Genomic DNA, 72,089 nt, shown 5'->3' on the forward strand with positions numbered 1-72,089 from the left:
GTATTTTTATAGATTGAAGAAATTTATCAATATGGTCCTGCCTGTGGTGTGGCGCACTTCCAGGGGCATCCTCTAGGTTGTACAGCGAGGTATAGAATTTGCAGAATTCCTCTGCAATGGCAGGGGTTTCAGTCATTCTATTACCCGTTTTAGTTTTTACCGCATTAATAAATGTCTTATTTCTCTGGGCCTTCAAAAGAGCCGACACTAGTTTCGAACCCTTGTCTCTATGAGAATAATATTTAAACCTTAACTTTTGTAAAGCTCTAGCAGATTTTACATTGAGTACATCTTTTAACTGAGAACGTAATAGATTCAACTTATTTTGGGCTTCTTCTGACATATTGGACTTATGTTTCCTTTCCAGGTCAGAAATTTGTAGTAAAAGTGCTTCTACCTTTTTTGCTCTTAGTTTTTTTACCCTAGTTCCTATACTAATCAATTCCCCTCTCACCACAGTTTTATGGGCCTCCCACAGTATAGTTTTGGATGTTTCAGGAGTATCATTAATTTTGAAATAATCTAATATTTTATCTTTAATGCGGTCCCTATTAACCACATCTTCTATAAGCGTAGTGTTGAGCCTCCAAGACCAAGCTTTAGGTGGGATGTCCTGAAGCCTAAAACAAAAACTGACAGGTGCATGATCCGAAACAGTAATATTCCCAATCAGAGCACTAGTTACTGATAATAAAGCCGAATTAGATATAAACATATAATCCAATCGTTGATAGGATCTGTGAACTTAGGAAAAATACGTATAATCTTTCTCACTCGGGTGGAGTATCCTCCAAATGTCAGAGATACCCAAATTCGCAAGACTAATTTGAATCCTTCGGATCTGTTTCTTGGGGATAGAAGCCTGTCTGGAAGTGGAATCTTTTGAAAAGTCTAAAGCTAGATTGAGATCCCCCCCCTACAATGAGAGTCCCTTCGGTAAATGTCTTAAGATCTTCAAATGTCTGGACCACCCATGATACCTGTTTAACATTAGGGGCATACAAAGTAGCTAGCGTAACCATGGAATTCAAAATTCTCCCTTTTATGAACAAAAATCTGCCTTCAGGGTCTATTCTTTTATCTAGCACTACCAAGGGTATACCACTGTTGATCCCTATAGAAACTCCTCTGGCTGCTGATGTATAGGTAGCATGATACCAATTGTTAAAGTGCTTGTTCACCATATTGGGTACATGTAAATGCCTGAAGTGTGTTTCTTGTAGAAACGTGATGTCAGCTTTTTCTTTTCTGAGCATGTGATATATCTTAAAGTGCTCAGATATATCTTAAAGTGCCCCAGCAACATGGCAAAAACACTGCGAACTGTTTCCGTCAGGTCTTCAGAAGAGACCGTCTCCGGGATCCCTCTCAGCCGCACATTCTTCCGACGACCTCTATTTTCTTGGTCCTCAAGATACAGGTATGCATTATTTACTTGTGTGCGTAGCGCTTGCATTTGAGATTGCATACCTTTACTGTGCTGGATGACCACAGCTTGCACTTCCTCTAAGGCCTCAACTCTTTGCCCCACATGGGTCACTTCAGATTTTATATCGGCCAATTCCTTCATAACTGGAGAGAGGGCTTGCGCCAGAGTGTGCTTCAAAAAAGACCTGGTTATAGGCATCGGGTTCTCCCGGTCTTGAGTTTCGGAATGTGCATATGAACTTGCGCCGTCCGAATCTTCCTCTTCATGTGCCGCGTCACTGTAATCAGCCGGCGCCATTTTGCCGCGCTCGGCCGTGAGGGACAGCTTCTTCTGAAAGAATTTGTTCATGTCGCCATGCGACTTCTTGACCCTTGGGGTAGCCTCCGCTTCCTTCCCTCTCTCCTTGCTGGGTTTGCCCATGGTTTGGCAGTGATAAATGCTGTTGTAGCTAATAAGCCAGGTATTGTGGCGAGGAGCTCAAGGTTCAAGCGTCCTCCACCATGCTCCGTTGGCTCCGCCCCCGCAAATGCATCTTTCAATCCCTCTGAAAGACCATGGCAAAATTGACTTCGGAGTGCAGCATCATTCCAACCAGTATCAGCTGCCCATCTCCGAAATTCTGAGCAGTATATCTCTGCGGATTGTTTACCCTGGCATAACAGACGTAGTCTAGACTCAGCCAAAGCAACACGATCCGGATCATCATATATCTGACCCAGGGCTAAAAAGAATTCATCCACTGAACGGAGGGGCCGTGCCCCCACCGGCAGCGAAAAAGCCCACGACTGAGCGTTACCCCTGAGCAGCGATATAATGATCCCCACCCTCCGTTCCTCATCACCAGAGGAATGGGGAAGAAGGCGAAAATGGAGTTTGCAAGCCTCTCTGAAACGCACAAAATTCTCACTACCCCCGGAGAACGTATCCGGGAGCGAGATCTTAGGCTCAGAACAAACTCCATGAACGCAAGCTGAACCGGTCACTAGAAACTGAGAAAGAGTCTTACGGAGATCAGCTACCTCCAATGAAAGACCCTGGAAGTGTTCAGTCAAAAGTGAAACCGGATCCATGCTTGAGACGGTTTTGACGGTTTATAATGTCACGGAAGGTGTACAGGAAACAAGACAATGCAAAATGAATATATGACTCACTGGATCCAAAACTAAGGAACAAAAAGGGAGACCCCTGCATCAGACCTGGCTCTCTCCCTTACTGCTCAGCCTATGCAATAATCCCAATGGTGGATGATCGCATATCCTCGTACCTCGACTATATAACACCTGAACACCCTACAATAGTGAAGGGACACGACCACCGGCTCCCTACACTAGACACGGAGGGAGTCAGGGTCACCTGGGATCCAGCAAACAGAAAATTACAAATGAATGTAAAACACTTAACTTGTAGAAGACTGATAGGATCAGCATGCACACACACTCCAGGAAGCTGTATAAACCGCACACTAATGCATTATAGGGAGGAATTTAAAGGGATGCAATCAGTCCAACTACATGACAGCTGAGAGAGGCTAACGAGATGAGGAACTGAAAACCAAAAACAAAGAAAAATCAAGGAGGAGGTTCTGAAAGGCTTCTGTCAGAGCCTCTCAGCTGCCTGGTTGTGACAAGTACATGCTATTCTATACGTTATACTTATACATGCTATTTGTTTTCTTATAGTTTTACCAATCAAATACTACTGTTTTACCAATAAACAATTTAAACTACAAAGAACAGTCCTCTTAGTTGGAAGACAGGAATGGTTTATACTGAATGTCAGACTGCACACTGTGTGAACTTGTATGAAGACAGAACACCCACGTTACGTAACAAATGCCTATTATTGTCCACAAAACAGACAAGAATAAGACATGTTCTATTTTTTAGGCGGGACTGCGGAATGGACATATGGATGCAGAGAGCACGCAAACCCCTCCCATAAGTGGGTGTTCCTTATTGCCTTTGGGGGTGTCCCTTGGTTGAGGCTTACATGCCCCGAATTTACCAAATACAATGTTGATAAGTATGCCTTTAATACTAACGCTGATCTCCAGACTGCCCCCAGCTGAGGCCTGTTTAGACAGTATATCAATCCAATCAAACATCTGTGGGATGAGCTGGAATGTCCAATCCTTGAAGACCCCAATTTGCACCTTACAGGACACAAATAATCTGTTTCTAAAGAGTTACGGTGGATTTAGATGCACCAATATTTGTCCAGATTATTGGGAACTTTCCTGATCATCTGGACATCTAAATGTGCCGTTGATCACGCAATGAATGAGTAAAATGCACGTTCATCGGGTGATCCTGTTGTTCATGCAGGCACCACCGATCATGGCTTTTGAGTAGCAGATCGTGTGGTCTAAACAGTGATCTGCTGCTCAGAAGCCATGATTCTGTATAAAGACGAGGGATTACTATAGCGATCCCTCATCCTCATACTGTGAAGTAGATCGCTGCATGTAAATACAGTGGTCTCTTTCACTGAACGCTTCGTTCCTGACAATTTGCTGCTCAGTTGGCCCATCTAAATCCACCTTACGTATCAGATACCACAAGACACCTTCATTGGTCTTATGCAGCACAATACTTTACAGTTTAAAGGGGTTTTCCCATGTCCACATTTATGGCATATCGCTATGATATGTAAGATAGGTGCATTTATAGCATATCCTAGTAATATTAAAAACAATATATGAGCAGTCTATAAGCATAATGTATAAGATCTATATATAAACTAATACCACATTTACTATGCATATAAACATGAGGCACTTATATATTGATCAAAAATATCTGTGCCCATCTCCCAGGGCAAATTGACATCCGTCTGAATGGAAAACTAGTTTATTTAATACCTATCGCTATGCCGCATGGGCATCTATATTCACTTTGGATGTCCTTACGGCATAGAGATAGGTATTAAATACAGTAGGGGATGGACACAAATATTTTCAAAATATATTTGTTAAGAACCTCATTTTTATACTCATAGTAATTGTGGTATTAGTTTTTATATAGACTATATAATGTATGTTTATAGAGTGCCTAAATATTCAATTTTGCTTTTTAATTATTGCCACGTGGACCTGCACGATGTGCTGGTTCATTTTGTTTTTGTTCTTTGTTTGAGAGGGGAAAACTCACCTAAAGCTCTTTTGGTGGCACAAAGGTGATATAGACAATATTAGGCAGGTAGTTATAATGCTATGGCCGATCAGCATAAATATAAAGTATATCTAATTATCTATCTATTATCTATCTATCTATCATTGAGGAAATCCCAATATACAATAGAAATCTGCAGCACTACAAAACAAGGTGCAAAAAAAGTGGCATTTATTCACCCATGTACAGCAATGTTCCTGTCCTATCACCTTTTTTCAAGTTAGATATAAGCAGCTGGTCAACCAAAGATTCATGTATTCATGTGATAATACAAAGTGCTAACAGAGAAAACCTATTGGACTAATAACTTCTTTTAATAAATGTGCACAATTCTGCTCTCCCAGCAAATAGAAAAAATTACACTAGGAGACTTTCCATATTCCTGGATGAGACAATACATCTTTGTAGAGCTGCTGTGTTCAGACAATAAGAAGAAAAGGACAATTCATGTGTCTCCATTAGTGTGACAGATGTCTTCTGGGAAACCCCTCAATGCAATGCAGCTGTGATTTTTCTAGGACAAATAGCCATACGCGGTGTGCTCTTGCAAGCTGAGTTGTCACACTCTGTACAGTGCTGTTAAAAACTATTGCCCCTTCCCAATTTATTTTTGCATATTGTCACACTTGAATGTTCCAGATCAGACAATCAGTGCTGGAACTACACAGCACTAACATTGCAGTGGACAGTGCTGCCCCTATTCACTTCAATGTCCACTACAATGTTGACAGTGCTGCATAGTTCCGGCACTGACCTTTGGCAATGAAGCTACTTAGAACAGTTGATTGGCAGAGGTGCTTGTTGTCGGACCCTTGCTGTTCAGCTAGTGATTGCCTATCCTCAGTATAGAGCCATGACTTGGCCAACTTGTCCAACTTCAGGTCATCATGATTAAGTATTTTTAATCTAAAACGCATTGACATGCATGCGGTACCTGCTCACACAAGCTGTATAATGGATATTCAATAAATCTACCTAATCTACTCCTGCTTCCGAGCATGGATGTTCCCCATTGTGAGAGGTTGGAACTGACTGTTGTTCTACATACCAATTTCTCTCCCACATCTCCAACATATGTCAGAAATAGCTGGGCTGAGGTGATGAAGTAAGTGAGGAGTGTGGTACCAAAACATCAGCAACTTATATTAGTTCTTTATGAGTGACACATACTGATGTCCTGGCAGCCCGCTTCCAAATCAATTGCCAAACATCTGAAGATACAGTGTCCTGTAATCTACTATATCATATCAGCCAATAGAAATAATCAGCTGTCAAACCACAGTTTAGAGACATCTGAGTTTAGACTATCAGGGAACAAAGGGTTAAATAAGAAAGAAACAATGGGGAGCAATGAGGAGAGTAGCCCTTTTGGAACATGCATACCAGATATCACAAGTGAAAGACATGGGGTGATTATAAGGGAATTAGGGTGGGCTGAGGAAATCCATAGCTTCTCTATCTCCATCCACCTGGAGTAAACAAAAAGAGTTAAGCATACTGGGGTCCACCAGAGGAGGGATGCCCAGTAGTACTTAACAATATCAGGGAATGACAATCCACAATTGGTCTTTAAGTCTATAAGCACATGATCTACTATTCTGTGTCATTCCAAATAAATAAATAAAAAGATAAGAGCCTAAAGGAATCGGGACAGGTAATGTCATAAAGTGAGCCATATCAGGAAGAACTCCTAGGTACTGAATAGTGGAAAAACACCATTTGAAGTGATAATTAGCTGGAAGAATGGGACATTTGCAGTTTTGGATATATGTATTTATTCTATAACCAGAAAAATGTGGAAATTGTCTCAAAAAGGGCAAATAAGTTAGGGAGAGAGATACAGTCATGGGCGTAAATGTTGGCACCCCTGAAATTTTTGTATTTCTCACAGAAAAGTAATGCAGTAACACATGTTTTGCTATACACATGTTTATTTCCTTTGTGTGTATTGGAACAAAACAAAAAAAAAAGCAAATTGGACATAATGTCACACCAAACTCCAAAAATGGGCTGGACAAAATTATTGGCACCTTTTAACTTAATATTTGGTTGCACACCCTTTGGAAAAATTTGGGTTCCGCCGGTTAACCGAACTTTCCGAAAAAATTTGGTTTGATCCGAATTTATTAACCTGCTCACGACCGCCGTACGCAGGATTGCGTCTTCTCGGCGGTCGTGCTCTTCTGGGTGGACGCGCCGGTGCGTCCTCTCGCGAGACGCGAGATTTCCTGGGAAGCCGGCCCGCGCATGCGCATCGCGGGCCGGCAAAATTCAAAGAACAAGTTTGTCATCAACCTGCCAGCCACGATCATTGGCTGGCAGGTTGATGATTTTCAAAAAAACGAATCAGCAGCCAGATAACCCATCATATTAGTAAATATGATGGGGTTATATGGCTGCTGTGCTCCTCTGCTCCTTCTTTTGGTCGGTTGGTTCCAGCAGAGGAGCACACATCACTGTGAGTACCCACCAACACCACACTTAGCCCCCAGATCACCTCCCAGCACCCAATTAACCCTTTGATCACCCCTTCTTGCCCCTGTCAATCACTAGTGAAAAGGAAAAAAGTGATCAGTGCAAACTGTCACTTTTTTTTTTTCACTGGTATTGACCGTTAGGTTTTAGGTATAGTTTAGGCCCCTTGGTTAGGTAGTTTAGGGATCGGCTAGCGCCCAGCCCACCGCACCGCAGTCCGTTATTCGCTGATTAGCGTATCGCTAATCAGCATTTGTACTTTTATAGTATCTGAAAGTGATCAAAACTGATCACGGTCAGATCTATAATTGTATTAGTGTCACTTTAGCTCGCCCTCCACCCAAAACGCAGTGTTTGCCCGATCAGGCCTGATCGGTCGCCCACACGTGCGTTCGCCCACGCCCGCCCCACCGCAGTGACAAAAAAATTATTTTTTTTTGATCACTGCACATTCACTTTACACGCACTGCGGCGATAAAAAAATCAGTTTTGATATTTTTTATCAACCGCAGCGGCCTCCGGTACTTCGCTAGCCTCCCCTTTGTAAGACAGGCTTGCTTTTTTTTTCTTGGGTAGTCTCAGGGAATACCCCTAAATTTAGTTGCCCAAATGTCTAACAGGGGGTATTCTTCTGAAGAGGCCTACAGGCTTCTGACCCAGTCGGATGAGGAATGGGAACCCTCATCTGATGAATCCAGCGGGTCAGAATACGAACCTGTAGAAAGCAGTGGCTCTCTGACCCAAAGTTCGGACGAGGAGGCTGAGGTCCCTGATAGCACCAGGCGTACCCGGCCCCGTGTCGCTAGACCGCAGGTTGCGCAGGATCCGCTTCAAGAGCAGCAGAGTGGGGCTGGTGCTGTCGGATTACGTGGTGAGGCATACAACAGCAGCCCAGCCCTTCCTGGACCTAGTACCAGCACTGCCGTACAACCTGGTGAAGTAGCGAGCACCAGAAGGGCAGTTGAAGCTGGTACGGTGGCACGTGCAGTAGTGACCCCGTCGCAGCCACCGCAAAGACGTGCCCGTAGAGCCCCCAGAGTCCCTGAGGTGCTGGCAAACCCTGATTGGCAGTCCCCAACTTCAGCCGCACCTGTAGTTTTCCCTTTCACCGCCCAGTCTGGAGTTCGGGTTGAGACAGCTCAGATCGGTTCGGCCCTGGGATTTTTTGAGCTGTTCTTGACTGCGGAGCTCTTGGACTTAGTCGTGGCCGAAACAAATCGGTATGCCACACAATTTATATCCGCCAACCCGGGAACCTCTTATGCCCAGTCTTTCCGGTGGAAACCAGTCCAAGTTTCCGAAATTAAAACTTTTCTGGGCCTCCTCCTCAACATGGGTCTAACTAAAAAGCATGAATTGCGGTCATATTGGTCCACGAACCCAATTCATCACATGCCCATGTTCTCTGCTGCTATGTCCAGGACACGATTTGAGACCATCCTGCGTTTCCTGCACTTTAGTGATAACAGCACCTCCCGTCCCAGAGGCCACCCAGCTTTTGACCGGCTCCACAAAATTCGGCCCCTCATAGACCATTTCAACCTGAAATTTGCAGATTTGTATACCCCTGAGCAAAACATCTGCGTAGACGAGTCCCTTATACATTTTACCGGGCGCCTTGGCTTCAAACAATACATCCCAAGCAAGCGCGCCCGGTATGGGGTCAAATTGTATAAGCTCTGTGAAAGGGCCACAGGCTATACCGACAAATTTCGGATCTATGAGGGAAAAGATCAGACCCTGGAGCCGGTCGGTTGCCCTGACTACCTGGGGTGCAGTGGGAAGACAGTTTGGGACTTGGTGTCACCCTTATTCGGCAAGGGGTACCATCTTTATGTGGACAATTTTTACACAAGTGTGGCCCTCTTTAGGCATTTGTTTCTAGAACGGATTGGCGCCTGTGGTACCGCGCGAACTAGTCGCGCGGGCTTCCCCCAACGGCTCGTTACCACCCGTCTTGCAAGGGGGCAGAGGGCCGCACTGTGTAACGAAGAACTGCTCGCGGTGAAATGGAGAGACAAGAGTGACGTTTACATGCTCTCCTCCATTCACGCAGACACGACAATCCAAATTGAGCGAGCAACCCGTGTCATTGAAAAGCCCCTCTCAGTCCACCACTATAATTTGCTCATGGGAGGGGTGGACTTCAATGACCAGATGTTGGCTCCGTATTTAGTGTCCCGCAGAACCAGACGCTGGTATAAGAAGGTGTCTGTATATTTAATTCAATTTGCTCTGTACAATAGTTTTGTTCTCTACAGTAAGGCTGGGAGAACTGGATCCTTCCTCAAATTTCAGGAAGAGATCATCGCGAACCTCCTGTACCCAGGAGGTTCCGTGGCCCCATCCACCAGTGTAGTTAGCCGTCTACACGAGCGACATTTCCCCAGTGTCGTTCATGGTACCTCAAACCGACCGCCACCCCGAAAAAAATGTGTCTGTAGCAGGAGTGGAATAAGGCGTGACACCCGCTATTTCTGTCCTGACTGTCCGGACCACCCTGCCCTATGCTTTGGAGAGTGTTTCCGGAAGTACCACTCACAGGTACACTATTAGCATAGGGATCATCTCACCAGGACAGACACACAGGGCTATTAGGGCCCATTCACTCACAGCTGCTGCAAACGTCTCCTTTCACATGGGACAAAGTACATAACGCACTTCGCCACATCTTTGGGCGATTTGCGCTTTGCACATTGACCCATGGGGAAGGAGAGGTTTGTTCTATAAAGGTAAAAAAAAACAAAAAAAAAAACACACCAGTAAGCAAACAGGTTAATGTTTAGTTCAAAAAGTTAAAGTTTATGTATTCTGTTCCAAAGTTAATAAAATTATTGCGTTGCGGCCTGGTTTTTTCTTTCTTTTTTTTTTTTTTTACCTTCCAGGTGGACCAACCGATCTACTAGCTGCAGCACTGATGTGCATTCTGACAGAAGCATTGCGCTGCTGTCAGATTACACGCAAGTCGGTGTATGCGGCGCTGCAAGACGGGATTTTCTCCTCTGCAGTAACAGATACGTTTGCCGATGCATACGAGCTGAGGAGGAGGCGGCGTTCCTATGCTTTGGCAAACACTTTGTATATAAAAAAAATAAAAATAAATCCCGGCAATGATTTATTCATCCACATCGATTGATGTGAATGGAGAAATCTGGTTTGCCAGGGCATACGAGCTAAGTGGGTATGGATGTAGGGCGGAGCTCCTATGTCCTGGCAGACGCCTTTCCCCTCCTTTTTTTTTTTTTGGCAGAGATTTTTTCATCCACATTGATCGATGCGAATGAAGAAATCTGTGCCGTTCATTTTTTTCTTTTAGCCCAGAGGCTGAACGGAAAAAAAAAATCTCATTACCTGTATGCTCAATATAAGGAGAATAGCAGAAACTCCTAATGCTGGCCATACATGTAATGATTGCGGAGACCCTCAAATGCCAGGGCAGTACAAACACCCCACAACTGACCCCATTTTGGAAAGAAGACACCCCAAGGTATTCGCTGAGGGGCATATTGAGTCCATGAAAGATTTAAATTTGTCCTAAGTTAGCGGAAAGTGAGACTTTGTGAGAAAAAATAAATAAATCAATTTCCGCTAACTTATGCCAAAAAAATACATTTCTATGAACTCGCCATGCCCCTCATTGAATACCTTGGGGTGTCTTCTTTCCAAAGTGGGGTCACATGTGGGGTATTTATACTGCCCTGGCTTTTTAGGGGCCCTAAAGCGTGAGAAGAAGTCTGGGATCCAAATGTCTAAAAATGCCCTCCTAAAAGGAATTTGGGCACTTTTGCAGCCTAGATGCGCAAAAGTGTCACACATCTGGTATCGCCGTACTCAGGAGAAGCTGGGGAATGTGTTTTGGGGTGTCATTTTACATATACCCATGCTGGGTGAGAAAAATATCTTGGTCAAATGCCAACTTTGTATAAAAAAAATGGAAAAGTTGTCTTTTGCCAAGATATTTCTCTCACCCAGCATGGTTATATGTGAAATGACACCCCAAAACACATTCCCCAACTTCTCCTGAGTACGGCGATACCAGATGTGTGACACTTTTTTGCAGCCTAGGTGGGCAAAGGGGCACATATTCCAAAGAGCACCTTTCGGATTTTGCAGGCCATTTTTTACACATTTTGATTGCAAAGTACTTCTCACACATTTGGGCCCCTAAATTGCCAGTGACCCCATTTTGGAAAGAAGACACCCCAAGGTATTCCGTGAGGGGCATGGCGAGTTCCTAGAATTTTTTATTTTTTGTCACAAGTTAGCAGAAAATGATGATTTTTTTTTCTTTATTTTTTTTTCCTTACAATGTCTCATATTCCACTAACTTGCGACAAAAAATAAAAAATTCTAGGAACTCGGCATGCCCCTCACGGAATACCTTGGGGTGTCTTCTTTCCAAAATGGGGTCACTTGTGGCGTAGTTATACTGCCCTGGCAATTTAGGGGCCCAAATTTGTGAGAAGAACTTTGCAATCAAAATGTGTAAAAAATGGCCTGCAAAATCCGAAAGGTGCTCTTTGGAATATGTGCCCCTTTGCCCACCTTGGCTGCAAAAAAGTGTCACACATCTGGTATCGCCGTTCTCAGGAGAAGTTGGGGAATGTGTTTTGGGGTGTCATTTTACATATACCCATGCTGGGTGAGAAAAATATCTTGGTCAAATGCCAACTTTGTATAAAAAAATGGGAAAAGTTGTCTTTTGCCAAGATATTACTCTCACCCAGCATGGGTATATGTAAAATGACACCCCAAAACACATTCCCCAACTTCTCCTGAGTACGGCGATACCAGATATGTGACACTTTTTTGCAGCCTAGGTGGGCAAAGGGACCCACATTCCAAAGTGCACCTTTCGGATTTCACCGGTCATTTTTTACAGATTTTGATTGCAAAGTACTTCTCACACATATGGGCCCCTAAATTGCCAGGGCAGTATAACTACGCCACAAGTGACCCCATTTTGGAAAGAAGACACCCCAAGGTATTCTGTGAGGGGCATGGTGAGTTCCTAGAATTTGTTATTTTTTGTCGCAAGTTAGTGGAATATGAGACTTTGTAAGAAAAATAAATAAATAAAAAATAATCATCATTTTCCGCTAACTTGTGACAAAAAATAAAAAGTTCTATGAACTCACTATGCCCATCAGCGAATACCTTAGGGTGTCTACTTTCCGAAATGGGGTCATTTGTGGGGTTTTTCTACTGTTTGGGCATTGTAGAACCTCAGGAATCATGACAGGTGCTCAGAAAGTCAGAGCTGTTTCAAAAAGCGGAAATTCACATTTTTGTACCATAGTGTGTAAACGCTATAACTTTTACCCAAACCATTTTTTTTTTTGCCCAAACATTTTTTTTTATCAAAGACATGTAGAACAATAAATTTGGCGAAAAATTTATATATGGATGTCGTTTTTTTTGCAAAATTTTACAGCTGAAAGTAAAAAATTTCATTTTTTTGCAAAAAAATCGTAAAATTTTGATTAATAACAAAAAAAGTAAAAATGTCAGCAGCAATAAAATACCCCCAAATGAAAGCTCTATTAGTGAGAAGAAAAGGAGGTAAAATTCATTTGGGTGGTAAGTTGCATGACCGAGCGATAAACGGTAAAAGTAGTGTAGTGCAGAAGTGTAAAAAGTGGCCTGGTCATGAAGGGGGTTTCAGCTAGCGGGGTTGAAGTGGTTAATGGTGAATCGCGTTAAAAATGGCTATTTCCTGGCTGCAGAGAGTCTTTATAGTGGTGTAAAACACTGTGCCTTGCAGTAACACACATAGGGAGTCTGTGGTGGTAGTGAAACAATACTGTGAGTCAATATGACATGTAGATGACAGGCTTCGTTCTTAGAATCACTGCACACTTCCCTTATTTGGGAGTCACGGGGCCAACACTGACCAAATAACTCAAGTATGAACACAGCCTTACAGGTCAATGTTAGCGCCAAGTAGAAAGAACCGTGCAGAGGTCCAAGATCCTACTGTAGTGTGAAAGAGCGCACTCCTTTTACAGAACCTGTTCTATTAAACGCTCATACAAGTAGAGACGCCCCCCCCCCCCAACAGAGTGGAGTGGGTGTCAGCAGTAAGTTTGTGTTGATGTCACTGATTATTTTGCCCTTCCTCTGATCCGTCAGGACAATACCCTCCAAAAACGGATCCTGTCTGTGCAGCATGCACCTTTACTCGATCAGCATTTGGTCAGTAATCCATTAGTATTGCCAAAGCCAAAAAAAAAAACAAGAGTGGATCCAAAACAGAGATGACACGTGAATGGAATATTTGCATGTCTTCTGTGTTTTGTACCCACTCCCGCTTTTGCAAAATAGGGACAATGTCATGCAGGCCTTACAGCTGTTACATAGACAGGATCCGTTGTGTGTCTCATTTTTCCTTCCTTCTGACAGATCAGAAGAAGGGTCAAATAAATGATGATGTCAGCCAGGCCGAAAGGCAAAATAGTGTCCCAGTCATGAAGTGGGGAAGGTGGGAACAGCATGAGGAGACCACAGAGTGGCCTAATTACAGAGTCTGGAGGTGGCAGAGCATCAGGAGGAGGCACAATGATAGTGTGGAGATGGCAGCAGCATCAGGAGGCCACAGAGTGGCACAATGACAGTGTGGAGGTGGCAGCAGCATCAGGAGGCCACAGAGTGGCACAATGACAGAGTGTGGAGGTGGCGGCAACAGCAGCATCAGGAGGAGGCCACAGGATAGTACAATGACAGTGTGGAGGTGGCAGCATCAGGAGACCTGAGTGGTGAGGTGGCAGCAACATCAGGAAACCACAGAGTTACCCGTTGACAGAGTGGGGAGGTGGATGGCAATACCAGTACCAGCTGAAGATGGTGGGTGAAAGAAGGAGCACTTGGCATCAGATGTGTGTCATCAGGCGGATAGCAGTATCAGAATAGTAGCTGAGGCAGGTAGCCAGAAGAAACTGGTCTCTTTTGTCAAAGTGTTGGTGTGGCACCAAGGATGATCTAGTCGGATGCATCAGGCATTGTTGGGTGGAAATCCTGGCTGATCCACACCTGATTCATTGTGACAAAGGTCAGTCTCTCCACATTTTGGGTGGACAGGCGAGTTCTTCTTGGGGTAAGTATGGCACCCGCCACACTAAACACCCGCTCTGATGCCACACTACTGGCCGGGCAGGACAGCTTTTCCAAGGCAAACTCTGCCAGTTGCGGCCACAAATCCAGTTTGGCTGCCCAGTAGTCCAGCGGATGTTCAATGTGAGGTGGCAGGGTGCTGTCCAAGTATGCCACCACCTGCTGGTTCAGGTCCTGCTCCAGGTCTAGCTGCTGCTGCTGCTGGTGAGTAGTTTCTTCACTAGGCGGTTGAAGAAAGCTGCTCATCAGCGATTCTAGACTCAAGTTGCTGCTGTTGGAGCTGGAACTGCTCCTACCCCCCCCAGCCTGCCACAGCAGCCATGGCAGAGGAATGCGAGTGCACCGCGGTCAGACCTGCAAGACGATGGACGATGGCGCAGATAGGCAGCGGCCAACTGACTACATAGGTTGTCTCTATAGTAGTTCAGTTTGTCCTCCCTCTCAGCGGGTGTAAAAAAGGCCCCCATTTTGGACCGGTAGTGAGGGTCCAACAAGGTGGAGAGCCAGTGGTCATCCCTCTGCTGAATGCTTACAATTCAGTTGTCACTACGCAAGCAAGTGAGCATGCATCGGGCCATTTGTGCAAGTGACTCGGAAGGACTCCTTGCCTCCACCTCTACTGCATACTGCCACTGTGTGTCTGGGTCCTCTTCCTCATCGCCCTGTAGCTCCTCTTGCTGCTCCTCTTCTCCTGTCACCTGTGTATAAAAAACACCCATTTCACTACACATTTCTTGTGCTCCAACGACCTCCTCCTCCAGTTCAGCCCCAACAGGGCTCATGTGGCCATTAGATCTAGGCGCCATGTCTCCAGTCCCCTGACCAGCCAGATTTGTCAGCATCGGTTCCAGGACATGAAGCAGTGGAATGACAACCAGATTGAACACATGTGCCATGCAGGGCGCATGGCTCAGCCATCCTTGACACAGCACCGACACCATGTTCTTCCCGTTGTCGGTCACCATGGTTCCGATTTTGAGTTGTCGTGGGGAAAGCCAGGATTCAATTTCTTGATGAAGGACACAGAGCAGTTCCTCCCCTGTGAGACTCAGTTTGCCCAGGCAAACGAGGTGCAGAACAGCATGACACCGCCGTGCCCTGCACATGTGGTATGCTGGAGGGGCACTGTGAATTGTCCCTGCAGTGGAGGCTGAGGGCACAGTGGAGGATGAGGAGGCGGACATTGTCTCTCCTCCTCGGCACGGCACAAGCCATCCGTTCTCTGAAAGGTGCAGAGTCCATCACTTGGAAAGGGAGGGACTGCAGCACCAGCAACTTGGCCAGGAGCACATTTAGTTTCTGCGCCGTTGGATGAGTGCACGGATACTGTTGTCTCATGGCAATCGCTTCGGTGATCGATTGCTGACGGAATGACTGACGAGGAGGAGGAGGAGCAGGGCTAGCAGATGATGGGAAGGACAGACAGCTCCCTTGGGCTGAGGTGGTGGAGACTTGACTGCCTGAAATCGGGTGCGTGCCACTGGGTGATGCAGCGGTTTCTGCGGCAGGCTGGACCACCACATCAGAGCCACGGTTCTCCCAGGCCACTTTATTGTGACGCTGCATATGTTGACGCAGGGCCGTGGGGCCAACATTGGCACCATGGCCACGCTTCACCTTCTGCCCACAGATTCTACAAATGGTCATGTTCACCTCCTCTGGTGGCTTAACAAAAACTGCCAAACCGCAGAGTAGGTGATTTTACCCCCAACACTCTGGCACTGGCTGACTGCTACTGTTGCTGCCTCCGTAAACCACTGCACCACTACTTTCCGGGCAGGTAGGCTCCTGCAAAGCGGATTGCCTACCACGTTTGGCTCCCCACCTCCCACTGCTGACACCCTGTTGACTCCTGGCCATGCTAGTGACTTGCTGGCTCCGTCGCTGCCTCACGGGCAAGCTACCACCCTCTTCTCCCGATGATGATGAAGCCCATAATTCACCCGGCTCCCCAGTGCGATCAGCTACATCATCATCATCTCGTACTGTCTGCATGTCACTGATGTTCTACTCAGCGGTCTCCTGACCGCTTGCAACACTAGCTCCCAGGCCACTCTCCTCCTCACTACTTGCATGCCTACTGGAGGAAGCGGCAGATGTCTCCTCCACATCTTGGCTGGCCAGTAGCTGCTGACTGTCCTCTAGTAGCTCATCCTCGCTGTATAGTGGAGATGAGCCCACAGCATATAATACTTGTCTGGCTGAGGGAACAGAAAAGGACAGAGGCAGGTTAACTAAGGGCCATGTCAACTAAGGGTTGTGTCTGACGAACTCACGACTCTTGGCTGGGGGTGTCTGATGTCACCTGGGACAAAGTGGATGACCGAGTCAACCATTCAAGAACCGCTGGGTTGCTGCCGCTGGTCAAGACACGAATGCTAGATGACACCGGGAGCTCAGGCCTCTCATTGCGACTCCTGCTGCCACGGCCCATTACTCTGCTGCGACCTGTGCCTGCGCCAGAAACATTCAGGCCTCTGCCACTTCCCTGTGCAGGGCCTGTTACTTCTCTGTCTGACATACTGTTGGATCAAATAAAAATAAAATGGAAATTGAAACACCCCAAAAAAGTCTGCCCTTTTTTTCCCACTAATACACTCCAAAGAAGGCTTTAAAACAGGGGTGCACAGCCTCTTTTGGTCTTAAGGCCGCATTATCACATTGCTCTAGTTCAAGGGGCCGCAAAAAAAGCTACAGTACAGGGGCAGGAGCTGTCATCCTGCCTTGTGCGGCGCTCCAGTAAGAAACACAGCTGATCGCACAATGAGCTGTGTTTCTGTCCAGCAGGATGGGGTCTGCACTCCTGGTTTAGAACATATAACTGCACCGCTGAATGGCAAATAGGCCCTTACTTTTTTCCACTTATACACGCCACAAAAGGCTTTAGAACATATAACTGCACCACAAAATGGCAAATAATATTATATATTTTTTTGCCACTAATACATGCTTAAAAGGACTGTAATTTTCTCACTTCACCACACAAAGGCAAATACATTTTTTTGTGCCACTAATACATGCCAAAAAATGGCTTTAGAACATATAACTGCACCGCTGAACAGCAAATATATATTTTTTGCCACTAATACACGCCAAAAAGGGTTGCAATTTTTTCACTTTACCACACAACGGCAAATACTTTTTTTTTGCCACTAATACACACCAAAAAGGGCTTTAGAACATATAACTGCACTGCTGAACGGCAAATAATATATATTTTTTTGCCAGTAATACATGCCAAAAAGGGCTTTAGAACATATAACTGCACGACTGAACGGCAAATAGGCCCTTATTTTTTTACACTTACACACCACAAAAGGCTTTAGGACATATAACTGCACCTCTGAACAGCAAATAATATATATGTTTGTGCCACTAATACACGCCAAAAATGGCTTTAGAACATATAACTGCACCGCTGAACGGCAAATAGGCCCTTACATTTTCCACTTATACACGCCACAAAAGGGCTTTAGAACATATACAGTTGCAAGAAAAAGTATGTGAACCCTTTGGAATGATATGGATTTCTGCACAAATTGGTCATAAAATGTGATCTGATCTTCATCTAAGTCACAACAATAGACAATCACAGTCTGCTTAAACTAATAACACACAAAGAATTAAATGTTACTATGTTTTTATTGAACACACCATGTAAACATTCACAGTGCAGGTGGAAAAAGTATGTGAACCCCTAGACTAATGACATCTCCAAGAGCTAATTGGAGTAAGGTGTCAGCCAACTGGAGTCCAATCAATGAGATGAGATTGGAGGTGTTGGTTACAGCTGCCCTGCCCTAAAAAAACCACACACCAGTTCTGGGTTTGCTTTTCACAAGAAGCATTGCCTGATGTGAATGATGCCTCACACAAAAGAGTTCTCAGAAGACCTACGATTAAGAATTGTTGACTTTCATAAAGCTGGAAAGGGTTATAAAAGTATCTCCAAAAGCCTTGCTATTCATCAGTCCACGGTAAGAACAATTGTCTATAAATTGAGAAAGTTCAGCACTGCTGCTACTCTCCCTAGGAGTGGCCATCCTGTAAAGATGACTGCAAGAGCACAGCGCAGACTGCTCAATGAGGTGAAGAAGAATCCTAGAGTGTCAGCTAAAGACTTACAAAAGTCTCTGGTATATGCTAACATCCCTGTTAGCGAATCTACGATACATAAAACACTGAACAAGAATGGATTTCATGGGAGGATACCACAGAAGAAGCCACTGCTGTCCAAAAAAAACATTTCTGCACATTTACAGTTTGCACAAGAGCAACTGGATGTTCCAACGCAGTACTGGCCAAATATTCTGTGGACAAATGAAACCAAAGTTGAGTTGTTTGGAAGAAACACACAACACTATGTGTGGAGAAAAAGAGGCATAACACACCAACATCAAAACCTCATCCCAACTGTGAAGTATGGTGGTGGGGGCATCATGGTTTGGGGCTGATTTGCTGCATCAGGGCCTGGACGGATTGCTATTATCGAGGGAAAAATGAATTCCCAAGTTTATCAAGACATTTTGCAGGAGAACTTAAGGCCATCTGTCCACCAGCTGAAGCTCAACAGAAGATGGGTGTTGCAACAGGACAACGACCCAAAGCATAGAAGTAAATCAACAACAGAATGGCTTAAACAGAAGAAATACGCCTTCTGTAGTGGCCCAGTCAGAGTCCTGACCTCAACCCAATTGAGATGCTGTGGCATGACCTCAAGAAAGCGATTCTCACCAGACATCCCAAGAATATTGCTGAACTGAAACAGTTCTGTAAAGAGGAATGGTCAAGAATTACTCCTGACCGTTGTACACGTCTGATCTGCAAATACAGGAAACGTTTGGTTGAAGTTAGTGCTGCCAAAGGAAGTTCAACCAGTTATTAAATCAAAGGGTTCACATACTTTTTCCACCTGCATTGTGAATGTTTACATGGTGTGTTCAATAAAAGCATGGTAACATTTAATTATTTGTGTGTTTATTAGTTTAAGCAGCCTGTGATTGTCTATTGTTGTGACTTAGATGAAGATCAGATCACATTTTTTGGCCAATTTGTGCAGAAATCCATATAATTCCAAAGGGTTCACATACTTTTTCTTGCAACAGTAACTGCACCCCTGAACAGCAAATATATTTTTTTTACCACTAATACATGCCAAAAAGGGCTGCAATTTTCTCACTTTACCACACAACGACAAATACTTTTTTTTTGCCACTAATACACTCCAAAAAGGGCTGTAATTTTCTCACTTCATCACACAATGGCTAATAAGCCCTTTTTCCCACTAATACAAGCCAAAAAATGCTTTAGAACATATAACTGCACCACACAAGGGCAAATAAGACGTAGAAAATTTTCCTTGTAATAAACCCTGTTAATGGCTGTATCAAACAGCACTTGCACCCTAATAACAAGCACGGTTTGCTGGAATTATAGAGCTGTATAATGGCAATTTGGATCCCCAGTCAGTGCAGCAAGGTGTAATAGGATTGTTCCTATTACCCAGGCTGTAAACTCCCCTACTGAACCCTGTTCTGCTTCAGTACTGTTGAATGATTCCTCCCTATTGTTTCCCTGAACTTCTATACAGCAAAATAAAAGTTTTAAAGTCTTTTCTACCACTGTCCCTAGCGCCTGCTGACGTCTCTATCTGCACTAAGTACACTGGAAAAATGGCTGAATCCAAGATAGCTGAGGCTATTTATAGGGCTGTGACATCACAGGGCTGGCTGGCTGCTGATTGGCTGCATGCAAGGCATTGTGGGTAATCCCTCATTCCCTGTTTCTTGCTCCATGTCCTAACCCGAGCAGCAGCCATTTCAGGAAAAAATTTGATTCCTTACCACGAAACGTAAGGAAATTCAGATTCGGTACAAATCAAATTTTTCCTGAAATTCGGATCGAATTCCACTTTGTCAACTTCGGCTCGTTCATCTCTATTCAGCGCAGCAGGAAGAGAGCACTAGATCTCCCGAGTAGTGGTGTTGTCCAGAGCAGGAGAGGTAAGTTGTTTAATTTATTTTTTGTTGATCTAAAGCCTAATGAAGATTGGGAGTCTGATGAAGATTGGGGGTCTAATCTGAGGTATGATGAAGATTGGGGGTCTAATCTGAGGTATGATGAAGATTGGGGGTCTGATGAAGATTGGCGGTCTGCTTGAGAGGGTTTGATGAAGGTTGGGAGGCTTATCTGAGGTTTGATGATGATTTGGGGTTTGATTAGGGGGTCTAATGAAGATTGGGGTTTGATCTAAGGTCTAATGAAGATTGGAGTATAAAAAACTGACTAAAATAAAAATGACAAAAATAAAGTAACATGTGTCACTGAAATCAATAGCAGAAATTATTTCAATAACTGAACAGAAAAAAAGAAAAATTGATTCTTTTGAAGCCACATGTACTAAAAAAAAGGGAAAATGTGTCTGGTCTTGAATAGGAGAAAGTAGTGCGGTCTTCAACTGGTTAAGGATATTAGGCAAACTATTTTCAGAACTCCAATAGAAATGAATAGAGGGTGGCTGCGTATGTGGGGCTGCCCTCCATTCACTTTGCGGGTCCTGTTCTGGAGATAGGAGTGGGTCCCAGATGTGGGACCCACACCAATCTGACATTGGTGGCCATAGACAACACATGATTCACCGACGTATGAAAGAAGCCTTAATTTGTAGCTATGTATCTGTGAACTGAAACACTAAAACTAAAGCAAATTTCCAATCTATGTTTCTGTGAGGCCACTAACATGAAACACAAAGGTTGTGGGGTAAAGAGCAATATGGAGCCCAGAAAAGAAAACTGCAAAATCTTTAGGGTATGTCCACATGGAATGGAAGTGCAGCAAGCCCCTGAGGAGCCGGTCCAGGGGATGGGAGTGGTAGTGGCCCTGAAGAAATGTTTTGTCACAGTGTACTCATGTGGCAGTACCCTTACTGTATTAAACCAGAGGACTTTCCAATACTTGTAATATATAATATTTTTTTATTGAACATATAGAGAACACAATATACACTAGAGGCACCCAGGACTACACATGGCCTGAGATGCTATTCTGTGCGGCTTCCAACCTACATCTTCACAAGACATGTAGACTGTGTGTGATGACTTCTCAAATGTATAGTGACCAATATTGTCAAATCAGAAACAGATAAGAACATGAGAGAGGGCGCATTTTAAATGGCAGAATAACTCAGAAGTGGAGAGGATAAGTGGTGCAGATAGACGTGTGTGTAGGTAGATGTTTGTGATGTTAGTATCATGTGACCAGTGCACCAAGGGACAGATCTCAGTGCAGTGGAAAAGTGGTGACTTGAAGACTTGTGTCATTGCAGTACAGGGGGTATCTGCAGATGTTTGGTGTGTAATGTTATTTAACCACCTCAGCTCCCTAGATTAAACACCCTTAATGACCAGACCACTTTTTACAATTCTGCACTACACTACTTTCACCGTTTATTGCTCGGTCATGCAACTTACCACCCAAATTAATTTTACCTCCTTTTCTTCTCACTAATAGAGCTTTCATTTGGTGGTATTTCATTGCTGCTGACATTTTTTTGTTATTAATCGAAATTTAACAACATTTTTGCAAAAAAATGAAATTTTTCACTTTCAGTTGTAATTTTTTTTTTTTAAAACGACATCTATATATACATTTTTCTCTAAATTTATTGTTCTACATGTCTTTGATAAAAAAAAATGTTTGGGTAACAAAAAAAAGGGTTTGGGTAAAGGTTATAGCGTTTACAAACTATGGTACAAAAATGTGAATTTCCGCTTTTTGAAGCAGCTCTGACTTTCTGAGCACCTGTCATGTTTCCTGAGATTCTACAATGCCCAGACAGTAGAAAAACCCCACAAATAACCCCATTTCGGAAAGTAGACACCCTAAAGTATTCGCTGATGGGCATAGTGAGTTCATAGAACTTTTTATTTTTTGTCACAAGTTAGTGGAAAATTATGAATTATAATTTTTTCCTTACAAAGTCTCATATTCCACTAACTTGTGACAAAAAATAAAAACTTCCATGAACTCACTATGCCTATCATGAAATACCTTGGGGTGTCTTCTTTCCAAAATTGGGTCACTTGTGGGGTAGTTATACTGCCCTGGCATTTTAGGGGTCCTAATGCGTGAGAAGTAGTTTGAAATCAAAATCTGCAAAAAATGCCCTGTGAAATCCGAAAGGTGCTCTTTGGAATGTGGGCCCATTTGCCCACCTAGGCTGCAAAAAAGGGTCACACATCTGGTATCGCCGTACTCAGAAGAAGTAGGGCAATGTGTTTTGGGGTGTCTTTTTACATATACCCATGCTGGGTGAGAGAAATATCTCAGCAAAAGGCAACTTTTCTTATTTTTTTATACAAAGTTGGCATTTGACCAAGATATTTATCTCACCCAGCATGGGTATATGTAAAATGACACCCCAAATCACATTCCCCAACTTCTCCTGAGTACGGCGATACCACATGTGTGACACTTTTTTGCAGCCTAGATGCGCAAAGGGGCCCAAATTCCTTTTAGGAGGGCATTTTTAGACATTTGGATCCCAGACTTCTTCTCATGCCTTAGGGCCCCTAAAATGCCAGGGCAGTATAAATACCCCACATGGGACCCCATTTTGGAAAGAAGACACTCCAAGGTATTCAATGAGGGGCATGGCGAGTTCATAGAATTATATTTTTTTTGGGCACAAGTTAGCGGAAATTATTTTTTTTTTTCTCACAAGTCTCCCTTTCCGCTAACTTGGGACAAAAATTTCAATCTTTCATGGACTCAATATGCCCCTCAGCGAATACCTTGGGGTGTCTTCTTTCCAAAATGGGGTCATTTGTGGGGTGTTTGTACTGCCCTGGCATTTGAGGGTCTCCGCAATCATTACATGTATGGCCAGCATTAGGAGTTTCTGCTATTCTCCTTATATTGAGCATACAGGTAATGAGATTTTTTTTTCCGTTCAGCCTCTGGGCTGAAAGAAAAAATGAACGGTACAGATTTCTTCATTCGCATCGATCAATGTGGATGAAAAAATCTCTGCCCCCCAAAAAAAGGAGGGGAAAGGCATCTGCCAGGACATAGGAGCTCCGCCCAACATGCATACCCACTTAGCTCGTATGCCCTGGCAAACCCGATTGCTCCATTCACTCATCAATCGATGTGGATGAATAAATCATTGCCGGGATTTTTTTATTTATTTTTTTATATACAAAGTGTTTGCCAAAGCATATGAACCCTGCCGCCCCCTCAGCTCATATGCCTCGGCAAACGTATCTTTTACTGCAGAGGAGAAATCTCGTCTTGCAGCTCCGCATACACCGACTTTTGTGTAATCTGACAGCAGCGCAATGCTTCTGTCAGAATGGACATCAGTGCTGCAGCTAGTCGATTGGTTGGTCCACCTGGAAGGTAAAAAAAAACTAAACAAAAAAGAAAAAACCAGGCCGCAACGCAATAAATTTATTAACTTTATAATAACATTTGAACGGAACATATAAACTTTATTTAACTTTTTGAACAGAACGTTAACTTTTTTGCTTACCGGTGATTTTTTTTTTTGTTTGCTTTTTTTAACCTTTATAGGACAAACCTCTCCTTCCCCATGGGACAATGTGCAAAGCGCAAAGCGCCCAAAGATGTGGCGAAGTACATTATGCACTTTGTCCCAGGTGAAAGGAGAGGTTTGCAGCAGCTGTGAGTGAATGGGCCCTAATGGCCCTGTGTGCATGTCCTGTGAGATGCAATCCCTATGCTAAGTGTACCTGTGCATGGTACTTCCGGAAACACTCCCCTAAGCATAGGGCAGGGTGGTCAGGGCAGTCAGGACAGAAATAGCGGGTGTCACGCCTTATTCCACTCCTGCTACAGACAGGGGTGACGGTTGGGTTGAGGTACTACACTGGTGGATGGGGCCACGGAACCTCAGACTTACCGTAGATAACAAAACTATTGTACATAGCCAATTGAATCAAATATACAGACACCTTCTTATACCAGCGTCTGGTGCGTCGGGAAACTAAATAAGGAGCCAACATCTGGTCATTGAAGTCCACCCCTCCCATGATCGAAATATAGTCGTGGACACAGAGGGGCTTTTCAATGACACTGGTTGCTCGTTCAATTTGTATTGTCGGGGTATACAAATCTGCTAATTTGTTGTTGAAGTGGTCTATGAGGGGCCGAATTTTGTGGAGCCGGTCAAAAGCTGGGTGGCCTCTGGGACGGGAGGTGGTGTTGTCGCTAAAGTGCAGGAAACGCAGGATGGCCTCAAATCGTGCCCTGGACATGGCAGCCGAGAACATGGGCATGTGATGAATTGGGTTCGTGGACCAATATGACCGCAATTCATGCTTTTTGGTTAGACCCATGTTGAGGAGAAGGCCCAGAAAAAAAATTTATTCGGAAACTTGGACGGGTTTCCACCAGAAAGGCTGGGCATAATAGCTTCCCGGGTTGGCGGCTATAAATTGAGTGGCATACCGATTTGTTTCTGCCACAACTATGTCCAAGAGCTCCGCAGTCAAGAACAGCTAAAAAAATCCCAGTGCCGAACCGATCTGAGCTGTCTCAACCCGAACTCCAGACTGGGCGGTGAAAGGGGGAACTAATGGTGCGGCTGAAGTTGGGGACTGCCAATCAGGGTTTGCCAGCACCTCAGGGACTCTAGGGGCTCTACGGGCCTGTCTGTGCGGTGGCTGCGACGGGGTAACTATTGCACGTGCCACCGTACCAGCTTCAACTGCCCTTCTGGTGCTCGCCACTTCACCATGTTGTACGGCAGTGCTGGTACTCGGTCCAGGGTGGGCTGCGCTGCTGGTGTATGCCTCACCATGTAATTCGCCAGCGCCAGCCCCACTCTGCTGCCCTTGAAGCGGATCCTGCGCAACCTGTGGTGTAGCAACACGGGGCCGGGTACGCCTGGTGCTATCAGGGACCTCAACCTCCTCGTCCGAACTTTGGGTCAGACTGCCACTGCTTTCTACAGGTTCATATTCTGACCCGCTGGATTCGTCAGATGAGGGTTCCCATTCCTCATCCGACTGGGTCAGAATCCTGTAGGCCTCTTCAGAAGAATACCCCTTGTTTGACATTTGAACTACTAAATTTAGGGGGTATTCCCTGAGACTACCCAAGAAAAAAAGCAAGCCTGTCTTACAAATGGGAGGCTAGCGAAGTATCGGAGGCCGCTGCGATTGATAAAAAATATCAAAACTGATTTTTTTTATCGCCGCAGCGCTTGGAAAGTGATTGTGCAGTGATCAAAAAATATATATATTTTTGTCACTGCGGCGGGGCGGGCGTGGGTGAACGCACGTGTGGGCGACCGATCAGGCCTGATCGGGCAAACACTGCGGTTTTGGGTGGAGGGCGAGCTAAAGTGACACTAATACTATTATAGATCTAAATGTGATCAGTTTTGATCACTTACAGATACTATAAAAGTACAAATGCTGATTAGCGATACGCTAATCAGCGAATCAGTGACTGCGGTGCGGTGGGCTGGGCGCTAAACGATCGCTAACTGATGACGCGAGATGACACGTCGATGCGTGACTCTGCCTGAGACAGCCGCCTCCGGAACGCGATCCTGCGTTAGGCGGTCCGGAGGCGGTTAATGTTTGTACTGTATACCAGCTGGTGAGGTATGGTTGACATCACGAATAGGCTACCCTCCACATTTCTTCCCTCTTGGTAGGAGTGACCTGGTACTATTATCTACAAGGGGAGGGAAGTGTTAGCTAGGACATTGAGGAGTGAGGAAGCACGTCCGATTGCTCCTGCTCCATGTGCCTTAAAGATCAGAGGACTAACCCATCTGTGAGACCACTACTCCAGAGAGACTTCAAAACTACAGATATGGTGCAAAGCTACAGCATTACAGTCAGCAGAGTGACCAGCAACCATAGCTATCCAGATATTGCTGCAGGTGAGGGTCTACAGCTCAGACACCCATCACCTTAGATCACTTCCAGGCCAGGCCAACTGAAAAAACCTGCAACATCCACACCGGTGGACACCAACAGCCACAAGTAGTAGCTTTCAGTTGTTAGCCAGAAGTTCTGTGGAAAGATATCAGCAAGGTAGCACAGCAGAGGTGACATTATCTGCCACTTTGCCAGCCACCATACCACTTCACCTGGATGAGAAATTGCACTGTATACAACTACTGCTAGATGCACTACAACTCCTATTTTGCACTTAGTAAAGGAAAAAAATAATTTTAGTACTTCTGGCCTGATTCTTTAAACACATATTGTTGAGCATTAAGGGGCTAAACTCCCTGTTTGGTGAAAAACAGACTATTGTTAAATGTTAAACACATGATGACATATTTATGTGTTGGTGATAGGAGAATACTAAAAGCTTTCTATTGCACTTTAGTGTGGATAAACCTGCATTTAAAAGAACATAATTTATGAATGGTGTAGCTAGACTTGACATCACAGATGTAAAAGAAAGAAAATTTAATAACAGCATTTCCCCAGTCAGCGCCATGCCCAGATCTCCACTCAGCAAATGTTCTGTTGTGTCTCCTGACATTCACTTCTTTCTTCTGGCAATATTTTCCTAGTTTTTATACTTTCAACCAAGCAATGTGAGAGAACATACTTCTGTATATAATAAAATCTGTTAAAGGGTTTTCCATGTCAAACTTTAATGGAATACCTACTAGGTATACCATGAGTCCATTCAATAGAGGGGCAACTTCTGGGGCCATCACCAATCCCAGAAACAGGGATTAGTGGAGGCCTCTGTTCCCATTGAGATGTGTGTGTACATGCATATCCAGTCTCTAGTGCAGGCATGCTCAACCTGCGGCCCTCCAGCTGTTGCAAAACTACAACTCCCAGCATGCCCGAACAGCCTACAGCAGGGCATTGTGGGAGTTGTAGTTTTACAACAGCTGGAGGGCCGCAGGTTGAGCATGCCTGCACTAGAGAATGGGTTATTTGGTGTATGAACCCCTTCTAAAATACTCTATTATGGCAGTCTAATTTAGTAGAACTTAATAGAATACAGGCTCTCCATCAATTAGAGCCGAGAGTGGCTACAAAGAGCATCAGTATTTCTGGAGGACCCAACCTGTCCATGCATTACAGAAACAGCACATTGATTTCAGTAGGCAACATGTAACTCTTCATTTTCCCTGGGGTGTCTGCCTTGTAAAGTCACACTTAAACCTTGTGGGAGACAGGAACTCACACAGCTCTGACTTTAATTGACCAAGCTGGGACCTCCATTGAAATATTCTCTTCAGTAGCAAGTTTTTGTTGAGTACGTGGCAAAGATACCAGACTGTAATGTCTCCTGTGTGCCCAATTTTTTTTTACATTGCCCTGAATCTGCGTAAGTAGCCACAAAAGGAATAATACATTCTCATTTTAACCAAGTCTTATTGCTCCGTCCCTAAGCTTTTTGAGAAACATTACAGTATTTAGCAATGTATTTGTATAAATTTCTACTTAATCCTTTCCTGGCATGGCGATTTTCCATTTTTGCGTTTTTGTTTTTCACTCCTTGCCTTCCCAGATCCATAACTTTTTTTTATTTTCTGTTTACATATGAGGGCTTGTTTTTTTTAGAGAAAAGTTGTATTTTCTAATGCCACCATTTAATATTGCATAGGATGTAGTGGGTAGCAGGAAACAAATTCCAAATGGTGTGGAATAGGGAAAAAAAAATGCAATTCCGCCAGATTTACTGGTTTTGTTTTTTACTGCGTTCACTATGCAATAAAGCTGACTTGTGCTCTTCATTCTCCAGGTCAGTAAGAATTCGGTGATACCACATAAGTATAGTTTTTCTTGTGTTTTAATACTGAAAAAAAGAACTTTTGAAAAAATTATTTTTTATTTTCATCGCCATATTCTGACCCCCATAAATTATCTGTACTTACCTAACCTTACCTACGTAGATGTTTTTTTCGGGATAATCTGTAGTTTTTGATAATAGCATTTTGGGGTGTTTATGACTTTTTGATCACCTTTTATTCCATTTTTTTGGGAGATAAAGTAGTGAAAAAATGCCTTAAAAATTGGTTAAATGTCCACAGTCAGCATTACCGCCGATCGCAGACATTAGTTTCATACAGCAGGCACCCGGCGGGTATGGCGCTCGCTCCACTTCGGAATGGGCGCCATCTTTAAAGACCCGACATGTCAGGAAGAGGTTAAAGGTTCTTTTCAGGATTACTATGGTTTTTATCAGATATGCTCATGTAATTGCTTACCTCATGTACATCTTTCCCGTGCTTTTTTTCCGATTTGGACTCTCCTCACCCATTTTCACTGTATAAACAAATCACTCTGATTTCTCTACATCCTGTATGTAGCACTTCCTGTTGCTATATTCAACCAACCTTTCTCATTTCTCTCCCACAGCTCCAGCACCGCCCCTAACACTCAGCCACCCAGACAGTTATATATACACTCCCCTATCACTGCCCCGTTCCTGTTTTGACACGCCCATGGACAGGACTTCACAGGAAATAAGAAAGAGCTGCATGGACATGGTCATGTGACCTCTGCCTAGAACAGGAATTAGGAGCAATAAAGGTGAAATAAATAAAAATAACAACTACCCTCATAAATGATTATTTTAACCTGGAACCTGTCACAGTGAACATGGTGTCTGAGCTGCAGGCAGCATGTTATAGAGCAGGAGGAACTGAGCAGGTTGATGTATAGTTTTATGGAAAAATATTCAGTAAAACTTGTAATTTATTAATTTAAATTCCTGATCATTCTGGGCTTTGAAGTCCAGAGGTGGTCCTATGAGTGATTGACAGCCTTTCCTCTATGACTGTGTATACAGAGAGAGCTGTCAATCACTGATAGAACCGCCTCCTGGACTTCAACGTACTGAATGAGCAGGAAATAAATGTATAAATTACATGTTTTACTGAATCTTTTCTGACAAAACTATGTAATCAATCTGCTCAGCTCCTCCTGCTCTATAACATGCTGCCCGTAGCTTACATTACATATTCATGGTGACAGGTTCCCTTTAAAGGACATTGCTGCAAGCCTGAAAACCCCTTCAAGTGAAAAATGTGAATACCTTCTGGAAATGAACAAGAAAATCGCTGGTATCTTTTTTGCATTTGATAATAAAATCCGCCACATAATGTAACTGAGTGCACAGCATATGATATTGAGGTTATGAGTATCTGTATAACATCAGTAAGGAATAAAAGCTTTTATGGCTGGAGGCAAGAGCTGAGGAATTCCACGGTTAACACCCAGGAGAATCCAGTGATGCTGTTCACTGTGAAAACTGCAATAATCTGCTTGTGTCATCAGCCCAGCATCTGAGTTGGTTTGTCCTAAGAGGACGATTCCACTTGAGAAGCCTTTAGCAGAGGCTGGGGCAGGGCAGCAGCAGTCTGCAGCAAATCTACCAAAGAGCTAGAGCTTCACGTAGGATCCTACACCGCCCAACTCTCCAGCCAGCTCCTCTGTAACTCACGAAGACCTAGCTCTCTCCCTTCACATACAACACATTTGCTGCTTTGCCTTAGCCCTTGTCTAAACTGTCTCCATGGGATTTTAGCAGCTCTGAAAGAGAATATTTTTTCCCTCACTTTTCTCAATACTGCAATAGACAGTGTGGAGGAGACGAGCATCATTGTCATGGCCATTAACACAGATGACCAGTATGAGAAGACACTGAGCGGATCAGGTAACCCTGTACCTGCGGATGACCATGAAACTGAGAAACTCCTCACATCTGCCTCTGAGGCAAAAGAAGAGAATGGGATGAAGAAGTCTTTCTCAGTTACCATGTCCAGCGAAAAGTCTATAGGAGACCTGGACCAAAATGGGCACAACCTGCCCTACAAGTCAGTCTCTGCAGGACAATTGGAGTCTTCTCCCCTCTCGCCTTCCAGAGGCAGCCTGGCCAGGGCTTCTTCTACAGCCACCACCACCGCCCAGGAGCAGAACAGGCCCACAGACTATCTGGTCTTGGCCATCTTTTCCTGTTTTTGTCCTGTTTGGCCAGTCAACATAGTGGCTCTGGTCTTCTCCATCATGGTGAGTAGTATGGTCCCAGATGGGAATTTTATAGTGGCATGTCACCTCGCTTTGTGACAGGGTGCACTGCATGAACTGCTTTATAGACTATAAATATGATATTTTAGTATTCCGCGTTACATACAATATTAAACCTTCTATCAGAAATGAGTTACTGCATCTTAATGCATCTGAGACCCCACCCAACAATATGAGGTAAGGAAAAAATGAAATCCTAAGTATAGCAACCCTTTATGGGCACGTCAGCAATGGTATATGATATATATGGAGTGTAACCGGCTGCATGACGATATATGTGGTACATCTCTACCCATTCTGGTATAATATATAGCTGTGCTTTCCTGGTATAGGTTGGGTTTGGCTAGATGCCCTCCATGTGCTGCTTACTGTACCATATTACAAATGCCATTTCTGTTAATGGCACCTAGGAAGGTACTGACTCCTCCCTGCTGCTTCCCGCATCCAATATTCTTCTGACCATCTCAGCACTTGGAGATTGAGCCAGTTCTTTTAATCAGACTGAGAACCGGAGAGGGAGCGTGCATGACAAGCCCGAGAAGATTTACGTGTCACTGGTAGCTGATTTTCAGCGTTTAACCCTTGCTTGTGTCTCACGAGCAAGAACTTCCAATATTGTTTAGTGAAATGTCAGCATTATCCGGCCATTCTTAATCCTGATAGCAGAGGACTTTCAATTGGTATTCTATCAGTAATGGATGATTGTGTCGGCTGCCTGAAATACGCCTTGGGGTATATGGCCCAGAAAAGGTACTGACTATCCTTCTGAAAACACTTTAGTTCATGAAAGGACCTTAGACCAATGCCAATAATGCCTCAACACCATTGATATAGACTTAAAAGGTAACGCCACCTTTAGGATCTCTTTAACTATTCCCAAAGGATATAGGGGAGCAGCTGCAGCGAACAACACCATTGCTATAATGTAGGCTTGAAGGGTAGTTTGGCCTTTAGGACCTCTTTACCCAGTCAAAGAATATTGGGGAGCAGCTGTAGGGAATAGTGTTGATCACGAATATTCTATTCGCTAATTTTTATCGCGAATGAGAATTCGCGGATACCTAGCATATAGTGCTATATATTCGTATTCGCAAATATTCTAAAAAAAATTTCATCTGAACCCATGATCCCTCACTGCTTCTAGCTTGGGGGCAAATGAGAAGGCTGCAATATCTTTGACTTGAGGAGTAGTGTTGATCGCAAATTTTCGTATTGCGAATTTTCCAATTGCTGATTTTCTCAATCAAGAAAATAATGACGAGATCACAAATTCTCAAATTCGTGAATATATGGCGAATATTCGCCCAAATATTTGCAAAATATTGCAAATTCAAAAATTGCCCCTGCCGCTTATCACTGGTAGAAAACAACACTATTAATATAATGCAGGCTTAAAGGGTAACTACACAGTTAGGACATCTTTATCTATGCAAATAATATAGTAGAGCAGCAGCTGGGAACAACACCATTAACATAATGTAGGCTTAAAGGGTAACTCCATCTTTAAGACCTCTTTATCTATCCAAATAATATAGTAGAGCAGCAGCAGGGAACAACACCATTAATATAATGTAGGCTTAAAGGGTAACTCCATCTTTAAGACCTCTTTATCTATTCAAAGAATATAGGGGAGCAGCTGCAGGGAACAACACCATTAATATAATGTAGGCTTAAAGGGTAACTCCATCTTTAGGACCTCTTTATCTATCCAAAAAATATAGGGGAGCAGCTGTAGGGAACAACACCATTAATATAATATAGGCTTAAAGGGAGTCTATCACCTAAAATGACCATTATACACCCCAAACATGATGATATCCATTACATTCCCCATTTTATAATCTTACCTTTGATATTGCTGTCCGTCGCCTATTCGCTCTTAAAAACACTTTTATTCCATATGCTAATCGGGTTCTGAAGGTGCCCAGGGGCGGCGTTTATGCGGCCGGTGCCCAGGCTCCACGGCGCTGTTCAAATCAAATCCCTCCCCTTTCACCCCTCTGGCCCGCCCTCGGTTCTTCAGATACCATCCTCCAGTCAATGAGCAATCCGGCGCCTGCGCCTGCGCCCTCCATTACTCACTAGGGCAGAGGCAGCAGAGCGTTTAATGCGCATGCGCCGGCCCGTACATCCCGATATTTTGGCAGTTTACTTCCGCCGGCTAGATCGGGATGTACGGGCCGGCGCATGCGCATTAAACGCTCTGCTGCCTCTGCCCTAGTGAGTAATGGAGGGCGCAGGCGCCGGATTGCTCATTGACTGGAGGATGGTATCTGAAGAACCGAGGGCGGGCCAGAGGGGTGAAAGGGGAGGGGTTTGATTTGAACAGCGCCGTGGAGCCTGGGCACCGGCCGAATAAACGCCGCCCCTGGGCACCTTCAGAACCCGATTAGCATATGGAATAAAAGTGTTTTTAAGAGCGAATAGGCGACGGACAGCAATATCAAAGGTAAGATTATAAAATGGGGAATGTAATGGATATAATCATGTTTGGGGTGTATAATGGTCATTTTAGGTGATAGACTCCCTTTAAAGGGTAACTCCATCTTTTAAAGGGTAACTCCATCTTTAGGACCTCCTTATCTATACAAAAAATATAGGGGAGCAGCTGTAGGGAACAACAACATTAATATAATATAGGCTTAAAGGGAACTTGTCACCGGGATTTTGTGTATAGAGCTGAGGACATGGGTTGCTAGATGGCCGCTAGCACATCCGCAATACCCAGTCCCCATAGCTCTGTGTGCTTTTATTGTGTAAAAAAAACGATTAGATACATATGCAAATTAACCTGAGATGAGTCCTGTACATCAGATGAGTCAGGGACAGGACTCATCTCAGGTTAATTTGCATATGTATCTAATCGTTTTTTTTACGCAATAAAAGCACACAGAGCTATGGGGACTGGGTATTGCGGATGTGCTAGCGGCCATCTAGCAACCCATGTCCTCAGCTCTATACCACAAATCACGGTGACAGGTTCCCTTTAAAGGGTAACTCCATCTTTAGGACCTCTTTATCTATCCAAAGAATATAGGGGAGCAGCTGTAGGGAACAACAACAATAATATAATGTAGGCTTAAAGGGTAACTCAATCTTTAGGACCTCTTTAACTATCCAAATAATATAGTAGAGCAGCAGCAGGGAAGTCTCTTTACTCTCCACTATTACCTGAATCCCTTTCACTTGTAAAAGGAGAAATCCTGGTAATAGATGGATATTTAAAGAACTGGGAAAACTGCTCAAGGGGTGGAGTTTCCCTTTAAGTAAACAAGTATCTCTGCGGTTTACAGCACAGTTGAGGAATGTATTATTCTTTCAACACTTTCTAGTTGAGATACATCAGAGATTGATGGTTGTTACACTGTAGCACTGTTTTCAAATAACAAAAACAATTGGGAAACTAATGGGAATGCGCCCTTCTCTCATTATGTCCATGTCTTGATTTAGTGCTGGCTTATAATGCATCCCACAGAAAAGGATGGAATGTATTCTATGTGCGATAGCACCGCAGGGTCACAGAATTGACTGTTTAACAAATGCAGCGGGTCCGTGAAGCGCCTGCATGGGAGGAGCCCTTTAATGTCCTAATAAAGCACTGCCATCGATTCCCAGAGAGATGTGGATCAATACTCAACTCTGGGATTTACATCAGACCTGCAGACTTGGTTGACTTCTTTTTTTTTTTTCTCTCACTTTCATTCATCTTGTAACTCAACTGTGTAGGAACAGAAAAAATTTAAGCTTGGTGAAAAACCTATCCCTAAAGCTGTTAAAGGCGTATATTATCTAATTGTAGAGTGCTGCTGGAGTATGGGATCTCATGCATGTGTAGAATGATAGGGTGAGTTCTCTCTGTCTGTAAATCTGTCATAATAGAGAAAGCGAGCCTAATAGGGAGGAGACTGCAGCATGCCGTAGTAGATGTGTTGTGTAGAGATTCTATAGGGAGATGATAGGGCATTCAGTCAGGAGCTCTCCATGGTCCTAGTGCTCTTGTGAGTCAAGGCAGGGATCAGCAACCTCTGTCACTCCAGCTGTTCTGAAACTACAACTCCCAGCATGCTCCATTCACTTCTATGGGAGATACAGGAACAGCCGAGCAAGTGTGGATGCTGGGAGTTGTAGTTTCACAGCAGCTGGAGTGGTAAAGATTGCTGAACCCAGGTCTGAGGGATCTTGCACATCCATGTCCGATCCGGATTTTGTGGACCCATTCATTTTTATAGGTCCACAAAAAAAAATGACATACGCATGCTGTCCACATTTGTACGTGTCCTATCCTTTTCTGTATTGTGGCCAAGAATAGACATTTCTAGTGATGGGAGTGATCGCATTATTCCGTATTTTGAAAATCCATGGTTTGCAGACTGAAATAGGGACACGTTCTTGTGCATGAGCCCTAAAAAGAAGGTACAATTCACAAGTATCACATTATATTATTACAAGGTGCAGCAGTGGCACGCTTCCAGCTGGTTATCCATGTGTTATTTTAGGGGGAACTCGATGGCACTGATATGTACAATCTACAATCTACAGAAGATTCCTAGTCATGGAATAGGAACTTTTCATGTATAGTGTTTCATAACTAATGAATTACAGCTATTCATTGCAAAGTAACCAATATAATATGTTCTACATTTTTACCCCATTCTAGATATTCTTCTAAGAACGTATCCCATTTGATGTAAAAGGATACGGTGGTTCACTCCGTCCACGTATTGAGAATTACATAAATGTTCATTAATTATTTAAATTTTTTATGTATTTATGGTGCATTTGCAGTTGTTGCCCATATTCTCCAATGCATATGGCTATGCATTTGGCCATTCAAGTAAGAGAATAGTATCCCTTTGGTTATATCTTTGGTTTTTCTTACATTAGTATGTCCATGCACATAAACATGCTGTCCAGTATGATGTGTGTGTTAATGACCGACATTGATAGTAACGTTTGGGTCCCTAGACATAGAATATCTAGCCATTGGAGACACCAGCTGTATCTTTCGGGAAGTCAGGTACATCCTATAAGGAGGAGCACAAACTACTCTTCTACAGCCACTAAACAAGGGGAAAGCATTAATCGCACTGTGAAGGAGGTCAGGAGATCTTTGACTGCCTCTTAATTGACTTAGGCTCTGTTCACATCTATGTGTAGCCTTCCCATTCAGGCTTCCCTCACTTTTGATGTCCAGCATGGCTTTTCTTACCAGCAAAACTACAGAGAATCGATGGAGCCCAAACAGACTCCCATTAAATGTCAATAGGGGTCCATGGGGCACTAGTCTGTCATGTTACGAATCTGGCATGCCACTATGACTTCCTTTTTGAATAAAAGCTACAGCATAGATGTGAACGGAGAATTATAGGACAGCAGTTCTTCCATTAGAACTCATTGTATGGCCTCCGGATGGTGTGGTGGAGTTGTACAAAGTACTAACGTTAGCCCTACATACACTCACATTTCATGAATAATTTAAGAGGAAGAAATGCGAAAAGAGCAGTTTTAGGAGAAAGACAAAAATACATAATTAAAGGGGTTTTCTGCTTTGAATAATATGCTTTTGTAACAAAGGTACCCCAATAATATGCTGGGGTAGCTTTCACATTTATCTGTGTGGAACCCAACAATTCCCTGTCAACCCCAGCAGAGGGAAAATGAAGGATTACACAGTTCCCATAAAGGCTAATGGGCTGTCCAGGTAACACAGGGATAGCTCAGGTTCTTCGGGGCCCTCTCTTTATTTAGCATTCCCTAAAAGGGAAACCAAAAATCTAAATCTGACAACCCCTTTGATATACAATCCAACAGCTCAGACAGCACCCCAAGTAATACTGGTGGATGGGTGCGTCTAAAACCTCCACAGCAATGGATAATCCAAACCAAAGAAGCTGGAGGCAGCGCTCCAATGCAAGCGTAGAAGAAGCGTGCTCTTTTATTCCAAATTCGACATTTCGGCTAGCAAAGCCTTTTTCAAGCATTCAACCCCATTGATCGTCTGTGGTCTAGAACTGTGTATATCTGAACTTAAATTATGCCAGGCACTGCTGAGGCCATTGATGTAGCGGCAAACAGGACATCACCTGCACATGACACCACAGCTGCAGCCCAGTGATGGAGGGACCTCTAGAAGGTAGTTAAAGGGAACCTGTCCTCATTTTTTACCAGGATTACCTTCATTGTTCAAAACAAAGCTTCCATTATCTTCTCAGCAATTTCATGTCATTGTCTATCTGCCCAAAAAAGTTTTCCTGCCAGTATGCTAATTACTTTATCTATGGCATTCCCCTTGCATTATCTTCACCTATTCCCCTCCCTCTGAACATTGATTGACAGCCAAGTGTGCTTTTCTCTGCCCGTACTCTTGTCTGAAGTCTCTCGCACATGCGCCTATTGTTCCTTATGTCAGTTCAGTAACCCAGCACTGCCCTTCCCTTAGCTAACAAATATGATTAAGGGCTCATTCAGGCGGCCGTAGTTCTGGGTCCACATCTGTTCTGCAATTTTGCGGAACGGGTGTGGACCCATTCATTTCAATGGCGCCCCAAAACATGCAGATAGCGCACAGTGTGCTGTCCACATCTGTAGTTCCTTTCCGCTGTCCCGCAAAAAAATAGAGCATGTCCTATTCTTGTCCACGGACAAGAATAGGCATTTCTATCATAGGGTTGGCTATTGCAGTACGCAAAATGCGGAACGCACGCGGCCGGGATCCGCAATTTGCGGGCCTCAAAACACTGCCATCTGAATGAGCCCTAAACTGCACATGCTAGCGCATTTTCATATCACCATGCGCCGGAATCCTCTGTGGAGTGTGTGACGTGTGAGCAATGCGCTGATTACGCTTAATCAAGTGTTAGCAAAGAAAGGATAATGCGATCGCGCATTGATAAGAACTGAATGCACAGGCAAGAATTAGATCATGCGGCCATTTCTTAGACAAAGCTGAAAACGCGACTTAGAACAGAAATAATTCTTCTCACGCTAGGAATGTAAGATATAACTCTTTTGGCGTCATTTGCATATAGCGTGGGAAAGATTAAAATCAATCTATATGTACAGTATATAAAGAAGGATGTATATATGTATGTATGTATTTATGTTCCACGATCACTCAAAAACACAACCATCGATTTCAACGAAACTTGGTATACACATCCATGGCTACCTGGAAATAAATCTTGTTGGGGTCACAACTCTCTAGCACGTACCGTTCCTGAGATATTCCCAAAAAAATGCAAATATAACACATCATATGACCTACATTAGCCAATAGAAGCCTGCAGATCTTTCTCTTCATATCCCAACTGCAATACACACAGTCACATGTCCCTTATCAGCCAATAGAAGCTCGCAGGTCCTTAGTCTCCACATACACACAGTTTTACACCAGGTTTCCATAACAACCCAGCCATTTTTCTTCACTGCTGCAGGTCAGCTTTAAAGGGGCAGGGCGCTGTGGAGGTGACAGTTTAGGGGGCAGGTAGGATGGCCATTCAGGCCACCCTCAAAACACGGACTTAAAAGCCCCACCCCCAGGCTCTGCTAAGCAACACTCTCAATCTGGTTAGGCCACGCACCCTCCTACTCCGCAGCCGACGGGGATAGAAAAAATTAAGGTAAAAAACAACTGCAGGGGTGGGAGGGATGATGACTTTCTCCCTGCAGCTCACTCTCAGACAGCACAGTGCTGCTGTCTGAGAGTGAACTGTTCAAAAGGATATTCCCCAAAAATGCATTAGCCAAAAGAAGCATGGTCACTTGTCCCTTATCAGCCAATAGAAGCTCGCAGGCCCTTAGTCTCCACATACACACAGTTTTACACTAGGTTTCCAAACTTTCCATAACAACCCAGCCATTTTTCTTCACTGCTGTAGGTCACCTTTAAAGAGGCAGGGTGCTGTGGATGAAACTGTTTCCATAAAAACCCCGCCACTAGGTCCAGCTTAGCCATGCCCCCTCCTACTCCACAACTGATGGAGATTGAAAAGATGAAGGTAAAAATTAACTTCTGTGAGCTGCAGGGGATCGAGGGAGGGTGACTTTCTCTGTGAAGCTCATGCTCAGACAGTACAGTGCTGCTGTCTGAGAGTGAGCTGTTCAAAAGAACATCCCTGTGTCCATCCAGGCCCCACACTGGACAGAGGACAGGGAGTCTGAAAGCCGGACTGTCCAGTCTAAAACCGGACCTCTGGCCACCCTCTGGGCAGGCTGCTGTGGAGGTCACTGTTAAAGAGGAGAGCACTGTGGATGTTACTGTTAAGGGGGCAGGCCGCTGGGGAGGTCACTGTTAAAGGGGCGGTGTACTGTAGATGTCACTGTTATAGTGGATACTGTCGATATCTTTTAATGGCATACACAAACATCAAATAAAATGGATGAAATATACCGGTGCGAAGCCGGGTCCTTCTCATAGTAATAAATCAGAGTTACATAGATTACTTAAAAAGCAACACACTTTAATACAGACTAATTGGAATATAGAAATTATAGATGGTTGGCCCATCTGATACATGGGGGCATATCGCTAGGATCAGAGCCCACAAAGTGAAGGATACTTTGTACCACTGCCACAGTCCAAAATGACTGCTGATTATGTAGGGGCATGCCCCTTTGACAAGTTAACACCTAGCTGTCAGTTTATTCATAAATAAAAGATGATACTGTATTGTTCTTTCATGAGGAATATAAGAATCTACTTAAACAGATGTGTCAGAAGTGATGAAAGGTCCCTTTTGATGGGTAGATACCTGCACTAATATAATTAATACTGGTAAAATAAAAAATTAAGCTGTTTGGATCATTATGGAAAATGCCTGTTATAACCCAGGAAATAAAGATTTTTTTTCTTATTGTTGGAGGAAAAAGGACCATTAGTGCAGTCTATGATAAACTATGGTCCTGATTTATCAAGACTGGGATGTGCTATGTCAGTCTCGATGGGTCTTGGGCTGCCGAAGAATGCATTTAATTTATGATAAGGCACAGGCCTCACACGCCGTAGACTTAAGGGCTCCTTCATACAAATGTGGCTTAGTTCTGCATCTGAGCCGCATTTTTTGCGTCTCGGATGCGGACCCATTCACTTCAATGGGGCTGCAAAAGATGCAGACAGCATTCTGTGTGCTTTCCAGCCTTACAGGGGGTGATCAATGACAGGGGGTGATCACCCATATACACTCCCTGATCACCCCCTGTCATTGATCACCCCCCTGTAAGGCTCCATTCAGACGTCCGCATGTGTTTTGCGGATCCGATCCATGTATCCATGGATCCGTAAAAATCATACGGACGTCTGAATGGAGCCTTACAGGGGGGTGATCAATGACAGGAGGGTGATCACCCATATACACTCCCTGATCACCCCCTGTCATTGATCTCCCCCCCGTGGACCCGCAGAAATTATAGATCATGTCCTATTCTTGTCCTTTTTTAGGACAAGAATAGGCATTTAAATAATGGGCCGCCCATTCCGTTCCGCAAATTGCAGAAGGCACATGGGTGGCATCCGTGTTTTGCGGATCCACAATTGGCGAACCGCAAAAGACAGCACGTTCGTGTGCATGAGCCCTAAGTCATTACTTATGCCAGCTGCTGACGTAAATACTGATGAATGTGCCGGGACCCACCCACACCCACTCTGGCCAGGTTTCTGAAATGGGGGCGTAAAAATGGCAGTCTCAAAAGCATTTAAAAAGTCACAAAACTGGGTTCTCCAACTTTTAACTTTTCCAACACTGAGTCATGTAAATCTCAGTGTAATACCAAAGGGGTTTGCTTGTGGCACCGGTTCTAGTTAATTGCCCCTTAAAGGGGTTGTGCCAAGTTTTTAAGAAATCCCCTAAGGATAGGGGATAACCAACTGATTACTGGTGGTCTGCACTGATCACAAGAACGGGGATCCAGTTCCTCTGTTCTTATGAGCGGTAGGTCATACATGCGCACTTCTGCTCCATTTATTTTCTAGGGCTGCGCTGGAGATAGCCAAATACATCGCTGGTCTATCTCCACCACTTCCATAGAGATTGAATGGAGCAGCAGTGCGCATCAGAATGAGGGAACGAGACCCCCTTTCTCATCTCAGTGGTTGGACCCCTAGAAATCAGTTAGTTATCTCTTGTGGATAGGGGATAACTTAAAAACGTGGCACTACCCCTTTAAGGGTATGGCCACACAGGATGTATTTTCTGCATACAAACATGTATTGCAGAAGGTAAACTCTGTGGTGGAAATCTGCAGCCTAAGTTGCTACAGTTTAAAGTCCCTCCCACATTTCAAATCACCCTGCAGATGTTTTTTTTTTTGGCAGCGTGTGGATGAAATTTCTCAAAATCTCACCCAATTAGCTGGTAGATTTCCTGCAGATATCTGTCCCACATGGACGTACCCTCTAAGGGAATGTGTCAGCAGTAAATGACCAATTTTATATATATTTTTTTCATTTTCCATGTCATATTTAGAGCAGTTTTCACCCTGGCCACTAGGCCTAAAATATGTTTAAGGGGTTGTCCCACAAAAAATATTTTACAGTTTTTAAACCAGCACTTGGATCTGAATACTTTTGTAATTGCTTGTAATTAAAAATGTTGTATAGCCACTGAGTTATTCAATAAAATGCATCTGTATAGCGCCACCTGCTGTTTGTATCTTTCTTATTTCTTTGCCATTCTCAATGACAAGGCCGCACATGCTCAGATCAGATCATTCTTTAACTGCCTCCTGAGCTGTGATAGGGAGAGCTGAGACATGCCCCCGAGCTGTGATAGGGAGAGCTGAGACACGCCCCCTGAGCTGTGATAGGGAGAGCTGAGACACGCCTCCTGAGCTATGATAGGGAGAGCTGAGACATGCCCCCTGAGCTGCAGCAGAAAAGACACTCCCCTGATATAAATCTAGCAGAGTAATGAATGGGGAGATCTCTAGATCCATGTGAGGTACAGGGCTGGTTCTAGCTTTGTTAGAAAAAGAGACTGTCATGTACTATATGATGTCTGATTTTTTACATTAGTTTTGGGATAACACCTTTAAGATTTCCTGTCTTTTGAGAGCAGCCACATGGGACAATATTCACAGAAGGGGACTTCACGGACTTCTAAGGCCTCTTCACACAGGCGAGTTTTCCGCGTGGGTGCAATGCGTGAGGTGAATGCATTGCACCCGCACTGAATCCGGACCCATTCATTTCTTTGGGGCTGTGCACATGAGCGGTGATTTTCACGCATCACTTGTGCGTTGCGTGAAAATCGCAGCATGCTCTATATTGTGCGTTTTTCATGCAACGCAGACCCCATTTTTTTGCATGGTTGCTAGTAGACGTTTGGGATGGGGACCCGATCTTTATTATTTTCCCTTATAACATGGTTATACGGGAAAATAATAGCATTCTTAATACAGAATGCTTATTAAAATAGGGATGGAGGGGTTAAAAAAAAAATATATATATTAAACTCCCCTCATCCACTTGTTCGCACAGCCCAGCTTCTCATCTTTCTTCTTTTTTGATGACCTGGGAAGAAAAGGAGCTTTGGTGATGTCACTGCGCTCATAACATGATCCATCACATGGCCCATCACCATGGTGATGGACCATGAGATGAGCGCAGTGACATCATCAAAGGTGCTTTTGCCAGGTCAAGAAGAAAGAAGATGAGGTGCGCTACCCCTCAATGGACATTTTACTAAGAATTCTGTATTAAGAATGCTATTATTTTCCCTTATAACCATGTTATAAGGGAAAATAATAAAATCTACAGAACACTTAACCAAAACCCGAACTTCTTTCAAGACGTCCGGTTTCGGGTCTGGGTACCAAACATGCAGATTTTTCTCAACGCTTTGCACTCACGGGGAAAAATCGTGCATTTTCCCTCAACGCGCCTGCATCTTTTCCCACACGTCACCCGCAGCGCCCGTGTGAACCCAGCCTTAAGGCCCCATGCACACGGCCGTGTTTCACAGCCGTGTGCGGGCCGTGGAACCGCGGCCTGGATCCCTCCTGAGAGCAGGAGCGCACGGCGTCACTGGTTGCTATGACGCCGTGCGCTCCCTGCTGCCGCCGCAATACAGTAATACACTGGTATGATCTATACCAGTGTATTACTGTACTGTGCCGGCAGCAGGGAGCGCACGGCGTCATAGCAACCAGTGACGCCGTGCGCTCCTGCTCTCAGGAGGGATCCAGGCCGCGGTTCCACGGCCCGCACACGGCTGTGGAACACGGCCGTGTGCATGGGGCCTAAGGGGGAGTTTTCTACGCATGTTCTGTGACCTGTGCAGATGTCAGGAAGGAGCTGATAAGCTGTGATATCACCTATTGTAAATGATGGATCCTGTGTTATCTATACAGAGGTGTTACTTGTTATTGCAATTCTGGTAATGATAATAGCTATTGTATATGTCCTATTATTAGGCCTAATGTCCAGTGTGAAAACTGACTGACTATTGTAATGCCGTGAGCTCCTATGATAAGTTTTAAAGAAAGGCAGGGACACAACAAAGTCTCTTCAACACTGTTTATTGCTTGTTCCAGCCAACTTACAGTTCAGTTCAGCCTGATCGCAGCCGGGTCAGGTAATCAGTCCACAGGCCAGTGTTTGCCTCACACGTGCCTTGCAGTGTGTGATCTGCAGCCTCTCACACAACAGACACACCCTGCCTCATTCTGCTGACTTTTAAACGCATTCGTGGACATGAGCCACGTATAAACCCCGGAATAGATAGTGGGGAGTAAGTACCCACCCAACTCTTTGCTTACTCCCAGTAAAAGTCAGGCCCGGATTAGCTGTTTCTAGCTATACTAGGTAACAGCAGTGTCCACTATCCATCTTAGTGGACACTCTAGCTTCTGGCTTCTACTCCACCAAGGCTGGGTACCTTGGTCTCACGTCTAAGGTGCACCACAGCAAATGACGATATGCATCTCCTTAATAGGTTTCCTGCACCATTCTGGGAGATGCATGCCTTCCTTTATATATGAGGCCTGTCACTGCCTCACACTATATACATTTTTATAAAGATAGATATGATAGTGATATGAAAAAAACTCACCAATAATTAAAACAAATGTATGTTTAACATAAAAAACGTGATTTAAACAATAGGTCATTTTCTGATGACACATTTGCTTTAATGCAGCTGTTATTTATACAATTTGAAATCATTCTATCTTATTTCAGGTACTAAATTGTGAAATATACCCTAAAGAACTTGTAAAAGTATAGCCAGATCATGGCAGTCTTCTCCATATCCCGGGAGGCATAGTCAATTCATAATAATGAAATACTTTATGCAAAGATTACAGAGAACGGTCTGCTTATATTATACCAGATATTCATAATTCCCACTGAAACATCTGATGATATGTGATGATAATGTGATGTTCCCTTTGAGAAGGCAATGACTAGACTGTAGCTATGTCCGTTACTACATAACCATCAGATATACACCCTTTTTTGCAATATGTGTCTATATGGCATAGTGTTGGCAAAATTAGAGAATTCAACCATTTGTAATGTGAGATTATATTCTGTAAAGTTAGTAAAACAGCCACTATGGAGCACATTAGATTTTGAAAATAATACAAATTAAATGGTTAGCAATAAATTGTACAAACTATCTTTCAAATTTAAAGGGCCTTTCATATTATCTTGTAAAAAAATTGTAAAATCGAGCAACTGTTTGCAGTTGTTGGATCTTGTAAACGCACCATGATCACACAATCAGCTGGAAGTTGTCAGTCTTTCATTTCATAATGTCCTATAAATGATATTTTTTGTTGATGTTATAGTCCCTTTTCTCCCATTGGTCAATTTGGTATTACAGGAACCTAATAAAAAACTTGCAACTTTGGTCACCTCTGACATTTGTAAGGCTGCTTACCATCAACCTGAATGATGTGTTCCAAGACTTGAGTCACAAGCCTAGGTTCCATCCCAGACCAGGGTTGATTTGGCATTTCTGTGGACCCAAATAAGGTTATATCTGGGGACCCCAACATCCTCACTCAGCTCTGACCTACCATCCTGCTAAGTTCCATATCGTCATCCTGCTAAACTCTACTTTGTTGGCCTACAAAGCCCCACTCACAGCTTACAGCCTGGCCCTTCACTTGCTCTACAACTGTGAAGGGTCCCTTGACCAATGAGACGGGGAACTGGCTGCACAGGTGGCACGTTTGTTCTGTTAGTCTTTTTTTTTGTTGCAAACTGATTGTGGCCAGTAGGGGGTCTCCTGATCTCTGGGGTCATTTGCTTGGTTGTAAAGTCGACCACTGACCTTGGTGCTCATGCTGTAAGAAAACCCTACGTTCTTTACTCAACACAATACACAATAAATTAAAACAGAGGCTGTTTTCTGGAGATTGGTCTCATAAATAGTTCAGTAGGTGGAAAAAAATGGCTTTTCTACAAACCCTATTCACACCTTTCTACTTCATAAATTATCATCAAAATGCATACAGTTATGGTTACATAGAAATTCTTCTTCTGAACATTAAATGGGTTCTTTTTCTTACTGATGATCTATCCTCAGCTGTTTGAGAAAGCCACGGTGCTCACAGTAGCAGCGCTCGCAGTAGCACCATGGCCTTCTCACAGTTTCTTGCAGGCCAGTGACGTCACAAATATGTCACGTGGATCGGGCGCAGCTCGGCCCCATTCATTTCAAAGCAGTTGAGCTGAGCGCAGGCAACATGACATAGCTACTGCAGTGCCACTGCCTTCTCAAACAGCAGATCGGTGTGGGTCCTGGGTGTCGGACCCCCACCGATCTGATACTGAAGATCTATCCATAGATCATCAGTAAGAAAAAGGTAAAGAACTCCTTTAATTATTTGTTGTATCATCGATCGGCGCTTGTTTTTGTATGAAAGGGCCCTTATTCTCTGTCTAGTTGTCCTTTTCATACACCTGATAAATTAGGAAGGAAAATATCAGCTGTGATAGAAATTTCAATATGCATCACCCTTTTTTACCTTTTGAAGTGTGTCATGGGTCAGCGAGTGTGGACCCACTGTGCCAACTAACTGCTTTGGTTTGGGCTAAACCCTAAGGGCGTTATTCTGGTGCTCCCCTGTTATTCACCCTTCAACCCCTGTACAGGGATCTGGCCTTCACTGCATGAGAGCAACCAGACCGCTACCTCTTAGGATAATCCCAGTACAGTTGGCAGCTGACCTACCGAGCTCAGAGACACTCTAGGCATAGAAAACGCACCAAAAACACATTGAGTTTTTAGGCAGAACTTGACTTAGGAAACTTGGCTGGATGGCTAGGATGCTGGGAAAGCGCACCACAATCACAAAAGCAGATGTCTGTCAACAATGAACAGGAGACACTAGGAGAGCTTGCGGGCGGGGTAGTGGTGGATGCAGGAACAAGGCAGGAACAAACCAAGACTGTAGCACAGACAGACTAGGATAGCTAATACAGACTTGAACTGAAAATGAACAGTGAGGTCAGGAGCGCACAGGCAGGATGTGTACAGAGACAACGCAGGCAGCAAAACACAGGAAATCGCAAGGAAATCACTGAATCGCAAAGTCTTCCAAACACTTTTTCTGGTCACAGGGAATCTTGAAGCTCAGGCAACCTCTGCCTGGAGAGGATACCTTAAAAACCTAGGGACCTTCAGACATTGGGGAAACTAAACTAAATTAAAAAAGGAAATATTATGTCATAGTAAAAACATTCATAAGTATCTTTATTTATCAAAAGAAGCGCGTTTTCCCTAAGGAGTTATCATTGTGGGACCCTAAAATGGATGCCATCAAGTCATTGCGTCAGCCGGTCCTAGTGAGTGTACTGGGCATTCTAGGACGGGCTGCATCAACACCAGCCGCTCGAGACGCTGTTCAGCCTGAGGTAACAGCTACTTCCTGGTTAAGCTGACTGCTAGTGAGACGTGAACGCTCATATTAGAGCATGCGCACTGTGCTTAGGCGGTTCCCAGTGAAGAGGGATATCGAAAACAATTCCCTGCAGACTGTGTTTGCGATTCGTCTCAGGCACCTGGCAGGGCTCTGAAGCGGCAATTTTAAAAGGAATCTACTCTTATCACAGTTTGTGGTGTGCCCTGACACGTGGTGAGCGCGGTGACATCACCGCAGGTCCTTCTATCTTCATTCAGCAGGGCCTGCGGTGACGTCCCCGCGCTCACCATGTGATGTCATCGCAGGTCCTTTCGGAGGTCCTGAAGAAAAGAGGCTGCGCGATCAAGTGGATGAGGTGATATCTTTTTTTTTAACCCCTTAGTAGACATTTTATTTAGCATTCTGTTTAAAGAATGCTATTATTTTCCGTTATAATCATGTTATAATGGAAAATAATAAAATCACCTGAACACCGAACCCGGACTCCAGTAAAAAAGTCCGGGTTTGGGTCCGGGTACCCCAACTCGCAAAGTTCGGGTCTGCTAAACTCTACTTATAAGACGCCACTTAGTAATGTTTTTTCTTTTATATCCTATACCTTACGAAACTTCATAAACCTCCCTTCGGGTATGACCACTTGGCGCAGTTGTCATGTGGTCAGGAACCGCAGCATCTAATTTCCCAATAGAAGTGAATAGGAAAATAGGTTTCTGAGATAGACCTGGCGCTTTCAAAATTGTGATGACTGCACCTGATTGACTGCATGTACTGTATGTCCTGCTGCTTGCAGCTGCTGACTGCATGAGATATACAGTTGAGTAGCCGCTTGCGGAATATGTTTTATCACAGGTGTTACTATTTGAAGTTAATGAGAATGCTAAAGGACCAGGAACATTCACAGTTCAAACAGTGGCAGAAAAAAACACACACCCTAAACGCATGATTATGCATCTGGTAACCAACCGCATGCGTTTCCTAACCTCATCACCACCGTCCCGTGTTGCCATACCCTTAGACCGCAAGTAGCTGGCTTCAGAGAACATGTGAAGTAGTGAAGTAGCCGAGAGTACTTGCTGGATCCAGCCTGTGCTCTTTGCAAATTAATGCAGTAGAAAACTGCTGCTGTATTGGCAGCATTTCCCATGTCTACAAGTAATCGGCAAAAGTATGCTGAGATTTACAAGACAGCTGCTTGCCGTGCTCCACAACTAATTGTTATTTTATTCATAGCCAGGACTCTATCGACATTTTCGGAATGATTACTTTGATTTAACTGAGGTTTCATGGTGATAATAAATTCTAATGTTGTAGAGTTGTAGCTAGACTTTTTTCACCTTGGGCAAGGATTCAATTCTTTGCCCTAGCCTATATTTATGATCCCAGGCCATGGTGGCGTTGCTTGTAGGTGCCCCCTTCTGGCTACCTCTCTGTAGATGTGATCCCGACATTAATGAGGCTAAAACGTTGCAGCAACTCGAGTAGAAATGCAAATATTATTCTACATCAAGAATATAGTCCTTAAAGGGTTTGTCTAAAATTTTGATGATCTATCCTCACGATAGGGTCATCAATATGAGATCAGCAGAGATACGACTCCCGACACCCCCACTGTTTGAATAGACCGCTGGTAAAGACTGTGACATCACATCATCGTTCATGTGGCCTAGGCGCAGCTCTGTCCCATTTTAGTAAATGGAGCTGAGCTGCAATACCAAGTGCAGCCACTATCCAGTGGACAGCGCTGTGCTTGGTAAGCTGCAAGGAGACTGCCGCGCTCACAGGAGCACCACGGCCTCCTCAAACAGCTGATCGGCAGGGGTATCCGAGTATTGGACCCATGCCTGATATCAGATTAGCAGAAAATCATTTTCATTTAGTATAACCCATCATTGTAAGTATACACAGAGGCTCTGATGAGAAAATGTCTGCGCCAACATTTTATAATATATAGCTTTGTAAAAGCATCTTAATAGTTGCCAAATGTCTACATCAAGATGTATACATTGATATTGTGACCCTGTAGCCAGGGGGGAGCCCTTCAAAGCTCCATAATATTTCAGAAAAGGGATAGGGCTTACCTGAGTAGGGCTGCCATCTCCATGCATCATAGCAACAATTAGAGATAAGATAAGATATATACATCCTAGCCAAAACCACCTTGACTATTCTGGCTGCGTTTGAATTCTGGTGTAATTTGCACCCAAATTTGGTGAATTTGTGGAACGATTTAGCGCATTTCATTTGAGACATATCTATGCAGAAAGTAAGCAAATCTATTATTTTTAAACTAGTTATATTTTGCATTTACATGTAAGTCTGAGTTTGGTGATGTACCAATGAACGCATTGGTGGCCAAACAATCACTTTGAAGTAAATTGTAGATTTAATCCCAATAAGAGATTACAATATCAGTCTCTGTGTTTCCAAATCCATGTCATCATAAGTGGCATCAGCAATTTAGATAAGTTTGTGAGACTCAACTAACTCCTAAGATAGCTGTTGGCTGAAAGCTTATTTGGCTCTCATTCCCGTTTCACCTGCTCAGTAGGAAGAGGGGGAGAAAGGTACTACTAAACTTCTCTGGGACTGGCTTATCTCCACGAGAAGAAAGGGATCAGGCAGCTGAAATGCAACTTGTATGATCCTTATCTTACTTCATATCTGCCGTCGGGAAAAGTCGTAATGCCGCCATACACATAAGATGGCCAGCCAGTCTGAAACCAGTAGGTTCCACTGACATACATGTATTGTGTATGGTCAGCTTTATACAGTGCACCAGACAGTGATTTTTATATATTTGCATCCGTGAGACTCCAACCAGAAAAGCTGACTAGGCAGACCAGTACATTATGGTGAGAGCTGAAATGAAACATGAAAAATTCACTTCAGGATGAGGAGAGGTTTACTGTACAGTTTCTTATGGGATTGCGGACAATCCAGAAAAGTGTATAACTTCATTATCACTTCTCCAGTTCTGATAACTTTCAGACATCTACATCTACAGGAGCTCTTATGACATCCCACTCTAAATCCATAAGCATTAATATGAAGTTGGTCCTTTCTTTGCATCTAAGGCTATTCTCACACTAGCATTTTAGTTTTCCGGTATTGAGGTCCGTCATAGGATCTCAATACCGGAAAAAAATGCTTTCGTTTTGTCCCCATTCATTGTCAATGGGGACAAAACTGAACTGAACAGAACGGAATGCTCCAAAATGCATTCCGTTCCATTTAGTTGCGTTCCCAGACCGGAGAGCAAACCACAGCATGTTGTATTTTGCTTTCAGTCCTGGGATGCAGAGCAAGACGGATCCGGCATTACCCCCAATGCAAGTCAATGGGGACAGATCTGTTTACTCTGCCACAATCTGCCACAATAGAAAACGGATCCGTCCCCCATTGACTATGTTAAAGATAATATAACTAGATCCGTTCATAACGGATGCAGATGGTTGTATTATCAGTAACAGAAGCGGTTTTGCTGGACCCTGGGGATCCAGTAAAAACTCTAGAGTGAAAGTAGCCTGTAAAATCTTCCACTCTTCTGAGAAGACTTTGGAGTAAGTCTGTGGGATTTTTTGCCCATTCATCCAGAAGACGATTTGTGAGGTCAGACACTGATGTTGCATGACACAGCCTGGCTTGCAATCTCCATTCTAGTTCATCCCAAAGGTGTTGGATGGGGTTGAGGTCAGGGCTCTGTGCGGGACAGTCAATCTCTTCCAAACCAAACTCACCCAACCATGCCTATATCTTGCTTGGGTACAGTCATACTGGAAAAGAAAAAGAGTCTTTCACAAACTGTTCCCACAAAGTTGGAAGTATACAATTGTCCAGTGTCTTGGTATGCTGAAGCATTAAGGTGTCCCTTCACTGGAACTAAGGGACCTAGTCTAACCCTTGAGAAACACCCCAATAGCATTATCCCTCCTCCAACAAATTTTACAGTTGGCACAATACAATCCTAATATTCTCCTGGCATTCACCAAACCCGGGCTGTCAGACTGCAAAATAGAGAAGTGGGACTCATCACTCCACAGAACAGTCTCCATTCCTTCAGAGTCCAGGGCGGTGTGCTTTACACTACTCCATGCAATGCTTTCCGTTTTCTTGGTGATGTAAAGCTTGCATGAAGCTGCTCAGCAATGAAAACACATGCTATGAAGCTCCAAGCACACAGTTTTTGTGCTGATGTTAATGGTATGGAGGTTTGGACTGTGCAGTTAGCAGAACGTTGGTGACTTTTATGCACCATGCACCTCAGCACTTGGTGACCAGGATCTGTAACTTTACATAGTCTGCCACTTCATGGATGATTTGCTGTGGTTCCTTTCACTATACAATAATACCACTCATATTTGATCGTGGAATATCTAGGAGGAAAGAAATGTCACACACTGACTTGTTGCAGCGGTGACAACCTATTACAGGGACCACACTGCAATTTAATGAGCTCTTTAGAACGAGCCATTCTATCACAAATGTTTGTAAAGACAGTCTGCATGGCTGAATGTTATATACTTGTGGCAACAGAACTGAAAGAAACACCTGAATTAAAAGGTTAAGAGGAGTGTCCCAATACTTTTGTCCATATAGTGTATTTCTGAACGGGATTTTTGGACCTGCACTTTAATAAGGTATTATATACAGTACTCCCTCATGATACAATGGCCTCAGGATACAATATTTTCAACATACAATGGTCCTTCCTGGGTCATCGTAAGTTGACACTAGACTCAACATTGAAGCCTCAGACTCAGATCCAAATTGTCATTTCTCTGGTAAAACACCTGTATTTGGCATCTAGTGGTTCTTCTTTACAGTACAGTGCGGTACTACATGTCCTGTACTGTTTGTCTGTACAAGGATGAGCTGCTCCTTTGGAAACCAGGTGAGGATGGCTCCGTCTTATTTTTATGGGACATGTGTGTAATGTACAGGCCTCGGAAGTAGCTCCTGTCCTCGTCATAGAAAGTGATTTACAGCTTCCAGTATCTACTTCTGAATGTTACATATAGTGACTCGTTTATCTCTCTTATTCTTATAACTTCATTATTTATTATTTTGGGATGGCATTTTGGGCCTTGGGACCTGTTACTGGTTTAACATAGAGTTATGGACTCCAGTTACAATTTCAACATACAATGGTTGTCCCGGAATCAATTAATATTGTAACTTGAGGGACCACTGTATAAATGTGGTGCCCCTTTAATTCTTTCACCTTCGCCCTGTGGTGCCTGAATGTATGACCTTCTAAGCAGATACAATTCACTAAAATAGTTTATACAAAGTGTCGCAAAGTATATGGCTCCACAGTCCATATACCAACCCAATCATATCCTAGAAAGCAGAGTACCGCATCTTCTGTAGGCCACTGCAGTCACATCTTATATGTCAACTTAAGGGTATGTCCACACGGTCAGGTTTCCTGATGCAGTTCTGGAAGTTGTGTCTGTCCTTCATACTTTCTCTCCTTTTGGAGCTGGCACTTATGGGGCTTCCTGTGGATACTAATATGGGGAAAGAATGCTTTTTTCATGTTCCGAAATAATAAAGTACAATGTTCAGCAAACTATAGTAGGATAAACACCTGATTTACTGAGAAATAAAGTATTAGTGAATATTTACTAAAAGATGTGACTGGAGAACAGACAGCTAGTTTTTAAAGAAGACTTGTCTCCTGAAATTCAACACAGAAGTTGAATGCAAGCTTACATACAACATGGAGAACCCTATGAAATGGTTTATTTTTTGGCACCAGGGGCATTCTGCTCCTAGAGTCAGAGTCTCCTGCTAGAGTATTAGAACATCCTCCAGTAGGCCTCAAAGGTTTAGTAGGAAACAACTCCATTTGGAGGTGACTGTGGAGCCATCACTTTCTCTAGAAGCTATTTCTTACGGGTTGATTCCCCGATAATCTATAGCACGGGTGTCAAACACAAAGCCTGCGGGCCGAATCCGGCCCGCCAGACCTCGTCATGTGGCCCGCGTAGCCGCCGCCGGCCGCCAGCCTTCACCTTTTATTATCACTTCCTGCAGGCGGCCCCTGCAAGAAGTGATAATAAATCGCATAATGAGCGGCAGGGCTTTTTCCGTTCCGCCATCGCAGCCTGCCATGCTCCAGCATCGCAGGCTGCGATGTATCAGCGGGGAGGGACTGGGAGGAGGAGCTGGGGGCCGGTGCGTTCACTGTGCTCCGGCCCCCAGCTCCAGTAGTTATAAAATGTGTACAATTAATAAGGATTCTATTCATGAGGCCCCCTCTGCAGTAGAACATTCAATATAGCCACATCCTACTCACAGGGCTGTTATCTTAATGCTGGCCGGCCGGGCAGACGAGCGGCAGCGTCACGACTGACGTCATGTGCCCGGCCTACTTTCTGAATGAAGGAGGCGGCGCAGGCATGTGACATCAGTCGTGACACTGCCGCTCGTCTGCCCGGCCGGCCAGCATAAAGATAACAGCCCTGTGAGTAGGATGTGGCTATATTGAATGTTGTACTGCAGAGGGGGCCTCATGAATAGAATCCTTATTAATTGTACACATTTTATAACTAGTCTGTACTGGAGCTGCAATGGGGGGGGGGGTCTGTGGATGGCACTGTTATGGGGTGGGTGGGGGTCTGTGGATGGCACTGTTATGGGGTGGGTGGGGGTCTGTGGATGGCACTGTTATGAGGTGGGGGGGTCTGTGGATAGCACTGTTATGGGGTGGGGGGTCTGTGGATGGCACTGTTATGGGGTGGGGGGTCTGTGGATGGCACTGTTATGGGGTGGGGGGTCTGTGGATGGCACTGTTATGAGGTGGGGGGGGTCTGTGGATGGCACTGTTATGGGGTGGGGGGTCTGTGGATGGCACTGTTATGGGGTGGGGGGTCTGTGGATGGCACTGTTATGGGGTGGGGGGGTCTGTGGATGGCACTGTTATGGGGTGGGGGGGGTCTGTGGATGGCACTGTTATAGGATGGGGGGGGGTCTGTTGCATCCCTGTTCTCTAAAGGGGCGGTTTTAGGGGGCAGTCCTAGGGGTGGGCAGATCCCCCATAAGTGTCACCCACAGATCCCCCATAAGTGTCACCCACAGATCCCCCATAAGTCCGATACAACCGGCCCTTTGAGGATGACCAAACTGCTGATGCGGCCCCCGATGAATTTGAGTTTGACACCCCTGATCTATAGTATTAGACTTTATTGATGTATGTGCAAGATAACAGCAATGTCTATAATGCGATGTGGACGTACACAAGTTCTATATAGATGGAGAATCACTTTCACTGTAACCTAAATATTCAGTCTAATCAATATCTTATTATTTCACCATCTAAAGACGTTAATGACAATAGAAACTGGACTTCAAAAAACTTGTTTTTTCACTTATGAAGAAATTCCTGAAACATTCATTAGCGATATTAATGTTTGCTGGCTCTACATGTAATGTAGTCTTGTAACATAGTAACATAGCTTATAAGACTGAAAAAAGACATTTGTCCATCCAGTTCAGCCTGTCATCCTGCAAGTTGGTCCAGAGGAAGGCAAAAAAAAAAAACTGTGAGGGAGAAGCCAATTTTCTTCACTTTAGGGGAAAAAATTATTTCCCGACTCCAATCAGGCAATCAGAATAACTCCCTGGATCAACGACCCCTCTCTAGTAGCTATAGCCTGTAATATTATTACACTCCAGAAATACATCCAGGCCCCTCTTGAATTCCTTTATTGTACTCGCCATCACCACCTCCTCAGGCAGAGAGTTCCATAGTCTCACTGCTCTTACCGTAAAGAATCCTCTCCTATGTTTGTGTACAAACCTTCTTTCCTCCAGACGCAGAGGATGTCCCCTCGTCACAGTCACCGTCCTGGGGATAAACAGATGATAGGATAGATCTCTGTACTGACCCCTGATATATTTATACATAGTTATTAGATCTCCCCTCAGTCATTTTTTTTGTAAAGTTAATAACCCTAATTTTGATAATCTTTCAGGGTACTGTAGTTGCCCCATTCCAGTTATTACTTTACTTGCCTTCCTACTATTGTGTGGGGGCACCAAGGGAGCATTCTACTGTGGCGGGGCACTAAAAGGATATAACCACTGTGTGGGGCACTAAAGGGGCATGACTACTGTGAAGGGGATACTAAAGCATCAATCTACTGTGTGGGACACAAATGGGGCATTACTACTGTGCAGGGCACTAAGGAGGCATACAGGACCTGAGCAGCATACAGTAAAGAAACTGGAGAGGACCAATGGGGAACAGCTAGAGGTATTGACAATACATAATTTTATTTTTAAATATAAATAAATCATAGGATGTTTTACATACCATTACTATGGCTGACAATTCTCCTATTTCAGTAAATGCATTCCCATGAAATAAAAATTCTGCAGCATTTTTCTTAGAAATCTGTATTTTACTGTTTCTCTGTTATTTCACCTTGTGAACCCTTCTCAATGGGACGTATATCATTCTATGAAGAGACACTCAATTGACAAAGGAATGGTAACACCCACTTATCAATTTAGTTGTTTATTTCATGGAGGAATAACAGAGGTATAGCACAACGTAGAGTCCTAAGAAAATGTTCAAATATTTTATTTATTACCAATGCAAACATTATAATATAGCTAGGATTTACATTGCATGTAAAAAAAATTGTCATCCACCCTCCAAAAAAAAATAATTACCGATCACAACTATAGATTAATTAAAGCCAAAAAAGTGTAAATTTAAAGTTCTGAATTTAGAAAGATTTTCTATAAATATCGACATGGATGCTAAAGAGTACAACTAGAAAATTTGGCTCAAGTAAGCAATATTGATTATGCACAGAATTCTAACTCTGCCCAATCACTGTTTGGCTACTTTCACATCTGCATTTTCCTTTCCAGCTTTGAGATCTGCCAGAAAAGTTGTTATGTCCCCATTTATTGTCAATGGGGAAAAAACTTTAAAAAACTGAACAGGGTTCACCAGATTGCATTTCATTCTGTTTTGTTGCATTCCCATGCCGGACACAAAAACGCTTGTTCATTTTGGAGACAGTACAACCGAATCCGTTCTGAACTGATGCAGACGGTTGTATTATTGAACGGATTCATTTTTGCTGATCCTCTGACAGATCCAGAAAAAACGCAGTTGTGAAAGTAACCTAATGGAACTGATACCGAGGGTGGCCACTAATATGTTAACTTTTGCTCACCCAAGCCAGGATCATTCTAAGGGCTCATGCACACGAATGTATTTTTTGTCCGTGTCCGCCAAAAAAAAGGAAATTGCTCTGTGTGTGTTTCATGTCCACCACTCCCCTTCCTTCAGCCCCTCCAACATACAGTCCCATGTAAATAACATCACTCCCTCAACCAAGCAGGGAGGTGGTGTGAGAGAGAACTAAAACTCCCAGCATTCTTTTGGCTTTCACACTGAATCTCTCCCTTCCCTCTTGTCATGTCACAGAAGTCATCACAGGGTCTTCTCCACTAGTTCTTCTCTTCACAGCTGAGCTCCGCCCCCTCCAGCACTGATCTCGACAGTGACATCTTCGCAGGTCCTTCTCCACCACCTAACTCTGTCTCTAGCACAGATCACCTGATTGTGATGTCATCACACGTCCTTCAGCTCCTGCAGTGCTTCCTGTTCAGTAGTCACCCTTGTTTTTTCATTATCTCTGGACATATGTGTCCAGCAGGCAGTACATTCGGGGCTTTGGACAAAACATCTGGGGCCCATGCTCCGAATGTTTTAACCTAGTGACGCCTATGCCTAGAAGAACTGATGCTGTTTTGAAGGTAAAGGGTGGTCACCCCAAATATTGATTGGATTTACATTTCTATTTTGTTCATTCACTCTGCAATTTGTTAGTTGATAAAAATAAAGTATCAAAAGAGTTTTCCAAGATTTTAATACTGATGACCTGTACTCTGGATAGAGAAACCAAATTAAGGGGGCACACCAAATACACTAAGAACAGTGCAAACCACTGTATTAATAAAAACCATTAAAACAAAACAAAAGAAATACCACATACAAGGCTGCACCTGTTATAGTAAAAATATATAGTTTATTTGAAAGCACAAAACCCACAGATTAAAATCATTGTACATAATTGCAGAACTGTGTGTGGACTACAAATATGTCCAACACACATACTAACAACCACCAGTTTCTAAATGGAAACAAATGAACACCACCAGAGTAATACACAATATCTAGATATAGCATAATAAATATGGCATCAAAAATTGCAGATACGTATATAAATAGGTAGGTCAGCGGGCATGGTGTGTAGGTAAAATACGCCCCACACGTATCGCCAGGTCAGACTGGCTTTCTCAGGGGTCCATTAGGGTCCATCAGGACCCCTGAGGAAGCCAGTCTGACCTGGCGATACACGTGGGATGACAATTAGATGTGAGAGGGCGACCTGTTTTATTTAAAGAACAGAGATCAAAGTCTAATCTTCACAACACATTTGTTGAAGTGTATCATGGCACAAACAATGGAAATTTCTGAGGACCTTAGAATAAAAGTTGTTGATGCTCATCAGCCTGGAAAAGGTTACAAAACCATCACTAAAGAATCCAATCCACAGTAAGACAGATTGTGTACAAATGGAAGAAATTCTAGACTGTTGTTACCCTCATGGTTATGCAGCAAGAAAACAACCCTAAGCGCACAAGTTAATCTACCAAAGAATGGTAACAGAAGAATGACATTTAAGTTTTGCAATGGGTAAGGCAAATTCTTGACCCTAATCCAACAGAAATGTTGTGGAAGGGCCTGAAGAGAGCAGTTCATGGTAGGAAACCTACCAACATAACAGAGTTGAAGCCGTTTAGTGCAGTGGCCTACAGGGGAGGTGTGGATGAGAGGAGTGATGGCGGTAGTAGTACTCAAAGTTCACAGTGACAGTCCTCACCCTGGTCTGGGCACAGTGAATGTACCCTATCTTCCCATGGGACAAACCCTGGACTTGGGACTCCTGTCTAGTGTTAGGTGGGGGCCCTTGGTGATGAACAGTTGGCAGGGTACAAGGCAGGAGGGCAGATATAAGGGCCAGCAGATGGTTGTGAAGTCAATAATCAGGCCCCTTTGGATGAAACAGATAGTCTCTGTACTGAGGATGGCAACCATGGCCTTGTGAAGGCTCCCAGGCCTTCCATAGTAAAAGGGGTTTTCTGGGAGTACAATATTGATGAACCTGTCCTCAGGCGCAGGGGGCGGGTTGCGGAAAAATCTAAGGGAAGCATGGCTAGTTTAACTACATAAACAGTTCACCTTTTCAGTTTGGTGACAAGTCTTCTTTGAACCTCTATGGGGCACATTTATTAAGACCTGGCGTGAGCGGGGAAAAGTCGTAGATTTCAGCGCAAAGGACCTTTGTGCTGCAATTTGCGCCAGAAATACCTCTAATATAGGCATATTTCTGTTTCATAAATGACCCCCTATGTTTCCAGCATAAGCCTTTATGTTCCCTATATACTATACAGGGCCAGATATTTTCCTTATGTTAGCATTGTGCTTTTATTAAAAAAAATAATAATAAAATGTTTAAACAAAGTATAAAACATTGGACAGCAGTGACAAAATGATTGTGGTCTCAGGGGATGTGTGAATCAGACGCTGTCCCAAATGTTTTTCCAAAAGCTTTTTTTATATTGATCACTTTATCAATATCAGATCAGCAGGGGTCCGACTCCCGGCACCCCTGCCCATCAGCTGTTTGAAGAGATAGCAGTGCTCGTACCAGCGCTGCCTTCTCTTCACGGTTTACTTGCTTGCTGTAGCGATGAACAGGTGTAATTACAGCTTCCTTCTTCCTCATTTACTTGAATGGGAAAGAACCATCCCATAGAAGTGAATGAGACGTCCTCTTGTAATTACACCTGCTCGCCGTCTACATCACAGCGGCGAGCAGGTGAAATTACAAGAAGACGTCCCATTTGCTTCTATGGGATGGTTTGTTCCCATTCAAGTGAATGGGGGCGAAGAAGCTGTAATTACACCTGTTTACTGCTGCAGTTGCAACAGCAAGCAGGTAAACAGTGAAGAGAAGACAGTGTTTGCACGAGCACTGCTATCTCTTCAAACAGCTGATCGACGGGGGTCCAACTCTGATATTAATATCCTATCCTAATGGGGGAAATAAACTGTTAACCCCTTTAATAGGGTTCTGCCAAGTTTTCAAGTTGTTTCCTATCCACAGAATAGGGGATAACTAACTTAGTCTACTTTCACACTAGCGGCAGGATGGATCCGACAGGCTGTTCACCCTGTTGGATCCGTCCTGCCGCTATTTCGCCGTGCTGCCGGACTGCCCCTCCGTCCCCATTGACTATAATGGGGACGGGGGGCAGATCTCTAGCGCAGCACGGCAGTGTGCGGTGAGAGGCCGCCGGACTAAAAAGTACTGCATGTCCGACTTTTTAGTCCAGTGGCCTCCCACCGCGCACCGCCGTGCTGCGCTGGAGCTCCGCCCCGTCCCCATTATAGTCAATAGGGACGGAGCGGCAGTCCGGCGGCACGGCGAAATAGCGGCAGGACGGATCAGACAGGGTGAACAGCCTGTCGGATCTGTCCTGCCGCTAGTGTGAAAGTACCCTTATCTGTGGGGGTCTGACTGCTGGGACCCATATGATACTGAGAACAGCATCCTGTTCCCATGGGTGGACTGGGAAATTAAAGTGGCTCTGAAAAAAAAAAATTGGCCCCATGTTGTAGTTAGGTCCAAATTAACAGAAGGCGGAGCAACATAAGTAAGTGGGGTCAGCAATACTGTAGAGCATAACAAAATACTGCTTCAACAGAACCAAATACCCCAGTGCAGCACAAAATACTGCCGCCCTCACTACAGTATTGATGAGGGTACTTGCGGCTGTTGGGCCGGTGCATAAGTACCTGATGCTCCTAAGATTCATAATGCTGAGAACATCAGATCGTTGTGTACCTGGCCAGCAGCCGTGAGGAGGGTTTGGTAGAACATAGTGGGGGCCTGCACTCTATGTATGTTGGTGGCATTGATTGACAGTCAATCACAATGCATAAGAAATTATTGGCGGCACTCAAGGTGAAGTATGCAATTTAAAGTGTCAGTTTATTACAAGACATGACATCCAAAGTACATGATCCAGACATGAAAGATAGCTTGACAGAAACCACAGTGTAGATCATACACCGGACGTTTCGGTCTAACAGGACCTTCCTCAGTGGTATTATCTGAGGTATGGGAATCCTTAGTAAGGGAGTGCTGGAACAATCCAGTGGTTTTTGTCAAGCTATCTTTCATATGTCTGGATCACGAACTTTGGATGTTATATATTAGAGAATGGAGTACCCCACACTGTTTTACTCTTCCTGGTGCCAACACAGACCCGATGGTCATCCAACAATAGTATAATTATGCGGCAGGGCACACAGAATATTTTTTGCACTTTAAAGGTAATTTTATTCAGTGATTTTCACAATAAGGGGTTTATGATCCAGTTTATAGGAAATTAAATGCTGCATAATCACTATCCCTATATGAGCCGGACGTTTCGGTCCATAGGGACCTTCTTTAGCGGCTTGGAGTTTCTATAGGAAAATAATAGCACATCTATAATGAGGTATCTGAACCCTTTGTGGTAAATGAAGTATTCAATATGGATATAGATACACAATTGATTATATACATAGTGAGGATAAAGGCCAATATATAGAGGAAAAGTGGTGGAAAGAGAGAGTATAGGAGGAATCCTGTGTGGTGGTGTAATAAAAATATAGGAAAGTTGTGATATGGGAAATAGCTCACCCCCTCACACGCACGGAAAGGTGCTCTAGTCTAATATGATTCACCCTTCAAGAATGCAAAAAGTAATATGTGGTATTGGAAGACTGGCACACTCATCACATGGGACCATATGGATTGGCAGAAATCACAAAATTTATTGTACATATATAAAAGTGTAAAAGAATAAAAAATTTATAAAAATTTGATACGTAATATCACTTGATTGCTGTCTAATAAGATAAAATTTTACACAGTGTGATAATTATTACGGCATAGTGTCATAGGGCATATATTTCAACATTCTATGTCATACATAATAATCCGATGTATGAAGAAAAAAGGGATTTTGTCCAGCTTGTAATTGTGGTAATCCAAAGGCTTTATTCAATAATCACATAGGTATAAAATCCAGGTACAAGAAAGCAAGTCTACATGTTTCGGGCCCAATTCAATTTTAGCCCTTACTCATGACAAATTTAAAATACACTGTGAGTTGTTCTTAGGCCTCTTTCACACTACCGTTTTTTTTTTTTCAGTTTTGCGGTCCGTTTTTTGCGTTCCGTATACGGTCCGTATACGGAACCATTCATTTCAATGGTTCCGCAAAAAAACGGAATGTGTTCCGTATGCATTCCGTTTCCGTATTTCCGTTTTTCCGTTCCGTTGAAAAGATAGAACATGTCCTATATTTGGCCGCAAATCACGGTCCGTGGCTCCATTCAAGTCAATGGGTCCGCAAAAAAAACGGAACACATACACATCCGTATGTCTTCCGTATCCGTTCCGTTTTTTGCGGAACCATCTATTGAAAATGTTATGCCCAGCCCAATTTTTTCTATGTAATTACTGTATACTGTATATGCCATACGGAAAAACGGAACGGAACAACGGAACGGAAACGGAACCACAACGGAAGCAAAAAACGGAACAACGGATCCGTGAAAAACGGAACGCAAAACACTGAATTCAACATACTGTAGTGTGAAAGAGGCCTTATAGAGAGGAGGGGGAGGCTCCCACACCTGAAGCAATCAGGCTGAGAGTCAATCCCTCCTCTCCACAAGTGTGCACATAGATAAAAACATACCAAAATTAATCCATATAGTCTATATAAAACAAAAGTTTAAAGGAATGGAACAAACAGGGAAGGAAGGAAGAGGAAGAAAAGAGAAAAAAAATATATAAAATAATTAAATAAATAAACAAAAAGCTGGATATACAATTAATACTGTAGAATGAGATCCAGCCTTCTGTTTAGGCCTTGTGGTTGGCGACTTTCTAATCGGAAAATCCAATAAGATTCCCTGTTTAAGAGTTTCCTTTTTCTGTCACCACCTCTTATTGGTTTTTTAACCTTTTCAATACCCTGTACTGACATATAGGAGACATCACCACCATGTATTGTAGCAAAATGAAGGCTTGCCGCAGATATATTGCGGCTCTCATGGTGCGGTATGTCTGATATATGTTTTCTGATGCGTGTTTTTATTGCATTAGTCGTACATCCTACATATTGCAACTTGCACATTGTGCATGTTATACAATAAATTGCATAGGTAGTATTAGAGAGACATCTAATCACAAAAGAAAAAATATTTTTGTCACACAATATAGTAATGAATATAATCAAATTTGTAACATCGTCAAAAAGCACTTCCCAGTGCTAGCGTGTGACAAGAAATGGGCAGCAATGGCACAAAAAGGCATCAAATGTGCAGCCAGAAAGGCACCTACCATAGCCAGCTCTGTGAGTTCATCTCTCTTCAAAAATGATAAGTCCCGTACACTTCAGAATACCTGGTTGTCAACAAAAGGGAACTATAAATGTGGTCATTCCATTTGCACTTGCTGCAGACATATGAAAATCTGTCAAAGTTTTGAGTCCAGCGTTAATGGCCAGGTTTTTAAAATACAATCTTTCCTTAACTGCAATACTACCTATGCAATTTATTGTATAACATGCACAATGTGCAAGTTGCAATATGTAGGATGTACGACTAAGGGCTCTTTCACATCTGCGTTATTGTCTTCCGGCATAGAGTTCCGTCGTCGGGGCTCTATGCCGGAAGAATACTGATCAGGATTATCCTAATGCATTCTGAATGGACATTCCGTCCTTCAGGATGCATCAGGATGTCTTCAGTTCCGGAACGGAACGTTTTTTGGCCGCTCCGGCCAAAAATCCGAAACACTCGCCGCAAGGCCGGATCCGGAATGAATGCCCATTGAAAGGCATTGATCCGGATCCGGCCTTAAGCTAAACGTCGTTTCGGCGCATTGCCGGATGCAACGTTTAGCTTTTTCTCAATGGTTACCATGGCTGCCGGGACGCTAAAGTCCTGGCAGCCATGGTAAAGTGTAGTGGGGAGCGGGGAGCAGCATACTTACCATCCGTGCGGCTCCCGGGGCGCTCCAGAGTGACGTCAGGGCGCCCCAAGCGCATGGATCACGTGATCGCATGGATCACATGATCCATGCGCATGGGGCGCTCTGACGTCATTCTGGAGCGCCCCGGGAGCCGCACGGACGGTAAGTATACCGCTCCCCCCGCTCCCCGCTCCTACTATGGCAACCAGGACTTTAATAGCGTCCTGGCTGCCATAGTAACACTGAAAGCATTTTGAAGACGGATCCGTCTTCAAATGCTTTCAGTACACTTGCGTTTTTCCGGATCCGGCGTGTAATTCCGGCAAGTGGAGTACACGCCGGATCCGGACAACGCAAGTGTGAAAGAGGCCTTATGCAATAAAAACACGCATCAGAAAACATATATCAGACATACCGCACCATGAGAGCCGCAATATATCTGTGGCAAGCCTTCATTTTGCTACAATACATGGTGGTGATGTCTCCTATATGTCAGTACAGGGTATTGAAAAGGTTAAAAAACCAATAAGAGGTGGTGACAGAAAAAGGAAACTCTTAAACAGGGAATCTTATTGGATTTTCCGATTAGAAAGTCGCCAACCACAAGGCCTAAACAGAAGGCTGGATCTCATTCTACAGTATTAATTGTATATCCAGCTTTTTGTTTCTTTATTAAATAATTTTTATTTATTTTTTTCTCTTTTCTTCCTCTTCCTTCCTTCCCTGTTTGTTCCATTCCTTTAAACTTTTGTTTTATATAGACTATATGGATTAATTTTGGTATGTTTTTATCTATGTGCACACTTGTGGAGAGGAGGGATTGACTCTCAGCCTGATTGCTTCAGGTGTGGGAGCCTCCCCCTCCTCTCTATAAGAACAACTTACACTGTATTTGAAATTTGTCATGAGTAAGGGCTAAAATTGAATTGGGCCCAAAACATGTAGACTTGCTTTCTTGTACCTGGATTTTATACCTATGTGATTATTGAATAAAGCCTTTGGATTACCACAATTACAAGCTGGACAAAATCCCTTTTTTCTTCATACTTCTGCATTTCTCCTGATTCGGGTGAAGGAGTTGTTCCGTGCTACACAGTGGAATCCTCGGCAGGTGAGAGCTGCTCAAACCTTTGATTTTTACTACATAATAATCCGATGGTAACTACAACAGAGATGTCGTTATTCACAGAATAAATTCCTATAAAGAAAAAAAGGAACAAAGTCTGCCTTAATTTTCTTCTTTTGTGAAGACAAACACGGTAAATGTTCCAATGCTGCTTGTTTAAATGTAAATATTTCTTTTTGCCCAAGCATGACTTGAAAATTAGCAATTTCAATGTACCTAATAATCACCCACTATTGTGGGCTTATCTTCCCTCAATGCCGACTGGTCAGTCAAAGTATTCGGGGCTTGCTGGATGCCGGCGTCCCGGCCGTCTTTCTGGTCAGCGTCCCACGTGTGTTCGGAGATAGGCTTGTCGCTCCGGAGATGACGTGTCGGCATACAAAGTTAGAGTTGTCGATTTTTTTGGTCTCGAAAATTCGTTTCGATTGCCAATATTTTTCGAGAAGGAAGGAATCCTGTATCAGTCTTTACAGTGCACTGTTATTTCGCATAATAGAAATGCTTCTTTTATGGAAGGGTCATATTGCGATCTTGTGGTAGATCTCTCGAAACCAAACGCGTTTCGGGGACGGCTCTCCCCTTCTTCACTGGTAATGACCCTCCTTTGTTTCTGGTTGGTTTTTATACCCTCAATTGGTAAATTGCAAAGTCCGAAATGGAATATACGCATTATCATGTCTTTCGATTCTTAGTGATTTTGAACATGATTTATTTGTATCAGCCACCTTCATTGTCATTTTCTTCCATTCGATATTTCATATGTTCAGTTTTTTCTCGATTTTTCAACTTGCGATTTTAATGCGCTTTTAATGCGTTTTATTTTTTACTCATGCGTTTTTTTGCCGTAGGCTATAATTTTCCTTATTGTGCAAGCTCCATAGAGGGTTTTATTGCACCGGTCTTGGTTGGACTTAGATATAATATATATGCAGTTGATCTTCATTCGTATCTATCATTATCCAGTTATAATGGTTATCAAAGATGTTGAAAGCTTTAAAATTACAGTACAACAATTAACTTGTATAATTATACCCACACATTTGGTACATTGTAATTTTTCATATTCTCATTAGTTCATACACATCAATACATAACATTGTATAGTCACTAATAACAAAATGAAAAATACATGTCTGCTAAAACCTTAATGTAAAGACAAGAATATACAATGTTATGTATTGATGTGTATGAACTAATGAGAATATGAAAAATTACAGTTATATATAAAATGCAAGGTAAAAGACAAGGTAGTATAGTAGGCAACATAAATGAGCATACAGAGATGTCAGTAATATAGTGAAGGTAGAGGGATGTAAAGACCTGCATACATGTAGGCAAAAGTAAGTACAATACCTGTGGTCAGAGATCAAGGGATATCTGGATTGCATTTTCAGCCAGATCTGGCGTCTATTTAAAGTGTATTGGCTTCTCTGAGTGCCGGTCACGTGATTACGTCGTCACGTGATGTTATGTCATAAACTGACACCTTAATTTGCATAATTCAACTTGAGTGCCTCAAATAATTTCTTATGCAGAGAGCAGGGCTTGGACGGTCCCCTGGGCATCATCCCACAGAGAAATTTCTCTGTAAAGTCTATGTCAGCCCACCCCTGCCTGTTCCCCAGTCTGGCCCGCGCTGCATGGATGTTGAAAGGCATCAGGTCATAGTGCTTGCCTACATGCACTATGTCCTGGCATTGTACACGGTGAGGACATTTGCACAGCAGGGTCAAAAAAGACCAGGTAGAGGTGAGTACAGCTAGCAAAGCACTAGACTCATTGCTCCCTGGGGCTCCTGCATACTGATGACCGTTTCCATTATGGAAACGGTCATTAGCATTCACTCTATAAGAAGCACTGCGATTTCCCCCTTGACTTTTTCCGCGTCTTATAGCCAAAAAAATATTGTAATTAGTATCACTAACATATTTCCTCAAACATTTATACACTACACACAAAAAGTTAGGGATATTTGGCTTCTGGGGGAAATTTCAGGATGAACCTAAAATGCACTCTAACCTTTACAGGTTAACTTAATGGGACCTTCTCTAAATTTTTTAATGCACATGTCCAACTGTTCTATGTTTCAGTACTTTTTGCAAAACTTGCTGTTCTCTAACAAGGAGCTTAACGGAAAAATTCACAACAGGTGTTTGATCCATGAATCACCCCAAAAAATGTCCTAGTTCAATTAGAATTAGTATTTAAACAGTCCTCCTATCATGCTGTTCACATTTTGACATCATGAGAGCAAGATGACACCTAACAATTGATCAACAGTACCTCGCCATTGCAAGGCTTCAAGCAGGATGTTCTCAGACGGAAGTGGCCACTGAGCTTCGAGTGTCACATAGTGTCATCAGCAGGTTGCAACATAGATACAGAGAGACTGGAAGAGTCACAGAAAGACATGGATGTGGATGCCCTTTGGCCACATCCCACACTGATGGCCGCTTCATTTTGAACAATGCCCTGCGGAACCAGAGCATGAATGCCACACAACTCCAGTCACATTTAAGGGAGGTGAGAGGCACCCAAGTGTCATGTCAGACCATTTAAAACTGTTTACATGGACCAGGGAGAATCTACACTGAATTAGGGACCAGTGGACCTCAGTGCTGTTCACTGATAAAAGTTGATTCACACTGAGCAGAAATGATGGCCGCCAACGATGTTGGAGACATCAAGGAGAGCGCTATGCATCAGCCACTGTTGTCACCAGACGAGCCTTTGGTGGTGGTGGTGTTACAGTGTGGGCAGGTGTGTCTAGTCGATACAGAACTGCCCTACACTTTGTGAATGGTACAGTGACAAGCCCATACTACTTGAATAACATGATTAACCCAGTCATTGTGCCTGTGCATGAACAACGCAGGCCTAATTTCATCTTCATGGATGACAATGCTCCAGCTCATCGAGCTCACATCATTGGGAAACGGCTGCTTGAGACTGGGGTACCTCAAATGGAGTAGCCTGCACTTTCTCAGGGCCTGAATCCCATTGAGTCGTCGTGTAGAGGCTCATAACTCTGTACCACAGAACCTCAATGACCTGAGGGCTGCCCTTCAAGAAGAGTGGGATGCCATGCCTCAGCAGACAATAAGTCAACTTGTGAACAGCAGGAGATGTCGTTGTCAAGCTGTAATTGATGCTCAAGGCCACATGACAAGTTATTGAGACAGTGGCATTTTTTGTGGGGTATACCCACCACTGGTGTTGGCTTTTGTTTTAATAAATTGTTTGAGATGAGGAAATCACCATTGCATGCTTCTACTTAAATGAGCTACTTTCATGATATAATATCACTGTCGCGTGAACTTTTTCCATAAATTTCACCCGAAAGCCAAATATCCCTAACTTTTTGTGAGTAGTGTATATAGACACATACATGGACAGAAATAGACAATAGGTACCTATATACATAGACACACAAGATCCTGAGCCAGCGGTCCTGAGCCTCTACAGAGGCATGTTAGTGACTATAGCCCAAAACAACTGACGTTGTTCAAATTCATTTTCCTAAAGAGACTTAAAGTGGTTGTCCACCTCTTTGGGAACACATCACTGCTGTGGCCAGTCCATGCCGGAAGTTTACTTTACACATGGGGACAAGAGTGTGGACAACAGGTCTGGTGCGGAGGGGGAGAATTAAAAACAAAAAGCTCGACATTTAAAGATCATTGGTAGATTTTATCAAGCCCTGTGTGCCAGAGAAGTGGCATAAAGAAGGCACAAATTTGTGTGCAAGCACAATAACACAAAAAATGTGTGACTTATTTTTTTTTATTCTGTGTCCTGCTCACCACTTTTGAGGAAAGAGGAAATTACATAGTGGTAGAGTAGAGGCTCCCCATGGCCTGAAAGATTTACTACAATTCACGTTCTTCTAGCTGGCGTAGATTTGCTCTCCTTGTGCACAGACTGCCAGAAGATGTGCCACATGTATTAACAGAACTGTGCCTTTTAATACATTTGGAGCATCTTAAAGGGATTATTTCAGCATCAATTGACAGGAAATTACACTTGTTATCACTTACTAATAGCAATTGTTTATCTGTAGTGACCTGTTTTCCTGCACTCCATCCTGGTCATGTGACATTTTGCACTGTGTTGGTTCCCTATCCTGATGACATCACATCTACATCTGAGGTATCGCAAGGCTTGTAAAGCTCTGCCCTATAGACACAACATCATCAGTGACCTTGCCTCTGAGGTCGGTGTTCTGCTCATTCTCCTGGACCCTGCCCTGTACACGTGATGTTAGAAAGATGCTTATGAGGGCAGGGCTTCAAGCAGGCTTTCCAGGGCAGCTTTTAGGAATTTCAGGGCTCCATACTGGCAAACCATGTGCCTATCCCCCCCTCCACCAATTTTTATTTATGCTGTTTACCACCACCATAAATAATATGTTCACTATACAGATTATTATCATTACAGGAATACCAAATACTGTTTTGTGATATTTAATTTAAAAAAATGTCTATAGAAGAGTGGATAAGGCAGTTATTTACTATACAGAAGTTCTGGGATTCAAATCTCACTGAAACCTTTAAAATAATCTTTATTGTAAAAGTTTGGGCAGAAAATAAAGTAAAAATTATTTTTACTTTCTAGCTTTTTTCATTTATGGTGAAAGTTACAATTTTCTGCAAAGTTATGCAAACATTATAAAAGTTTTTGTAACAAAGTAACATACTTAGTATGAAATGTCGCAAAGCAGTATTTGGTATCCATGTAGTCATAATAACACATTATTTATCGTGATTGGTAAAGGTCACAATTTTTTTCCTTTCATTTCAGTAATGCACTATTTATTTAGTGTTATGCCTGTGATCAAAATAGCCCTTTCAACAGAGCAGGTCTGTAGTGTAATGGTAACTCTTCTGCCTGACATACAGAAGGTCTGGAGTTCAAATCCTGATGAAATCCTATTAATTTCTTTAGTAAAAGGTTACATGCTGGAACCTCCCCCCCAACCTATATCGCACACAGCTTCATTAATATTAATTGACTTAAATACTAATGAGGCTGTCAACCCCTGCTTGAATCTATGATGTTCCAGCTGGGAGGGGAAGGAGAGACGGAGACCTGATGCTACAGACACTCTCCGTGAGTCATGCTCTAGAATGTAAACACACGGTGCAAGTCACAGATTGCAATTATGCTGGAGGACCCAAAATGCCCTCAGAACTTCATCATCTGATTTATATAATGCTGTAAGGTTCAAAGCTGGTGTTTTTTTGGGTTTATTTTTTTTGTGTAACCAGAAAAAAAAACTATTAAAACTGAAAAATCCCAATGGAATTTGAAATGTGCATAATGCATTCATGTTGAGTTCTATTTTGTACAGAGATACAATAGTGCTGTTATAGAGGTCTATAGGTCGTCTACTGAACCTCTGTATATCTTTGATTTAATAAAATTACGTGTTGTGCACTCTATCGGACTCTGTATGTTTGAAGGTATTCTAACAAGCCCGCTGATTCATGCACTGCCATACAAATTTTCTGCACAAGAATCTGTTGTGTGTATGAACCCTAAATGTCAACCTCAATGTCTTTTTCAGTTTTTGGCAGAGGTAGGCCTCTTGTGGTTCATGCTAGTAGTTTTATTGTTAAAAAAGCACAGTTGAGCTCTGCATGGTATAATGGGTCACACTGTGTGCAGAAGGAAACATAAACCTATAATGTTTAGTTTAGTGTATACTGAAGGAAGCGAAAGGTTAAATTATCCACCACATCGGTTATTTAGCGGATATAAACTGCCTGTCCAAAAAATAAGTCACCACCTGGATTTAACTAAGCAAATAGGTATGAGCCTCCTATAGGATAATTACTGCATGGGCGATTATCTTTCAGCTGGCAACAAGTTATTTAACCCCAACTGCTGCAATGAGTTGCTTCTTATTTCCTAAACAACCATGTCGAAAGACACATCTCATGGTCGTGGAAAAGATGCTAGTCTGTTTGAGAAGGGTCAAATTATTGGCATGCATCAAGCAGAGAAACTACTAAAATTGGGCTAAGAACTGTCCAATGCATTATTAAAAACTGGAAGGATAGTGGAGACCCATTGTATTCGAGGAAGAAATGTGGCGGGAAAAAATCCTGAATGATCGTGATCGGCAATCACTTAAACGTTTGGTGAAATCAAATCGGAAAAAAACAACAGTAGAACTCAGGGCTATGTTTAATAGTGAAAGTAAGAGCATTCCCACATGCACAATGCGAAGGGAACTCAAAGGATTGGGACTGAACGGCTGTGTAGCAGTAAGAAAACCACTAATCAGTGAGGCAAACCAGAAAAAGGCTTCAATTTGCTAGGGAGCATAAAGATTGGACTCTGGAGCAATGGAAGAAGGTCATGTGGTCTGATGAGTCCAGATTTACCCTGTTCCAGAGTGATGGGCGCATCAGGGTAAGAAGAGAGGCAGATGAAGTGATGCACCCATCATGCCTAGTGTCTATTGTACAAGCCTGTGGGGGCTGTGCTATGATCTGGGGTTGCTGCAGTTGGTCAGGTCTAGGTTCAGCAACAGTATGTGCTCCAAGAAAGAGGTCAGCTGACTACCTGAACATACTGAATAACCAGGTAATTCCATCAATGGATCTGTTCTTCCCTGATGGCATGAGCATATTCCAAGATGACAATGCCAGGATTCATCGGGCTCAAATTGTAAAAAGAGAGCATGAGACATGATTTTCACACATGGATTGGCCACCACAGAGTCCAGACCTTAACCCCATTGAGAATCTTTGGGATGTGCTGGAGACGGCTTTGCGCAGCAGTCAGACTCTACCATCATCAAAGCAAGATCTTGGTGAAAAATTAATGGAACACTGGAAATAAATCTTGTGACATTGCAGAAGCTTAACAAAACAATGCCACAGCTAAAGGCGATCCAACGAAATATTAGAGTGTGTGACCTTTTTTTTTTAGTGTCGACTTTTCTTTTTGGACAGGCAGTGTATTTCCTGACTAAAGACATGGTAGGCTGACTCAAACTGAACAACCTGTAATTTGATGATCCTGTCAAGTCATGTGATTCCTCTATATTCCGGTTTCCCTTCCAATGTTTAGCCTCTTGCTGTTTCTCAGTCAAAAAATGCAATTGAACAAAGATACAAACTTCTTTATAGAAAGTTGCAAAAAGACATTTAAAGAGCAAAGTAGCGATACCTAGAGGTTAAAATATATATCACTGACTTCACCATACACAAAGGAATAGAAACCTGTCTGTAGGTTCAGTCATCAAATCTTTACCATAATTTATACCTGTGGCTACTTACTAATTGTACTTTATCTTACTGTTTTTTTTCACATGTCACTAGTCACGGAATAGTATGCAACAGGGCGATATGGATGGAGCCCGGAGATTGGGACGTTTGGCCAGACTACTGAGTGTTGTATCTATCTTGCTGGGAATTGTCATCATTATCCTCGTTATCCTCAGTATGACAGGTGAGAAGTAAAGGTTTTTAAGTTTCTTTAGGTTTATCAGATTTGTTCCGTTCAACTGCAATTTGTCTGCAGCTGAGTGTCCTAGCCCATTGGAATGCATTCATGCTAATATTAAAGGGGTTATCCAACATCATACAACAGCCCCCCCCCCCATGTGCCGGGCACCTTAGAGGGAATATAGTTACCCCGCTCCCTGCGCAGCTCCTGGTCCCCGAACTGCTGTTGCTCCTTCTCCCTGTACACGGATGAAAACATCTTGTGTCGGGTGGGGGGGGTAGGGGGCGGAGCGGCCAATGGCAGACGGGGACGAGCCTCCCTAGCATCACCCTTGGCTGTGCTCCCTAAGTATATTCCCTCTGAGTGGCCCGGCACATGGGGGGCTGTTGTATGATGTTGGATAACCCCTTTAATGGTAACGGGGTATGGCCATCATAGACATTTATGGCATATCCACAGGATCCATAGAGGATCTCCAGTCCAGACCACTCTCCAGCCTGGGGAGGTAGCTGTTTCCCCTCTGCATTTAGGCATGACATGACTGGAGAAAAGGATGCACGTGGGCATGGCTCTCTCTATTCATTTCTATAAGAGTTAATGACACAGTCGAGAATGCTTTGTTATTTCCGTATCTACTATAGACCGGAATGAAGAGAGCTGCATGTGTGGGGCCACATCTCCACCTGGAACCATTGGCTGGCAGCCATCTTACCAGGTGGGACAGGAGATTGGTGGAGATGGTAATACCCACCTATAAACTCCACAAAAACATCATGTAGGTTCTTTAATGAAGCTGTACATTATAACAGTGATTATAACAGTGAATTGGTTTCGACTACCCCTACCTATGTCCCATATGGGAAAGCAGTATTCTAAAATCATGGTGATATATGGTTATTAGACAGTAGCACAATATTTAAAGAAATATACTTTCGGCGGAGAATATAACTAGTCAGCCACTTACATGGGGGTTTTGAAGGTGTTTTCAGCTTTTGACAGTACCTTGCTATATGCTATTGTAGAGAATATTGATCTAAAAAGGGCCTGCTCAAATTAAACAAAGACATCTATAGGATGATATCAGGGATGAACAAGAGTGGGAAGCGCTATATCCTGCTTCTGACAATCGGGTAGCAATTCCTGAGAGTCCTGTTAGTCAGAGGTTCTTCTCCAGTTGGCTTCGACTAGAGGGCTCTGGTTCAAAGGACTATTCAACTGGCACACTGCACCCCACTAAATTGACTGATTATGATGTTTGATGACATAGTCTTGAACATAAAT

The 72,089-nt window shown here is 43.4% G+C and overlaps 1 protein-coding gene across 1 annotated transcript; it reads left to right on the plus strand.

The window, feature by feature from the left end:
* Positions 1-29,807: 29,807 nt before the first annotated feature.
* On the plus strand, positions 29,808-30,266 carry TRARG1 (trafficking regulator of GLUT4 (SLC2A4) 1). The gene has a single exon (XM_044285759.1). It carries the CDS (start codon positions 29,808-29,810, stop codon positions 30,264-30,266), a length of 459 nt encoding a protein of 152 aa, XP_044141694.1.
* The last annotated feature ends 41,823 nt before the right edge of the window (positions 30,267-72,089 follow it).

This window comes from Bufo gargarizans, chromosome 3, assembly GCF_014858855.1.
Source record: "Bufo gargarizans isolate SCDJY-AF-19 chromosome 3, ASM1485885v1, whole genome shotgun sequence".
Taxonomy (NCBI): domain Eukaryota; kingdom Metazoa; phylum Chordata; class Amphibia; order Anura; family Bufonidae; genus Bufo; species Bufo gargarizans.

Bases quoted from the DNA above. Each gene is read 5' to 3' on its own strand.
- TRARG1 (XM_044285759.1), top strand. From the start codon at position 29,808: ATGGCCATTAACACAGATGACCAGTATGAGAAGACACTGAGCGGATCA.